The sequence below is a fragment of the Dunckerocampus dactyliophorus genome, chromosome 11 (genome assembly GCF_027744805.1).
Source record: "Dunckerocampus dactyliophorus isolate RoL2022-P2 chromosome 11, RoL_Ddac_1.1, whole genome shotgun sequence".
NCBI classification, from domain to species: Eukaryota; Metazoa; Chordata; class Actinopteri; order Syngnathiformes; family Syngnathidae; genus Dunckerocampus; species Dunckerocampus dactyliophorus.
The window spans coordinates 3,420,150-3,492,090 of NC_072829.1; the positions used below are offsets into that span (position 1 = coordinate 3,420,150).

Here is a 71,941-nt window from a genome sequence, read left to right on the forward strand (position 1 = left end):
GCGGCATAGAAAAATGTCAGTTAAGTCGTAGCACCGCGCGCAGCCTATGAGTGTCTCCCTTGCACCAACTTGTCCTGTTGTTTCCCTGGTGCCCACCAGGAAGTGGTACAAGACTTAACAGGAAACTTCTGCTATTTCCTGACAACTTCTCCAGCAGTTTTCATCCAATACTTACCAATACCAGCATTATACAAAATAATCAAGCATTCTACTGTAAATAGTGAGACAGTTCTTCTTGCAATATTTGATACTTGGCAATGTAGGAAGATGAACAGTTGTGTAAAATTAAGGTCAGTTTAGTTGAAAATCAAGCACTTTTTTGAATATTAGGTTGTGTTTTTCTTTTAATAAAGATTGTAATTATTCTTTGAGGTTTATTTTCTTTTTCCATGCAAGGAAACTACCGATTCTCAATAAATGTCCTTAGAAGTGGCGTGGGTGAAAGACTGTACATTGCTGCTAGGTCACATCATTTCATTTTTCAACTGTTATTTAGCCATAATGCTTATTATGTTGCTAACATGGCAGCAATGCTTTTAAAGACAAGCGTTCATTTAATTTAAAACGAGACAAAAATGCTGTTGAATTTTTTCATCTCCTTTTAGGTCTTTTTAAAAAAAGTCTTGTGCCTCTCCGCTCCCGTCGTCGATGGAGTCGGCCCCTACCTCCTCATAGTCCTTCTCCAGGGCAGCCATGTCCTCCCTGGCCTCGGTGAACTCGCCCTCCTCCATGCCCTCGCCCACGTACCAGTGCACGAAGGCGCGTTTGGAGTACATGAGGTCAAACTTGTGGTCCAGGCGGGCCCAGGCCTCAGCGATGGCAGTGGTGTTGCTTAACATACACACGGCCCTCTGGACTTTGGCCAGGTCTCCGCCGGGGACCACAGTGGGCGGCTGGTAGTTGATGCCCACCTTGAAGCCGGTGGGGCACCAGTCCACAAAATGGATGGTGCGCTTGTGTTTGATGCTGTTGATGGCGGCGTTGACGTCTTTGGGCACCACGTCGCCGCGGTACAAGAGGCAGCAGGCCATGTACTTGCCGTGGCGGGGGTCGCACTTCACCATCTGGTTGGCCGGCTCAAAACAGGAGTTGGTGATTTCGGCCACCGACAGCTGCTCGTGGTACGCCTTCTCGGCGGAGATGACGGGAGCGTACGTGGCCAGAGGGAAGTGGATGCGGGGATAGGGCACCAGGTTGGTCTGAAACTCCGTCAGATCCACGTTGAGGGCGCCGTCAAAGCGAAGGGAGGCGGTGATGGACGACACGATCTGACTGATCAGTCTGTTCAGGTTGGTGTACGTGGGGCGCTCGATGTCCAGGTTCCTGTGACAGATGTCGTAGATGGCCTCGTTGTCCACCATGAAGGCGCAGTCCGAGTGCTCCAGGGTGGTGTGCGTGGTCAGGATGGCGTTGTACGGCTCCACCACTGCCGTCGACACCCGGGGAGCCGGGTAAATGGAGAACTCCAACTTGGATTTTTTGCCGTAGTCTACAGAGAGACGCTCCATCAGCAGGGAGGTGAAACCGGAGCCGGTGCCACCGCCGAAGCTGTGGAATACCAGGAAACCCTGAAGGCCGGAGCACAAGTCGGCCTGGTGACACGGAAGGGACAATGCAAATGTTCTTATTACTACATATGGTAATTAACTCTTTGTCCAACACACCATGCACACTCACACGTTTAGAGCTAATCATTTCAACGACATCCACCATTATTGGCCGTAGGGTGCCTGGGCCCTCCCTTAGGGGTAAGGTGAGAATCACTGTCATCCAGGAGAAACTCAAAGCAGAACCACTGCTCCTCCGCATGGAGAAGAGCCAGATGAGGTGGCTCCGGCATCTGATCAGGATGCCTCCCACGTTGGCCAGACTATGACTCTCAACTAGCCTGGGAATGCCTGGCATCTCCCCGGAGGAGCTGGATGAAGTGGCCGCAGAGAGGAAAGTCTTCCCTCCTTAGGCTGCTGCCTTCACGACCCGACCTCGTATAAGCGGAAGAAGATGGCACCTTTATTGACCTCCTTTCCTGTCAATCTAGGCTTTGGCACATTCCCCTTCCAGTTTTGGTTATTATACTTTTAGTCCTTTGGTAATGTGAAATGCTAATTTCTTTACAGTTTTGTTGTTTCACATGTTTTTCAATTGTAAACAAACCCCTCTGTAAAGCAACCCCCACTCTGCTTTGTATCAAAGCCTCATCCTCCAGTCTGTTCCTGCCTTGTCCTACTGTAATAACCCATATATTGTTAGCTTCAATTATATCATTAGTTTAAGACTTACGATAATTCAAAAATACCATTGCAGATCGCCAGCAACTGCTTCCATGTTCAAGGTTTAAGAAAATAATTCCAAAATTGCACAGGCCAGACTAAGAAGCTTAACGAGCCATGTATGGGCCACGGGTCGTAGTTGTCCATGTCTGTTTTCAACTTCCCCAACAATTAATTGATCCTTCAAATCCCAAATTTGAATATCGTACAAAGATGACACTGCAATCAAAGCTGCTCACCAGTTTGTGGATCTTGTCGGCCACCAGGTCAATGATCTCCTTGCCGATGGTGTAGTGGCCGCGGGCATAGTTGTTGGCCGCATCCTCCTTGCCGGTGATCAGCTGATTGGGATGGAAGAGCTTGCGATAGGTTCCAGTGCGCACCTCATCTAAGGGGGACAAGATCATCCACATGAGTATGGCTTTCACTAGGCTGCACTGATATCAATTTTAATTTACCGATGACTGTGGGCTCCAGGTCCACAAAAACCGCTCTGGGGACATGTTTCCCCGATCCGGTCTCGCTGAAGAAGGTGTTGGAGGAGCCGTCACCTCCGTATGCCTTCGAGCTGGGCATCTGTCCGTCCGGCTGTATGCCGTGTTCCAGGCAGTAAAGCTCCCAGCAGGCATTGCCGATCTGGACGCCAGCCTGGCCCACGTGGATAGAGATACACTCGCGCTGCGGAAGGTGGGTATAACAAGTCTTCACTGGAATCACGGAGAGCTAATTTTATAGACTTCCTACAGCCTTCCATACCGACTTCATTGGACGCTGCTGAGAAAAGGTGGCAGCCGCAAAACCCAAAGGTTTATACTTTGGATTGGCACTGGCCAAGTTTGATTTACTGGTTCTACTGGGACTGGAGAATGTTCTGAACTCTGGTTTTGATGGCTATATTGCAGAAATACGTAGTTGACATAGCCACAGAGTAAACAGTGCCTCTGCTGGTAGCAGCCAGGTACTACACTATTGCGCCTCAACAGCCCAAAGACGCGATTAATCAACAATCTATTCTGCACAAGCGACAGAATTCTATGGCCATGCAGACTGTAAACCTTCCAAAACCCTCCAGGAACATTACATTCGGACCTTACTAAGAATGAAAATCTTTTTAAGGGTCAATTATGACCTGAATAATTGTGTCCAAATTGTTGCTATTTTACAACATTCATCAGTTGTACACTGGAAAACCACAGATAGGAGAAATAAACCCTTGAGGCACCCTTCTGCTTATTATTAACTCATTCAATCCCCAAAACGTATTTATACGTTCTTATAAACCCAAACGCCCAATCCTAAAGACGTATTTGTACATCTTGTATGTTTTTTTGAGCCAGAGGCAAAAAAAGGTGATGACGCAACTACACAGTAAAGATGTCACTTTAAAAGCATTTTAAGCCATAAAAACGGCCACAAGGTGGCAGAAGTGCATTTGATAAGAGCTCGGCATGGATCTTTTACAAGTAAAAACACACTGGACAGCAAGGAGGAAGTGGCAGAGCATAGAGGAGTGTAGCGTGCAGAAGGTTACACATTGTAGAGAAATTTTAAGGCATGCACACAGTTTAGTTCCAAATGTGAAAATGGAAACAGTTCATGGTGTTACATTTGCAAATTGTTATTTTGATGTGAAACAACCCTTTCCTTGTATTGTTTATGTTGTGGTATAGTTGTTGACATATTTGAGCCATAAAATAAAAAAATTTGTGTCAAAGTGAAAGTAATGCTTGAAATGTATCTTCACAAAATCTGTTTTTCTCCCTTTTCCTGTTGGGAACTGATATTTTCCTGAAACTTACCTATGTCACAATATTCTGTGTGCCTTGAAAAATCAGTCAAAATCTTCTAAAATGGCCAGTACTGAAGGGGTTGTCTTTTGAAAAACATCTGGGATTGAATGAGCTAATATATCAGTTAGTTTTAAGGCTAATGCTATAAAAAGTGGCCAAAATGTGTTTTTTTGTTGTTGTATAGAGTAAGTGAGTAAGTATATGTCTACACTCTTTACCCTCTGAACCGATCTGGTCCCATTGACTCCCAATACAACAGCATATTTTCTTGTTATTTTGGTTTTCCCCACTGAAAAAAAGTTCCTATGACAAAAAGGCCATAAAAACCTAAAAACATTTTAATATGTATATATCCATGAAGTGCAAGAGCAGTGAACAACATTTACTATACATTATATTTTTATTACTTTTATGAGAGGGACGCCCGTAGTCAGCTGGGATAGGCTCCAGCATGCCCCCGCGACCCTAAAGAGGAGAAGCGGCATAGAAAATGGATGGATGGATGGATGGATGGACTATTTTGGGGCCAAAGCTAAAAAGTGTAACTTCATTTTAAGGGGCCTCGAGGGTGAGGCTCCATAATTAAGTTACACTTTTGGTCCCACTCATTAAGCTGAGATATACAGTATGTATTAACAAAAATAAATAAATGCACTTTCACTGCATTGAATCTTCAGGCCAAATCATAGACATGTTTTTTAAATGATTATTTTAATATATATTTATTTTGTTTTCTTATTCTATATTTGTTAAGAGTACAATTTTACAGAAAATGCTATATTTTCCAAAAAATCCAGTCTTGACTCAGTCAATAATGGATGAATTTCTGCTGATTATTTTTGGAGAAGCATTTTTAAAAAGTACAGTCAATGGGACCAAATTGGTCCTGAGAGCGTGTAAGTAAATATTCCATACAGCTTTTAAGAAATTGATCATAAAATCACGTTTTGGCCCCCAAAGGTGCCTCAAAGGTTTTATAGTCTATGGCTTTTTTGTAACAAAGTCACATGACACGTCCAAGGATCTTTCTGTAGCCCGCCCGGTTCAGCCAGCCCTGGTTCCTCGTGCTTGAACTAGGGTCTGCAGAATGAGAGTCGGGAGAGCTAGCTGTCAAGCTATAAGCTCGGACTGTCAAATCCACGTCCAGCGCAACTCTGAGGTTGAGGTTTACCAACGTATATATCCGCAAGAACGTCCCAGAAAACATCACGGGTGACGTAAACAACATAATCGAGAGACCTCGACATATTTGGCTTCCATACAATGCCGCTGCTTGAAAACCTTAAACTTAGTAGACCCGACTTCCTGCTTGGAGGGGGGGAAAAAGCCTTATAGGACTCACCATGTTCTCCTGAAGCAGAAGAAGAGTTAGAGTTGAAATGAATTGACTGACAGATGACAAAATGTCTCAGATGTTTTGAGTCCTGCGTTAAGTAGCAAGGTGTTCTATGACTCTAGCTAGCCTAGATGGTAATTCCAGCTTTTGTGATTCCTGTTCCTAGCGGGCCAATCAAAGTGGTCTTTTTGTCAGGAGCTTGAGTTCATGCTCAAGGGCGTCCTCTGACTGTATACCTCCACTTTCTAGCTGCAATTTAATTCACACATTCATTAAACTTTAAATAGGACATATTTATTTTATTGAACACTTTCAATGTTGCAAGTAAGCCAAGTAGCATTTCATGATGGATTTGTGGCTTTAATAATCACAAAATGACTTCATTACTGCCTCCGCCAAGTAGGTTTGCATTAGTTTTGCTGTTAGTTGGCAAAGTTCCACCAAAACATTTGCCGTCTTTTAGTGGTATATATGAGATATTTTAGTTTTACATCTACGGAGATGTACAATTTGGTGCACATGCCAATTAAAGGAAAACTGCACTTTTTTGGGACTTTTGCCAATCATCCACAATCCTTATGTGAGACATGAACACACGCGTCTTTCTCTTTCCTGTGCATTCTAAAGACATAAAAAGAGGCAGCTCATTAATGCATGTATTGAGACACACCTATTCCGCCTACAAAGCCCACTTTTAAAACACCTCCAAAAGCCTTCAACAAGGATTTATGGTTTTATATCCATGTTGCGACCATGCAGTAACAGGTACATTCATGATAACATGAGATACATTCATGATAACATGTACTACTTACAGTATTTTGCCCTATTTTGCTCATTTTAAGCATTACAGGAATGCATTGATTTCCTGGGCACATTGATTTCACATAGCAAGACAGCGTTCGATTTCGGTAGTGGCGCTCACGCGCTGTGAGCAAGTGATTGGTGCAGCTAGTCGCTAGCCATGTAGCGAGGTGTCACTAACACCAGTAACATAGTTATTCGGCGTAACAATGCACATAATGTAAATGGAGCGTTTTGGATCATGATGTAAAACCAATATGAAAACAGATTAATTTGGAAAGGTGCAGATGACTCCGTAATCATGAGTCTGCTTCAGGATGGGGAAATAACCATACAGTAGAGCAATTGTTCAGGATTTCATTAAATGGTGTGAGGACTCTTTTCTCCTGCTAAATGTAAACAAAAGCAAAGACATGGTGATTGATTTTAGAAAAGAAAGCCACAGCATTGACCCAGTCTCTATCAACTGTGGAGCAGGTGACCCAGTACAAATACCTGGGCACAATCATTGACTCTGGGCTGAACTTTGAGGCCAATTGTGAGGCGATCTGTAAAAAGGGACACCAGCGCCTGCACTATCTCAGGAAATGGGCTGTTTTTAACATTGACAGGAGTCTTACAACTATGTTTTATCGCACTTTTATTGCATCACTTTTAATCTTTCTGTTTACTGTCTTGGTTTGGAAATATTTCTGCAAAAAATGAGGCCGCCCTCAATCAGATCGTCAAATGGTCTGGTGAGCTTGGAGTCACTTTCCACCAAGCAGCTGCAGAGACTGAGCTCTGCACCCCTTGAACCACCTGTTCCAGTATCTGCCATCGGGACAGAGACTGCTGGTCCCAAAATGCAGAACCAACAAATACAGGGCCAGTTTTTATCCGAGCAGCGATTGTCTGTCTTAACAGCACGACCTGTCATCAATAAAGACAATGGACTCACAACTTCTAATATTTTATCTTTATGTATTTTTACTGTAAGTGTTCTATGTGTGTCACTGATATGACGCACACTAATTTACCTGCGGGTATTAATAAAGTTGACCTGACCTTTTTGGCAGTTTTTGGAGTTTTTTTAGGCGCGCCCCATTAAGTGCATTCTTAGCTGTCTCTTTTCATGTTTTTAGATTTTCAGAACACATAGGAAAGATTAACATATGCGTGTTCATATTTCACATAATTCAAAAAAAAGTGCAGTTTTTCTTTAAAGGCCTTGGCGGAGGTCTGCATTCTACTTAAGTGAGTGTTGTGTATTTTCTAAACTGTACCTGTCAAGAAAAGATGGTAGTGGTTAAAAACAGCCCTGCAAAACAAAGTGTTGAAGCCCCCAGGTAAACAATAAGTTCTACAAAAAGTTATTGCAAAAAGCTTAGAAATGAAACAGCGTACCGACGAAGGCGGACGAGGGCTTTGAGGGCACACCACAGCAGGTAATCTCCTGGCGCAGCTTTCATTGTACTCGTTGTGATGATGGATGCTGGCAGGTGGACGGTCCGCCTGCCTGCACGAGGCCACCTGTGCACCACAGCGGGTGGCGTCACTAGGGGAGCGTGACACAGACACGTCCGCATGACGTTCAAGGACGTACGCGCTTATTCGCGATTTGACGTCACGCTCGCCGCTTTTTTTCTTCCGTTTCGTGACAAAGCTGTACGGCGTCAGACGTCAGTGTGAGTATAACCGGGCAGAATACCGCCTAACAGCTTTAAATGCCACTTTTTCTTTCGTCGCAAACGCAGGACTGTAGGAGACAACAGGTGACGTGCTAGCTAAAGCAGACGCTAGCTTTGTTGAGTTGAGGGACATTATGGAAAATGCAGCGTTGACACCGACTCCACTGAGAGGTGGCAGCGATACTAAGGCAACCGCTGTACAAAGTCAATGTCAAGAAAACAAAAATCTGACAAAAAATTCCGGGCCAAGAATGACGAAGAAGTTCTTGAAGGACCACTGCAAGCAGAACAAACTGTATTGTACGCCATATCTGAATGACACGCTCTACCTGCACTTTAAGGGTTTCTCCACCATTGAGAACTTGGAGGAGTACACCGGGCTCAAGTGTTTGTGGCTAGAGAGCAACGGCTTGCAACGTATCGAGAACCTGGATGCGCAGATTAACCTGCGCTGCTTGTTCCTGCAACAGAACCTGATACAGAAGCTGGAGAACCTGGCCCCTCTGCAGAAGCTCTGCTCCCTGAATGTCTCCAACAACTACATCAACACTATCGAGAACATCTCCTGCCTGCCTCAGCTCAGCACCCTGCAGATCGCCCACAACAAACTCGAGGTTGTGGATGACATCCAGCATCTTAGCGAGTGCGTGGCCATCACGGTTTTGGATCTGTCCCACAATCTCCTCCACGAGCCAGCCATTATTCCAGTCCTTGAGGCCATGCCGGAACTACGTGTCCTGAATCTGATGGGCAACAAAGTGGTGACCAGAATCCCCAACTACAGGAAGACCCTCATCATCCGCCTCAGGCAGCTCACCTTCCTGGACGACAGGCCTGTCTTCCCCAGGGATAGAGCGTGTGCAGAGGCATGGGCGCTTGGGGGGCTGGTGGGGGAGCGCAAGGAGAGGGAGCAGTGGGACAACCAGGATAGGAAGAAAATCCGGGACAGCTTGGATGCACTAGCGTTACTTAAAAAGAAAGCCCAGAGGAAACAACACCTTAAAGAGGAAGCGAAGAGAGGTGAGATTTTTGTACATGAAAAATCTTTTATTGAAATTCTATTTACTCAAGTGTAGGGGTGCACCTCAGTTTTTGTATGATGCAGTTAATGTCAAAACAAATTTGCAAATATTTTGCCATGGTTTTTGTACACTGTCCCGGATTTTGTATAATATTTCACTTTTTAAAAAAAGTATGTTTGTGCCCAAACATACCAGCCCATGCGTTGCCAACTCACTGTCAGTGCATTTTATTTATTGAGTGCGACGACTAAATAACCACCATGGGGTCAAAGAATTTTGCGAGTGCCAGCAATTTGGTAAAGGTGAGAAACATGATTGAATTTGATATCGCCAGTCTGCATCGACATTAAGTTCCATCCATTCCTCATTTCTAATTTTGCATTGTTTTCTACATATATTCTCTATAAAATGTTTTTGGTAATTTTGGGTGTCTGGAATGGGTTGATTGGATTTATATTATTTCCTAAGGGAAAATTTTAATCTATTTTTGTACATTGCGTTTTTTTGTCTGACCTTTTGGAACGAACCGTGGTTCTACGTCATTATGTCACTGCTGCCGTGACATAAACAGTCGCAAAACTAAGTAGCTATCGGTGCCTCATTTGGGTGCTAAAGGCCCTGTCACACCTTGACGATTTAGCCATCTTACGCCAACGTACGGAAAATTTGGCCAATACGCTGGCGTACGTCAAATAAGTTCTGGGTAAGTTTTGTATAAGTTAAGAGCATGCTGAAGCACGCCGGCATACGCGTCGTAGTACGTCTAAGTCGTCCAAAAATTTTGTGCATGCACAAAACTTTTCAACGTATGTCAGCGTATGATTAATACGTCCCGCATACGCGGGCAATAAGTTATGCGATCGTTGACGCCCGTTCACACACGTTATTTGTAAGTTACGCACAAGTCGTAATGCGTCAACATACCTTGAGACAAAACTGTATCTTCTTGGCTCTCTTCTTGGCAAGTTGACTGAGAGGAGATGGAGGCTGTTGTTTTTGCAGATACAGTACATTATGGTGTGCCTTGTAGGAAGTCCTTATGTATACTGTACATGCTTGACCAGTAGAGGGCACTGTGACACTGGGAATGGAACTAACATTTTCTTTTTTCTTTTTGCTCTTTGGCAGAGAGAAACAATGCACGTTTTAATCAAGCATTATTGATCATGTCAACATAAAGTGCATAGGAGTATTTACATTAAAAAAGAATGGAGAGATACAGCATGTTACTGTCCAAGTTAGCGTTTGCTGGAAAAAATAGAACTATTTACAAATGAGTATAAATGACAGCTGTGAAAAACATGATCATCCGTCATAATGACATCACACCCCAGCAATGAACGATAATAAACGTATTCCTTCAAGTGTTATTGCACAGTGCAACACTTAAATAATACTCAAACAACTTTGGGGAATGCAACTAACAGGAGGGGAAGAGGCGTTACAACTTGCGTCATCTCCATCAGAGTGAGAGTAGGAGGGGGAGGCTGTGGGTGGCGATGGATCCTCCGTCACTGCCCTGATACTTCTTGGCAGCGGTCTTGGAAATTTTCTTCGGCATGATGGTGATGTTGACACTGCGATGTCTAGTGAGGTGAGTCATCAAGTGGCAGCCTTTTTATAGGCTACGGCACGTGATCGTCGGCCATACGCTGCCGTGCGGTTTGCATAAGTTAGACTGGTGTTGGGCATAAGTTGTGAACGCCGGCAACACGCTACGCATTCGTTGGTATAAGTTGTCTATAACTTATAGAAACGTTCTATATAAGTTACTAATACGTCATGTATACGTCGAACTCGTTATGAATACACTATGTATACGCCCAAAATTGAACGTCCACAGTTCAACGTATGCCATCAAAATGATCACGTCGGGCATGCGCTGGCTAAATCGTCAAGGTGTGACAGGGCCTTAAATGAATGCAGACCCAGCCGCCTGCAACAAAAAGTTAACAGTAAGTACTTGTAAGTAATGTAGTGTCCGACAGAGGAACACAGAGTCTGACGCTGTTTTTAAATTTTATTGTTGACCTTAACACGACAACAGCAGCGCTCAATTCCAACACGGTAAACTTGCACATGTACAATAATCCATTTCTGTGCCAATTGTGCAGATTGTATGCACTTGAAGCTGCTGTACGCTCTATGTAACACATGCACACGCACTGGCTGTTTGTTATGTAATGATAGCGATTTGGCAAAGTTCAGCTACTAACGTTAGCTGGTATTGAATGTACTGTATAATCTATGGTAACAATAGAATACCTGCAAATTGTTGATCGCTTTTCTGAGACTGCTTTTGTGTGTGTCTACACATCACGGACATGTACTTGAATACCAGACAGCCATGAGTGACCAGATAGATAGATAGATAGATAGATAGATAGATATTTTATTAATCACCATGACAAATTCACCAGTTATCTTATTTGGGCCAACAACAATCTATGCCAGTTTTTATGAAGTTTAATTTGTAATTGTGAAATAGCAAAACATTTTTTGTTCAGTCTGTTCTTTGAAATCTACTCAAGTGGGGCTGGATTTTGGGGATACAGCATTCCACTGACTAATCCATTTTGTTACTTGGATTTTTGGTACCATTTTGCTTTTGTTTCCTTTCAGGTGAGCTTGAGTCTTCCTTCGCATTAGAAACATCTTGTGAGGAATCATCTGCTGAGAACATCCAGAGCTTTGTGCAGGACTCCTTGGATGCCCAGGAGGTGTTTCTCCAAAGTCAAACAACACAATCCAATGAAAACGATGGAAATGATGAAGACTCAGAAGCAGACCAGCTTGATGAAGAATTGGAGGCCAATGTTAAGATGTCTGAGGAAGATGAAGAACAACCTCAGCAGGCTGATGGTGGTGGAGTAGAGGATCAGGTTATCAGCGATGAAGCAGGAAGAGAAATTCCAACAATTGTAAAGTGTGAGGATGCACATCAGGAGAACCAACTTCATGTAGTCAGGGTAGACCCACAAGGAGCAAGTCCACTGGAGACTCGACTGGATGATGCGGATTTGCTGCATGTTGATAATCTTCCTGTTCTTACTCCAAGCATCCAAAGCTTAGTGCAGGACACATTAGTTGCCCATGAAGAGTTGTCCAAAGAAAATGAAGCACATCAGCTTGATGAAGAGTTGGAGGCTGGAAATAAGATGTCTGAGAAAGTTGATGGACAGGCTCAGCAGGCTGATAATGAAGAGAATCAGGTTCTGTGTAATGAAAAAAGAAGAGAACCTACAATTTTGAGCAATGCTAACGAAGATGTAGAGAAGCGGCTTCCTTCGGTGAGGACGGACTCTCCTGAGGAGCAACAAAATCCCAGCCTAGTAGGGATTGGATGGGCGCATGCACAGCTGCAGCATGTTGATGATCTTCCTGTTCTAGAGGATGCGGAATCACCTACTCCAAGCATCCAAAGCTTAGTGCAGGACTCACTGGATGCCCAAGAGTTTCTCCAAAGTCAGACAACACAGCTGTCCAAACAAAACCAAGAAAGCAAATACGACCAGCTTGATGCAGAGTTGGAGGCTGGAAAGAAGTTGCCTGAGAAAGTTGATGAACAGACTCAGCAGGCAGATGGCCAGGAGAATCTTGGAGATGAAACAAGAAGAGAACCTACAATTGTGAGTCATGCAAATGAGGAGCAAGAGAACCAGGTTCATTCAGTGTGGATAGATTCTGCCAAGGCAGTACAAAATCCCAGCACACTAGTGACCGGACTAGAGGATGCAGAGCTGCTGCATGCTGATGACCTTCCTATTCTTGAGGATGCGGAACCACCTATTCAAAACTTTGTGTGGGACAAATTGGACTCCCATGAGGCGTTTCTCCAGAGACAAACATATCTGTCCAACGAAAACCAGCAAAACGACAAAAACTCTGAAACAAACCAGCCTGATGACAAGTTGGAGGTTGAAAATAAAATATCTGAAGAAGATGAACAGACTCAGCAGACAGATGGTGAGGAAGATCAGCTTCACCACGTTGATGAACCAGAAAGAGAACTGCCAACAGTTGCAAACCATGAAAGCAAGCCACAGGGGAACCAGCTTCCTTCTGTCAGTGTAGACCCTCCAGAAGACCTAAAGGTTTCCACTTCAACGGGTTCTAGACTAGAGGAAGCAGAACTGCTCTATATTGATGGGCCACCTGCTGCGGCTGTCTTTGTGCAGGACACACTGGAGGCCCATAAGGAGTTTCTCCACAGTCAACCCAATGAAAACCAGGAAAACTACAAAGGCTCCAAATCAAAGCAATTTGATGAAAGAGTAGAGGCAAAGATTGAAGATGAAATGTTTGAAGAACAACAAGAAAATGCTCAACAGGCCGATGGAGAAAAGGCTCATGGTGATGAAGCAGAGCCTGAGGAAGATGAACAGGCTGATGGAGAGGAGGATCATGTCGTTGTTGATGAAACAAAAAGAGAACCTACAAATGTGAGTCATGTAAAGGAGGAGCAGAAAAAACAGCTTCATTCGATGAGCGTAGACTCACCCGAAGAACTGCTAAGTCCTGGTGCACCTGGGACTAGAACGGAGGACACAGAGCCACTGCACACTGCTTTTCATGCTCTTGGGGATGTGGAACCGCCTGTTCAGAATATTCATAGCTTTGTGCAGGACACACTGGAGGCACAGGAGGAGACACTACAGTCTGATGAAATCCAAGAAAAGCGCTTTGAAGCGAACATGTGTGCAGAACAGTATGAACAGACTCAGCATGCCGATGGAGAAGAGTATCGCGTTCCTGGTGATGAAGCAGGAAGAGAATGTACAATCAATGTTGAGAGCGTGCTGCAGGAGAAGCAGTTGGTCAGGGTAGAGCCCCAAGGTCTATGTCCACTAGAGACTGGGCAGCAGGATGAAGGGCCACTGCATGCTGATGTTCCCGCTCTTCAAGATGTTGTCAAACTTGCTGGAAACATCCAGAGCTTTGTGCAAGTCACACCGGGGAACCATGAGGAGTTTGTCCAGAGCCAAACGACACAGCAGACCAATGAAAACCAGGAAAATGACAAAGTCTTACAGTCACAATCAGAGCAGCGTAAGGAAGAGTCAGAGGACAAGATCAAATATAAGATGTCTGAAGAAGAGGATGAACACGCTCAGCAGGTGGATGAAGAGGATAATCAGGTTCTCAGCGATAAAGCAGGGAGAGAGCTTACTTCTGTGATGTTAGATTCTTTTGAAAAATCACATGACCCCAGTCCAATGGTAACTGGGCTACAGGATGTGGAACCACCTGCTGATAACATGCATAGCTTTTTGCAGGACACATTGGAGATCCACCAGAGTCAATCAGAGCATTCCAATGAAAAACTGGATGAAGACTCGAAATCAGAGCAGTTTGAAGAAGAGTTGGCTGTTGAGATCCAAGAGAAGAGGTCTGAAGAAAATGAACAGGCTGATGGAGAGGAGGATCACATTCTTGGTGATGAAACAAAAAGAGAGCCTACAAATATAATTCATGTAAAGGAGGAGCAGAAAAAACAGCTTCATTCGATGAGCGTAGACTCACCCAAAGAACTGCTAAGTCCTGGTGCACCTGGGACTAGAATGGAGGACATAGAGCCACTGCACATTGCTCTTCATGCTCTTGGGGATGTGGAACCGCCTTTTCAGAACATTCATAGCTTTGTGCAGGACACACTGGAGGCCCAGGAGGAGACACTGCAGTCTGATGAAATCCAGGAAAAGCGCTTCGAAGCAAACATGTGTGCAGAACAATATGAACAGACTCAGCATGCCGATGAAGAAGAGTATCGCGTTCCTGGTGATGAAGCAGGAAGAGAATGTACAATCAGTGTTGAGAGCGTGCTGCAGGAGAAGCAGTCGGTCAGGGTAGAGCCCCAAGGTCTATTTCCACTGGAGACTGGGCAGCAGGATGAAGGGCCACTGCACGCTGATGATGTTCCTGCTTTTCAAGATGTTGTAGAACTTGCTGGAAACATCCAGAGCTTTGTGCAGGTCACACCAGGGAACCATGAGGAGTTTGTCCAGAGCCAAACGACACAGCAGACCAATGAAAACCAGGAAAATGACAAAGTCTTCCAATCACAATCAGAGCAGCGTAAGGAAGAGTCAGAGGACAAGATCAAAGATAAGATGTCTGAAGAAGAGGATGAACACGCTCAGCAGGTGGATGAAGAGGATAATCAGGTTCTCAGCGATAAAGCAGGGAGAGAGCTTCCTTCTGTGATGTTAGATTCTTTTGAAAAATCACATGACCCCAGTCCAATGGCAACTGGGCTACAGGATGTGGAACCACCTGCTGATAACATGCATAGCTTTTTGCAGGACACATTGGAGATCCACCAGAGTCAATCAGAGCATTCCAATGAAAAACTGGATGAAGACTCGAAATCAGAGCAGTTTGAAGAAGAGTTGGCTGTTGAGATCCAAGAGAAGAGGTCTGAAGAAAATGAACAGGTTGATGGAGAGAGGTATCACATTCTTGGTGATGAAACAAAAAGAGAGCCTACAAATATAATTCATGTAAAGGAGGAGCAGAAAAAACAGCTTCATTCGATGAGCGTAGACTCACCCGAAGAACTGCTAAGCCCTGGTGCACCTGGGACTAGAATGGAGGACATAGAGCCACTGCACATTGCTCTTCATGCTCTTGGGGATGTGGAACCACCTGTTCAGAACATTCATAGCTTTGTGCAGGACACACTGGAGGCCCAGGAGGAGACACTGCAGTCTGATGAAATCCAGGAAAAGCGCTTCGAAGCAAACATGTGTGCAGAACAATATGAACAGACTCAGCATGCCGATGAAGAAGAGTATTGCGTTCCTGGTGATGAAGCAGGAAGAGAATGTACAATCAAGATACAAGATACAAGAGAGTTTCATTGTCATGTGCATAGTATCAGTGTTGAGAGCGTGCTGCAGGAGAAGCAGTCGGTCAGGGTAGAGCCCCAAGGTCTATGTCCACTGGAGACTGGGCAGCAGGATGAAGGGCCACTGCACACTGATGATGTTCCTGCTTTTCAAGATGTTGTAGAACTTGCTGGAAACATCCAGAGCTTTGTGCAGGTCACACCAGGGAACCATGAGGAGTTTGTCCAGACCCAAATGACACAGCAGACCAATGAAAACCAGGAAAATGACAAAGTCTTCCAATCACAATCAGAGAAGCTTAAGGACGAGTCGGAGGACAAGATCAAAGATAAGATGTCTGAAGAACAGGATGAGCACACTCAGCAGGTGGATGAAGAGGATAATCAGGTTCTCAGTGATAAAGCAGGGAGAGAGCTTCCTTCTGTGATGTTAGATTCTTTTGAAAAGTCACATGACCCCAGTCCAATGGCAACTGGGCTACAGGATGTGGAACTACCTGCTGATAACATGCATAGCTTTGTGCAGGACACATTGGAGATCCACCAGAGTCAAACAGAGCATTCCAATGAAAAACTGGATGAAGACTCGAAATCAGTGCAGTTTGAAAAAGGGTTGGCTGTTGAGATCCAAGAGAAGAAGTCTGAGGAAGATGAAGAACAGGCTCAGTGGGCGATTGGAGAGGAGGATCAGGTCCTTGGCATCGAAGCAGGAAGAGAATCTACAACAATTGTAAGCGATAGGAGTGAGCACCATGAGAACCGGCTTCCTTCAGTGAAGGTAAACCCCCCTAGAGAACCACGTGGTCTTGGTCCACTAGAGACTGGGCTACAGGATGCAGAACCACCACACATTGATGATCTAACTGATCCTCAGGATGTGGATTCACCTGCTGATAACATCTACAACTTTGTCCAGGACACATTGGAGATCCATCAAAGTCAAACACAGCAATCCAATGAAAAACTACAAGAAGACCCCAAAACAGAGCAGCTTGATGAAGGATTGGTGGCCAAGATTCAAGATAATATGTCTGAAGAAGATGAACAGGTTCAGCAGGGGGAGGGGGAGGAGCAACAGGTTCTTGGCAATCAAACCAAAGAATCTACAATTATGGATCATTCAATTGAGGAGCAGGAGAACCTGCCTCCCTCTGACAGGGTCGATTCTTCTGGTGATGCACATGGTCCATGTTTACTGGCGACTGAACTGCAGGATGCAGAGTCACTGAAAAACAATGGTCTTCCTGTTCTTGAGTATGTGGAACCACCTGTTGCGAATATCCATTACTTTGTCCAGGACACATTGGAGAGCCTCCAAAGTCAAACACAACAATCCAGTGAAAAACTGGAAGAAGATTCCAAATCAGAAATGCTTGATGAAGGGTTGGTGGCCAAGATCCAGGATAAGATGTCTGAAGAAGATGAACAGGTTGTTGGTAAGGAGCATCATGTTCTTGACAGTCAAACCAGAGAGCCTACAATTGTGAACCAGTCAAGTGAGGAGCAGGAGAAGCAGCCTCCCTCTGACAGGGTAGATTCTGCTGAAGAAGCACACAGTCCATGTCGACTGGAGACTGAACTGCAGGATGCAGAGCCACTGAAAACTGATGTCCAGCATTTGGAACCACCAGTTGAGAACACCCATAGCTTTGTCCAGAACACACTGGAGAGCCTCCAAAGTCAAACACAGCAATCCAATGAAAAATTTGAAGACTCCAAATTAGAGCAGCTTTACAAAGAATTGGCTGTTGAGATCCAAGATAAGATGTCTGAGGAAGATGAAGTGTATCAGTGGGTGAATAGAGAGGATGTTCAAGTTCTTGGCAATGAACCAGGAAGAGAATTTACAAGCCATGAGAACCAGCATCCTTCTGTGAAGGTAGACTCTCCTAAAGAAGCACATGGTCCTGGTCCCCTAGAGACTGGACTGCAGGATGCAGAACCGCTTTACATTGATGATCTTCCTGATCTTCAGGATGTGGAGCATCCGAAAGAAATGTTCTCGAATCTGTGGATGTTTAAACCAAAAGTCCAAGTCCTGTCTGTAGATGGATCAGTCATCAGGTCCTCAAATCCCGACATGTCGTTTTTTTTAACGAGTGACTACTCCAAGCCAACTGAACCTCCTCATGACTCATCACTGCTCGATCCAGAAGATCACCACCACCACCTGGAGCCGCTGGCTTTGGAGCTGGAAGAAAAATGTGAGACAATCCAAATGCCTTCTGCGCTGCACTGCTTGATTGTGGAGCTGGAATGATGTCATCATCTAACTGGATGATGAGGAAGAAGAGGAGTTTGTATGTAACAGTACACATGAAACAAAACTCCATTCACATGTCAAAAGAAAAACTCCAAACTAAAATAAAATGATAAAAAAGTTACATCTGTAATAAAATTCTTAATTTCAAAAATGATAATTACTGGTACCTGGTCTTTCCAAATGTAATTAATTGAATAATCATACAACTAAATGAAGGTTAAATATTAAATTGTTCATTGTCTTTTTTTCAAAGACAGGCTGCACATTGGAAAGAAAAATGTGGCCAGCTCACAGGTGCTCCTTTAAAAGGACAAAACTACTATGGTATGTTTTTCCTTTTTCCTTTTTCCAAGTTGCTTTTTAACTCCTCTTTCAAGTCAAATTATTTTTTAAACATTCAAACAGGTACCCCTCAAAGTGTTTCCTGTTAATGTTAACGACAGGACCCCATTTTCTGCCCGGATCCCGTAAGTCTAAATGTTTTTTTTGTTTTTTTACACTTTGCCCAAATCGTAAGGATGTACAGTCATCCCTCGTTAATCGCGGTTATTTACTTCCGGCCCTGTGATAAGTGAATTTCCGCTAAATAGGATTTCTTATTTATAAATCCAATATTTTCCTTCTAAATGTTTTTTAACATCATTAGAGCCCTCTAGACATGAAATAACACCCCTATAGACAACGTAACGCTCCTATTATCTAATATAGTAGACATATAAGTTGGGCTGTCAAATAATTACAAATTTTAATCGGATTAATCACAATTTTTAAATTAATTATGATTAATTACCATTACCAAGTATGTTATTACTGTATTTAATGAACAGAAAAATGAATATTTAGATTTGTAAGTTAACAGCTCCAAATGAACCAAATATGTCAAGCTAAAAGCTCCACTGTGATCCGTCTGCGGTCATGTGCTTGCTCTGGTGCGCATGTGTTAATTACACACAAAAAATGAACGTGATTAATGAAATAAATTAGTTATTGCCATTAACGCGTTATTTGTGACAGCGCTAATAATAAGACATATTATAGACTTTCTTTGTTACTCTGGTTTTCTGTACAGTGCTTCCTCCAGTGCCTGTTGTCTCGTCAGTGTAACAATACTGACACCTAGTGACCAGTGTGGAATACTACATGCCATCACATCTTTGAATGCATCTTCTGAATGCCTAATTTTACTTTCCAACCATTTTAATGCTTGGAAATGCTTAATTTAGACCAAAAATACAGAAAATTGGCTTAAATATGCAGATTTGTTTAATAGGCTGTAGCCAACTACGAAACACCATGATTTTAATGTTTTTAAAAAAACGTGATAGAGTGAAGCTGGGAAATTCAAATGCGCAAAGTGGTGAAGGATTACTGTAATGCAGGGCTACGTAGTGAAAAATGAAAGAATGCAACTTTGCCACGTTTTTTATTTTTTTACCATTTAGCTGGGTTTTTTAAAATTTAGTATTTCAACTTTCTTCATAAATAATTTTTGTACATTTTCTTCTCGTTCATTTTTGTACATTTTCTGTAATATTTCAACTTTATGCTATGAAAATGACATTTGATGTTAATTTTTCCTCAAACTATTACCTTATTCTCATGAATGTATGGCTTTTTCTCATAAGTTCCAACTTTTTTCTTATTTGTCTTAATATTTTGACTTTATTATTGTACTAATTACAAGTAATTAGTAAGTAATTAATGCAGACTTTTCCATTTTTGCTGCTTTTTTTATTTAAGAATTTTATTGTCAAACTATATTTTTAGAATGTGCCAAAAAAAAACAGGCCGCACTTTGAACACCCTTCCTGTAATAATGTATAAGTATATAATAATATGATGGCCATAATCACCTGTCACTGGTTTCAATGTGACTGTTTGGTTCATTTTGGGTACACTAAGGGAACAACATATAATAAAAAAAAAATATATATCATAAAATATTCAAAATGAATCATAAAACAATGTAAACTGCTAGAAAAAAATGGATAAATCTGAAATAATATATAATAGGTTACCATATTTCTTTATAGTAAAGTGGAAGGATGCAGACAAGTGCAACAGTAAGAATTTTTTTCCCCATCATTACTCCATCTCTGCTTGACATACTGTATTTCACCGGGAAGGTCAAGTGTTCTTAAAGAGGTCGGAAGGTGACTTCTCCTTTGCACTGTCTGTAGCCATGACTGCTGCTAACCAGAGGCTGCACTGTATTTGTTTACCGACTAGACGCCACTAACACTTCCCTCTTCCTCCCTTTCAATGTATACCGTGTGGGACGTGGGCACGCTTTCACTGTTTTTTTGTTGTTCAGAGAGTTGAAAGTAAATGTGAGTCTAATTCCTGATGACAGATGTGTGAAATGTAAGCTGTTTTTAAAGAAGGCAAAAGGCAAAACGATGCTAACCCCTTTCACCTCTTGTGTGGAATGACTTTCACGCTTGGCTGCGGTCCAATTTGATCTGCGGGGGTTGCTAGGCGACAGGGACATCCTGATCAGTGCCAGTGTCTTCTGGCCTGTAGCTGGGACTCGGAAAGGAGAAGACGGCAGGTCTGTGACTTGGCATCACCACGGCCGTCACACGGCTCAACAGGTAGATTACAATTGACCCAGAAAGCTTTGAAGGATGTTTGAAGGTGACGAGACCGCTTAATCATCACTGCTAACTTTTCACGATTGCACTGCTTTTTTTACCCCCCCCCCCGACCCCCCCGCCCCCCCGCACCAAATGCCACATTTTTCACAGCTCAGCTTCTAAAAGGGCAGCCTAAAAATAGAACGACATTAAGAAAGCGCGCAGCCGTTTAAATGTTATTTTCTGCTGCACTAATTGAGTCGTCTTCATTCATTTTACTCTCTTGCAGGAAAAAGAACTTAATAGTGAATGAATAGATGGCATAAATCACACACATGTCCTTTTAAAAAAAACCTCAGTGATGTTTATTCCAAAATGAAACCCAGAAGAGGAAGAAAGAGGAGAAAGGCAGGAACATTGATTTATTTGTAATGTAGAGTCTTAAAGTAAAACTGCACTTTTTTTGCTTCCACAATCCTTAAGTGAGACATGAACATTTATTTCTTTATCTTTTCTGTCCTTTCTAAAGATATAAAAACTGATTCAAAGACGCAGCTAAGAATGCTCGTAATGGGATGCACCTATTCCGCCTCCAAAGCCAAAGCGTCAACAACGCTCCATTTACATATAATGTGATGTGCATACTAACCAAGCTACAGCGACATTAATTGTTATTAACATTGTTACGCTGAAGAACTACTTTACTGGCGTAGTGACACCTCGCCACACCACACCGGCTAGCGACTAGCTTCACCACACCCTCGCTCGCAGCGTGCCAGCACCCCACTCACAGGCCACTACTGAAAGGTAACGCTACGTGTTGGAGCTGCCGCCTCTGCCGCTGTTTTTGAGTTTGGAAAAGTTAACGGCAGGTGTAGCGGCCCTTTCTATGATGCCACGTGAAATCAATGTGCCCAGGAAGGGAGTTCCAGTAATGCTTAAAATGACCAAAATAGAGCAAAATACTGTTAAGTATTACATGTATATATGAATGTACCTGTTACTACTGTACATGGTTACAGCATGTATATAAAATAGGGATGGTCCGCTAGATCGGCCACCGATCAGTTTCGTCCGATTTCCGTAAAAAATTTCGTAATCGCCACATGCCGATAAATGCCTTTCAACGGCGATCACAAAAGCCAATCACCTGTGGCTCGTACTACTGCAGCACGCAGCGACCCATTGGTGCAGTGTAGTGTCTTGCCCTAACCAACGTCTCGGGCAGCGTCGTCCTCCCGTAGTCAGACGGCTACACTCAAATAATTGAAATCCATCGGACGAGAGCGGCCTTTCTCAGCGGTGGAAGACATCGGGTTCGCTATAGACTCTTTCAAGAAGGCATTTCATCCTCTGGAGGTTTCACCACTTGTCTTCAAAAAGTAAAATGTTTTTGTCTAAATGAAGGCGATTTTATGGTTCCTTTTATCACAAATAGCAGCGTTGCAGCCAGGAATTCTGGGTCCCTTCAGAAAAATAATGTTGCCCCCCCCCTTTAGTAATTATGAACTATATTAGTAAGTACCTATTTTTTGGGCCCCCTAGCAGTCAAGGGACCTTGGAATTGTCCTCACTTTTCCCCTTTATACAGCACCCCTGGCCAATAGCACTCATCATAAATGCGTTTTTATATCTTCAGAACACACAGAAAAGAGAAGACGTGTGTTCATGTCATACACGAGGATTGTGGAAAAATGGAACTTTTCTTTTAAGAATAAATCAGTGATAATGCTGTAGGTAGGAGTAATACTGGCTTTTTTTTTACTGTAATACAGACTTTATGTGTTTGCATCTTCAGCCTGCTGGAAAAAACATTCAAGACTTTTATTGTCATATGCACAGTAAAACAGGTAGTTCTGCTATGCAATGAAATTCTTGTTCTGTTCGTTCTCCCAAAAAAACATATATATATATATATATATATATATATATATATATATATATATATATATAAATGGAAATGGCAGCAGCAAAGCTGACACCTGCTGGATGCAATACCTTCCATCGCCACAAGATGGAAGCAAGCAATGATTGTATTAAAACATTCAACTGAAATAATGACATTAAACCTAATTACATTAAATTGTATTCATCATAATACATATTATAAAATCCTATTCAATCATTACTCGTATTGAATTGTATTTCTCATGTATTAAGTTCATTAAATCATATAATTGTTAAGTTGTAAAGTGTATAAAATCACATGACTTGTATCGTATTGCGTTCAATTTTATTAATCATAGTCATTGTATTAAAGTGTATTCAATCATTGTATTATTCACATTAAATAATAAGAAAAATTTAAAATACTAAAATATAATAAATATTGCATTTATTTAATCATTTAATATAAGAGTATTAGTTGTATTAAATCATTAAATTGGACTAATTGTATTAAATTGCATTGAAACATACGACTTGTATTCAAATGTATTGCATTGAATTGTATTAATCATATTGTAATAACCATTAAATCCTATCAAATCATATTGTATTAAATTGTATTAGTCACACTAAATGAAATATCCATCCATCCATTTTCTATGCCGCTTATTCTAGTTAGGGTGGCGGGGGTATGCTGGAGCCTATCCCAGCTGACTTCGGGCGGGGTACTAAATGAAATATAAATAATAATAAATAATAGTAAATGGTATATTAAATCATATGTCGTATTAAATATATTGCTTGTATTAAATCATTTGTGCTAGTTGTATTCAATTTTATATTAAATCATACTAATTAAATTGTATAAAAGTGCATTACTCGTACTATAGATTGTATAAAATCATATGACTTGTAATAGTATTAATTGCATTGAATTGTATCAATCATATTACTAGTACAATATCCTATTATGTATAATAATCATAGTAAATCTTGCTCAGATAAAATTGTATGAAATATTAAATGGCACTAATTGTATTGTAATAAATCACACGAGTCGTTAACTGCAGAGTTCCATGCCTTTATTACTGGGAAGCTTTTATTTGTGCAATACAGTTTTATACTAACCATGTTTTTTAAATCCACTAATAAGGACTGTAAGTAACTAATATCGCCATGTTATTCATTCATTCACCCAGCTGGCCTGCTCACAGGACATAACAAGAGTTTTCCCATCATTTCAGGCGGACATTTTTTACTTGCCATTTGAAAAAAATGCATCATTTTTATTTGGATGCCATTCTCCTGAGAATGAAAGTGGACACCAAATCCTAAAGATAGGATTTTGCTCTCCAGCTGCTGTCCATGTTCATAGCAGGGGTTGCTATGGCGACGCAGCATTGTCACTGCAGGTGTATTGTGGGAAATGATGGGGGTGGGGGGCGAAGATGTCATTCACTCGCTATTGGATGCACTAAGACGCATTGCTAACACTGTAAACATGACAACATTGTACTATATGTGCTGGAGCTGTGGGCCTGTATTGGCCCCCGGGCCACACTTTGACCACCCCTGGTTTTCCTGCTGAGTGGCTATCTGGCATCCCAAACGGCGTGTGCGCTTCTCTTATTTCTTCATTTAAAAGCACTCCTCCAACTTTTATTGTGCACTCCAGCTAAGCCATTTCTACCTTGCTGGAAGATACATATCTCATAAATGCTCAAGCTAACTGGATTATTCTCACAGCGCCTAATGGAGGCGTGGGCCCGGAGGGAATACCATCCGTTAGCTGCCTGCAACGCGAGCCCGACAGCCCTTCTCTCGCTCTCAGCCTGATAAATCCCTCTTGCACTTAGTCTTCATCCATTTTTAATGCAGCAGCCGCAGCTGCAGGACAAACATGCAGGCGGCTGACTTTGGCCTTTTTTTTTTTTTTTCGCTGAATGCTTCTTGTCCTGCGGAGCATCAACACCAATCCAACCCTTCGTCGCTACGCTCCGTACAGTCCAACAGGAGGCGCTGTTCAATCCCTGTTTCAAGCTGGGGCAGCCACCAGAATGTTCTCCATTCTTAGTGCAGTACTTGTCAATATTCTGTTTTTAGGACAGTACTAGCCACTGTTTTCAGTTTTTAGTACATTACTGGACAAAGTTTTACATTTTTAGTACAGTACAAGTCAATATTCTCGGGCTGTAGTACAGGACTAGCCCATGTTCTCAATCCTGAGCACATTACACAGCCTAGTACTACAACAGTACTAGCCAGTATTCTCAATTTTTAGTGCAGCACTAGTCGTTGTTTTCAGTTTTTAGAATAGTACTAGCCAATATTTTCAGTTTTTAGTACAGTACTAGCCAGTATCAGTTCATAACACAGTAGTAGCCATTATTCTGGGTTTTTAGCACGTTACTAGCCAATATTCAAGGTTAAGACAGCACTAACCAATATTGTCCATTTTAGTACAGTACTAGCCAATATTGTCCGGGTTTTAGTACAGTACTACACCATGTTCTTCATCCTTTGCACATTGCAAGCCAATATTCTCAGTTTTTAACACGGAACTATTCAACATCCTTTGTTTTTAATACATTACTAGTCAATATTCTGTTTTTAACACAGTACTAGCCAATATACTCAGTTTTTAGCATGGCACTCATCACTGTCATTGGTTTTTAATACAGTAATAGCCAATACTGTTTTTAGCACAGTACTAGCCAATATTCTCATTTTTTCTGTACAGTTCTAGCCAATATCATTTTTTAGCACAGTACTATTCAGTATTCTCAGTTTCTTAAACAGTACTATCTGATATTCTCAGTTTTCTGTACCGTACTAGCCAATATACTCAGTTTTTAGCAAGGTGCTAGCCATTGTCATCAATTTTTAAGATCTTATTAGCCAATACTCTCAGTTTTTAGCACGGTACTAGCCAATATTCTCACTTTCTGTACCGTACTAGCCAATATTGTCCGTTTTTATCACGTACTAGCCCGTATTCTTGTTTTTCAGCACGGTACAAGCCAATTTCATCTGCTTATAACACATCACCAGACATTCTCAGTTTTAAACGTGGTACTAGCCAGTACTCTCAGCCTTCAGCACAGTACTAGCCAATATTCTCCATTTTAGGTACAGTATTAGCCCATGTTTGCAATTTTAACACGGCTCTGTACTCGCCCATGTTCTCCGTGTTTAGCGTGTTTCTGTCAACATAACAAAGTAGAAATGTTGATGAAGAATATGAAAATGGCCCCTGCAACTTTTTTTTTTTTTATTTTTTGGAAAGGCTTGGACACCCCTGCTTGAAGGTGATAGACGTGGCAGCTAGGGGGCAACGGCGAGCACAGACTGCAAGCTTAGGTGTTGTCACAGGAACAGTTTTTATCAACTGGACACATGCATTCATGCACTGTGAAGGTTTTTGTTGTTTGAGCCCACAGGAAGAGTATATTCCTCCATTCACGTAAAGAATTACACAATCACAATTGTTGACGCAGATGAGTTAGCAATGGAGTGCAATACTTGTCTGCAACCAGCAGAGGCGCTGTTGATCTAAGATCAACCAGTTTGTGGTCTTTTTGGTTTATGTTATGTGAATATAACATCACGCTTTTATGTTTTAGACATGCGGTACACATACACGCTGAGAATACAACTAAAAGAGGCGAGCACACGCTTCCAAATATTCCATATGTTTATTTCTCTTCATGTTATTCTGCACAGCAGCAAATATAAATAACAAGGTTTCATTATCTCATCTTCATTTACTCAAACAAAGTCATTTATTCTTCAGTAGATTTGCTCTCTTGCAAGGAGTTAAAAAGTATATTGAGTATATTTACATACAATGGTGTTAAATGGAACACAAGTACAAGTAGATACAAATACTATCAAAAACCCTCATTATAAATGGCACTATATCAATAAAGTGTTTTTTACATACAAGTACAAAAGGGGGGGGCGGGGGGGGGTGAGGTCACTTTTTTTCAAAGGTTGGAATACTGAATGACACAACGGATGCTTTGGTCAACTAAACTGCCGTGTCAGCGTTATACATTCTCATGGATTATTTGGGATTACAACCGGCGTGTGTTTTAACATTCATTTGCTTGTCTTGGAGTGGAAATGCAAAGAAAAAGCAAAGCGTGACAAGGAAACAAAGAATCCATCTAGAGTGTTGTTAATGAAAAAAAAAAGGTCAACTTTGCCTCTCAGATGGAATGTTAACATCAGGGCACAAATGTTCCTTTTTAGGGAGGGGGGGACTGCTAGTGGACACTTCACCCTTTTTTTGAAATGGTGAACAAAACTTTGGTTTTGTAAGAAGGAAAAAGATATAAAAATAGAAAGCTGACCTTCTATACGGTGTATTTCTACACCCGTGTGGGAAAGTAAAAAGTATAAATGAAGTATAAAAATATATGAAATCTATCTGACACATGATGGGGAATCGTTCAGTGCAATTGATGCAATTGAAAGTCTGCTTCTAGAAGATTCGCATCCTCTTACCCCCCTTGAGCGGCCTGTGGGGGGGCTGGTCCTTGGACAGGGGGCAGTACTTGATGGTGTGCGCGTTGTCCCCGTTGGCGCTGCAAAGGGGGCAGGTGTACGCCCTGAGGATGGGGCACACCACCCGGCCGTCGGGGGTCTTGAGGACGTGCGAGCCGTACACCTCCTCCGGGGCGCCGTTGTTCCGGCAGAACACGCAGATTTTGGGCTCCTGCTTGGCCTTGGCGGAGGGCTTACGCGTCCTGCGCTCCGCGCCGAGCAGCTCGAAACCCGCCAAGCCTCCCGCCAGGCACCCGTGCGCCTCCCGCCCCGGCAGCTGCTTCTGGAAGGGGCTCAGGATGGAGAACCGCTCCTTCAGGTCTAGGATGGAGCCCGGCGGAGGGGTTCCGGGCGGGCAGCAGCAGTCCAGCGGGATGCTGTCGCCCATGGCTCCGGCGATGGCGCATGCGCACTCGGGAGTGTCGTCCAGACCCAGCGTGGCCTTCAGGGACTCTGTGATGGAGTTGGGGCTCCTCTGGGGCATACTTAGCGCGTGGTTCTTGGTGACCAGGGTGGTCAGGCCCAGGTAGTCGTTCCAGAAGTTAAAGGTGTAGTCGTACGACCGACGCGCGCTCAAGTAGTTGTGGTTGACAAAATCCATGTCTGCAAACAAGGGAAAATATCAATAAAAAGAATAATAATCCAGTCTTGTGTGATATCTCCAGCGTGGATGTCACATCTGAGCTTCCACTGCACACGTTCTTGCTTTTAAGGAGGAGGAGGAAAGGGGGAGAGGAGGCGAAAGAAGAGAAGGCGGGGCTCCGCTTGGAACCAATGTTTAGCTCAGAACTGGGTGCAGAAGCACTTGCTTATTTTTATCCAAATAAACCACCACCATAATGCAATCATCACACACACAGGAGCACTTTATGCTCACATTGTCGGGATTGTTATGTCCTGTGATTTATAGTCACCGCATGACATAATATCAGCTGTGTCTGCCATTTTAAAAACAACTTCAAATGTGTGTATAATTACGATGAGTTGGGCTGACGTCATGCAGCGCAGCTTTCAACAGGGGGCAGCAGAGGGCAGTCAACGTAAGAAGTGAGTAGGACATGGCACCGAGGAAGAAAACGTCAAACTAAGAAAGGAGATTAACGTTTTTTTGTTTACATGTGTGATTTAACAAACATTTAAACAACAAATACGGCATCATTAGACTTTCAGGAAGACGAAAGTGTCAGTGTTGGTTGATTAGATGCGAGTTAGTGTGACGATATTGGCCGCCAAAAGTAACTATAGTAAATGAGCATATTTGAGCTAGAAGCAAAGTATATGGAATTAGCCTATTAAAACGTACTGAAACGTCGTATGAATGAAGGTACGTGTTGTATCAGGTATACTTGTTTCATTTACTGTATTGCTATCGTTTCAAGTGGATGTCTATGGAATTAACATACTTACACGTGCTTGAAAAGTCTTATTGATTCAACGTATTGTTTTGTATGGTGTCACACTGTATTTACTACAATCTATCGTTTCTGTCGATGTGTATCTCTTCATGATGTAGTCTTTATTAGTGAATATGCTATCTTAAAACTCACTTTGTTTTACTGTTACACATTCTTTGCTTACATTAGAAAATAGTATGAACAGAAGACATGAACAGAATATGAACAGACATGGTGAAGAGGTAGGATTAAATAAGATCCGCTTCTTCCCACTCATTTTCTGGCATGTTGGGTTGTATAAGTTAAGGGTCTCAAACATTTTGCGGCCCCCTAGTTGATGCCAAAGCATGGGTGAGCTCGTCACATAGTGAAATGAGCAGGGGTGGAAAACTAACTACAACATAACAGGCAAAGAAACACATAGGGCAAGTACTACCACAATGTGGAATAATTAACTGTAAAGACGTAACTTGAGCAACTATTTCTAAAACAAGTACCGCAAGGCATGCTGGGAAGTCGGAAGCACTTCCAGAGATGACAGTAATGCTTCAAGAAAAGTGACAATATTTGTGGGGGGTTTTGTGTGTGTCTTCAGGTTGGAATCCAGTTGGAATCACTCTGATGGTGCTGTGACTCGGGTCCTTGAGGCTTGTGAAGCGGGCCCCCCCCAACCCCTGAAAGCAAGAAGATACGCTAAGGTGAGTGGAGTGGTAATTAAAAGTGACTTCATGCATTTGATCTAACAAAGCCTGCGCGCTCCTCGCCGTGTTGCAGCGGTATCGGCCACTCATTGGATTTATGCTCCCACTCCAAAATGGGGATTTTATGATGAAACATTAAAATTGCATGTCAGCGTTTTTTTTTTCCCCAAGCCTGCAAGAGTGGATTCCCGCCTTGCCTTCTTGGATCCAACTGAAATATTGATGAGCGCATGATCATTTTCTTGTGACTAAGAGGGATTAATACTCCGCTTGCCTCCGGCCAGTGCCGCTTTATTAAACCAGGAATCCAATGAAGGACCGAGTCATTGTCACATTATTATTATGATAATAATGCACGGGAAAACAGTGCATGGTCAGGAAAAGTGCAACTAAGATTTACATTTCCCAACACTTATAAACACTTATGCTCAAGTTTGGGTTGTGATAGTGCCTACTAGGGGTGGTCAGTACTGCGAATGGCGCAATCGATTCGATACCATGTACATACAGGATTGCCAATTCTGATAGTGATGCATTTGAAATTTTTCAACATGATTGATCGCCTTAAACAAAGCTATTTGTGAAAAATTGAACAGTATATAAATTGTGTTCCACAGTAATTGTGTTCCAAAAAACCCACACATCCATATAAAGCAGGGGTCTCAAACTCGCAGCCCGCGGGCCATTTGCGGCCACGTCACATTTTGCAGCCCGCGACTTGACAGGAAACACTACTGTAAATGCAGCCCGCAAGCTTTAAGTCAGGGGTCTCAAAGTCGTGGCCCGTGAGCCATTTGTGGCCCGCCGAGTCACATTTTGCGGCCCGCGACTTGTCTTCAAAGGTTACTGTAATACGGCCTGCGACAAGCCAATGTTACTCGCAGGATGCACACATAAGCCTCCATCATATCAACCTATCATCCTGCAGAACCCTAACATCCTTGCATAATGCTGTATTTTCTTTAGGGTTTTTACTTCCTTAAGAGCAGAGCATAAGGCGGCATTGACATTCAACAGTTCCTTAATATCGTCCTGCAGAGCCTTGATTTCTTCCATAGGGTATTTAACCTCCTTAAGAGCAGCACTCAAGTCTGCATTTTCATCTTGCAATTTCTTGACTTCTTTTCTTAGTTGATTGGCAAATGTCTTAGTTGTTTGATAGCCTTGCTCTGTGCTCTATTTTCTTCCATAATATATGTGATAGACTTGCTCTGTGCTCTATTTTCTTCCATAATGTTTGTGATAGACTTGCTCTGTGCTCTATTTTCTTCCATAATGTTTGTGATAGACTTGCTCTGTGCTCTATTTTCTTCCATAATATTTGTGACACCATTACTGACATCCATTGTGACTTCATAGAGGTTGTTGTAATCACCTTTAACTTCTATTTCCAGAAACGATATAGCCTTCCTTATTGTATATGAAGCAGAATGTGTCTCTGCAATTGAATGCAGATTCTCAATTGCTGGCATTATTTGTGGTAGAGTAATCTCTCTACTATCCAAGCTACTATCTAAGGTTTCTGTTATCTTATTGAAAGCATTTTTCAAATCTTGGTATCCTGGAATTGTTTTTATATCCACGCCCTCTGCAAATCCTAGAGCTGTTTTTTTTATCAGGAAATTCAGAGCCAGAATCATTTTCCTTTGTGTTTGGCATTGTTGCTAGACAACCTCTTTGAACTTCAGCAGTTCACTAGTTAGCTAGACTTGCTAGTAGGTATCGATACTTGTATCTACTGTATTTCAAGAAATCTGTACCTCTCGACTATCCAAGTTAAAGTTGAGGGATTCAGCAAGCAGCACTGATCTTGTGTTCATGAAGTTTAGCCAGGAAAGCACCAAAATAGTTAAAATTTCCAGTGAAAAAAAAAAAAATTAAATGGATTAAATAATTGTATGAGTTGAGCTGCTACATATTTATATGATTTTGTTAGCAGCTAGCAACAGCTTTATCAGAACGTTGGCATGTGTCTTCACAGAAATAATGAGCAAAGAACCACACAGATGGCTTTTGGTGATATTGTTTGTGTATTTTCACTCTCAGCTGGCAAAAAACAGTGTCTAGCTAGCATTAAGTACTTGAGTACATTAATACCGTCTGACTGGCTGAAAGACTGCTGTCCATCATGGAACTTCCAACAGTTTTGGAGATGCATGCGTTTCATTTTCACACGTTCCGATGTGGAAACATGTGGTATTTCCAAATCTTCTGTAGCAGCGCTTTGTGTGACAGTACATCTCCATCCTGTGCTTCATCAAGACGCTGTTTAGCTGGCTGATACAGGACCTTCCCTCCAACTCCGATGAAGATAATAATCCAAGACAATTCCAGGTTGTTGCATTTTTCATGTATTCCCTCCATTGCACACAATATTGATCACCACACACACGATACATAATGGGCTTTCAGGAATTGCTTGAAAAAATCTATTTGGCTTTATGGATGGCAGTAATGAAGATGAATGCTGAATCAGGACCTCGTATGCATTAGCTTCTAGTAAATCTACATCCCACACCAATGATGTTTTCATGGAATCTGGCCACATTTGTTGCTTTAGCTGCTTTTCAAGCTGTGTTTTTTTTTATTGTAGTTACAGTGGTGTGAAAAAGTGTTTTTGCATGTTAGTCACTTTTAAATGTTTCAGCTCATCAAACATTTAAATATTAGACAATGACAACACAACTGAACACCAAATGCAGTTTTTTAAATGCCACTTTTTATCATTAAGGGAGAAAAAATTCAAAGCTACATGGTCCTGTGCAAAAAAGTGATTGCCCCCTAAACCTAATAAGTGGTTGGGCCCCCCTTAGCAGCAACAACTGCAATCAAGCAATTGTGATAACTTGCCATGAGTCTCTTACAAATTTTGGAATTTGGAATATTGGAATTTTGTCCCACTCATCTTTGCAGAATTGTTGTCATTCAGCCACATTGGAGGGTTTTCCAGCATGAAGTGCCTTTTTAAGGTCATGCCACAGCATCTCAATAGGATTCAGGTCAGGACTTGGACTAGGCCACTCCAAAGTCTTCATTTTGTTTTTCTTCAGCCATTCAGAGGTGGACTTGCTGGTGTGTTTTGGATCATTGTCCTGCTGCACAACCCAAGTTGGTTTCAGCTTGAGGTCACCAACAGATGGACGGACGTTCTCCTTCAGCATTTTTTGGTAGACAGCAGAAGTCGTGGTTCCATTTATCACAGCAAGTCTTTCAGGTCCTGAAGTAGCAAAACAGCCCCAGACCATCACACTACCACCACCACATTTTACTTTTGGTATGATGTTCTTTTTCTGAAATGCGGCATTACTTTTACGCCAGATGTAATGGGACACACACCTTCCAAAAAGTTCAACTTCCAAAAAGTTCAACTTTTATTTTCCCAAAGGTCTTGGGGATCATCAAGATGTTTTCTGGCAAAATTGAGACAAGCCTTAATGTTCTTTTTGTTCAGGAGTGGTTTTGGTCTTGCAACTCTGCCAAGCAGGCCGTTTTTGGCCAGTGTCTTTCTTATGGTGGAGTCATGAACTCTGACCTTAACTGAGGCAAGTGAGGCCTGCAGTTTTTTGGATGTTGTTGTGGGGTCTTTTGTGACCTCTTCGTTGAGTCGTCGCTGCACTCTTGGGGTCATTTTGGTTGGCCGGCCACTACTGGGAAGGTTCACCACTGTGCCATGTTTTTTCCATTTGTGGATAATGGCTCTCACTGTGGTTCGCTGGAGTCCCAAAGCTTTAGAAATGGCTTTATGACCTTTTCCACACTGATAGATCTCAATTCATCTCAGTTATGTTTTAACAGGGGGGCAATCACTTTTTCACACAGGGCCGTGTACAGTAGGTTTGGATTTTTTTCCTCGATTAATAATAAAACGTTTCATTTAAAAACTGCAATTTGTGTTCAGTTGTCATTAACTGATATTTAAATTTGATCTGAAACATTTAAGTATTAAGTGCAGGATGTGGGAAGACAGTTTTCCACACCACTGTATTCATAACTTTCTTGAACAAAGCACGTGAAAATCCTGTTCCACAGTGTGACGTTAGTAGACGTGTTCTGCTGTTAAATCAACTTATTTATAAACTTATTGGATACAGCATTTACATAGACAAGAAAAAGGTACATGTAAACAGCAACAAGAGCATTTGGAAGAGTTCAGGGACTTCAAAGATTTGCATGTTTATCATTTAAAACAATAATAAAACCCATTTCTTTAGGGCTGCGGCGTAACGGGCTTGTAGCGCTGGTTGGGATTATGTAAATGAGCAAAGATCCAGAATATTCAATAAGGGTTGATTCCAACGGAAAGAAGAAAAAAAACACCAGAATTGTGCATGGAGATGGCACCACTTTACATGTTTTATATTCACATACAGATTTATATAGACTTTACATGCACATATAGACTCTTATAGACTTTACAGGCTTTATATTGCACATGTAGACGTATAGACTTTACACATGCATATAGACTTTACAGCAGGGGTGTCTAAACTTGTACCAGCAATGGCCACGTAGTGAAAAATGAAATTGATATTTTGTAAAGCAACACATGAAGATATGCTAAGAAGTTGTGTACTGTATAGCCATTCTATATTTTTCAACAATTCATAGGCAGGAAATGAAAATGCTCTGTTATTATCAGTGCTATGGTTTTTCATCATCACACTTCCTGCACTTCATGTGGTGGCCAGCAGGCAAAAGGCCCACCTTTACTTATTATTTATTTATTTTACCTATTGGGTGTTTGAATGTCAGCGTGGCGGGGGTGCCCTGCAAACTTGGCATTTAGAGGAAATTAAACACGTCCCATGATTGCAGTGGCAGTATTTTTATGGTAAAGGGGGAGACATAACCTTTCGTTTCTTGCTTTTTTTTAAACGTCAGAGGGAAATATTAACGATAACGAGTTAATAATCAGTTACAATTTGTAGCCTGGCAGGATGAAAGCTCAAAATTTTGTTCGGTAACAGATTTCTTGTTTGGTATCGAGTATGAAAATGTTGGTTTTGTATATGTCATATAATATATGTATGGCAGGCAATGTCTGCTTCACACTGCCCGCGCCGTGGCTCAGACACAGGACCTTTGGAATGGGAGACGAGAGCGCTGACCACCCAGCCAAAAGCCCAGACAGTGGACCGAGTGTTCAGCGCAGCTCTTAAGGCCGAGGGAGTGAGGTTTTACCAACGTACATTTGCGCAGCCGCACTGGCTGGCATCCATTACACAAAGACCTAAAATGTGTTTATAAATGGATGCAGCGATCCTCGACGGACGCTATCAGCATGCAAACCGCGTGATAATAATTGACTGGCATATTAAATGCCTCCATTCAAATCTAATCCCACCACACGAGTCGCAGATGAGAGTCATTGTGGTGTAATGGAGACTATTAATATTTAGAAAGACAAAGGAAACCAGATCCCAATGATCTGCATGGTAAATGATATTCAAAGATGCTATGCAATTGAGATGGAATTGAATTTCTTTCAGTGCATTTAATTCAACCTTTATTATGACTTTAGGGTGTTCTATTGCAAACACATCAGTGTACAGTTTAGGTTTTAACACCAAGCTTCAAAAACGTTCTTAAAAGTAGTTCAACAGGAGAAAAAATTAGCTTTAATTCTGGCCAAATTATCGTGGCAAGGTTTTGGTCCACTGACATGGACAAGTTTGATTCATTTTAGCAGCCGGAGTCAAGATGCTTGCTAAGCACATAAAAACTTTCAAACAGATGTTTGAGTAAGAGCTTTTAGGAGAAACAAGGAGTAGGAGTATTTGTGTCTAATAAAAACACAACTGCTTTTACTACCTAAGGAGTTGTGTCATGAAAAACAAAGACGTCCACTCTGGCAGGGATTAGTATCCAAACACGCTCCACAGATTAGCCATCCATTAGCCAACAGTTACATCCTTTTTGTGCTGTATTTCTCTAAAAGTCAAAATGTGCGTTATGGTGGATATCCTTTAATGTTTTGGTTAAAGGGATAGTTGGGATTTTTTGACATGAGGTTGTATGGCATCCCCCATCAGCAGTGTAGTGCTTCAAGAGTGACTTACCCGCCAGTTTGTCACGTGAGCCAAGTTTTGCTCGGATTTGAGGAACGTAGTTCTGGTTAGTTGGTGGGGCCACTTAAGTACAGAGTTTGGCTTCTCAAAACAACAAGCATTCAAAAGAGTAATACATTTGCATCACAAAAATGCCTCCTCGAAAAAATCAGACCTCACAATCGCTCTGCGTTATTTTCTCTCCCGTTGTATCACTGCACGCTGTCGCCTGTCCGTTATTGTGTCCCACAGTGTTTACATGTGCGGATGAAGACCGCTGCGAGGAGAGACTGTCTTCATCCTAATACACTTTGTCACCAATCTGAGATGCATGCTGTTCTTTCTTTCTTTAAATCTATATAACTTGTTGGCATATCTACATGGGTTGGGTTACAAAATGTAAAATATCAAAGTGGACCCCGTATCCTTTGATTTTACCGTATGCGGCCCTGGCTGGGGATAGTTTGAACAACCCTGGCCTATTTACTAAGAAGTGCTGCATTTTATTACAAGAAATGCCAGCAAACTCAGGTTATTAGACTGGTTTTGTCATTTTTGTGCTTACTGTTTGGAAATATTTACTTGGATTTAAAGGATCTGCAAGGTCAGAGTGAGGACGTACGTGGCCTTGAGAGATCAGTGGTTGCCAAACTTTTTACAGTCGCGTACCCCTTCTGACATTTGACTTGAAACCATGTACCCACTACTGCTGCATGCTTAAAAAAACATAAATCATATTTACATTTCATTAAATTGAAATATTAAACATGATTAATTGGTTAATTAATTTTTATAGTAAGTCGTTCTGGTTCAAAAATTAGTTTTGTGCATGGTCAAATTTTGATAAAAGTTTAACATGAGCACTGATGCATAGATACGATGTGCATTTCACTTGGAGATGAATAAAGTATGTAAGTATTCGTCCTCCATATCTTTTATTTCAGCCGAATGTTGGAATCCTTCCCTTTTTGAACTTGAGCTTCACTTTTGTCCACTTGCAATCGCTATGATTTAAATCTGCATATTAATTTGATACCAAATTGAAACGGAACGTTTAACAAACATGATAAAGCAGTATCCAAAGTGCAAAAATACATACAAGCAGCGATAAAGCCTCATTTTAAGGGGAATCTCCACCCTCTCATCCAGACACGCACATACATTGACAGGTTTTCACGGTGCTGGGATAGGAACACCAATATAAATTAAGCCTTCAAGATTAAACACTTCTAATACACAACATAATCATCAAACTTACTTATTCATATAACTCACACAGAGCAATGAAGAACTGCATGTCGCATCTCCTGCCTTCTTTCTGCTATGACGGTGTGCTCAGGTGCGCTCGTAATTGTGAGTGTTAGGCTCTAATTGTTTTTCATTTTTATTCACGTACCCTCAGTGACAATTGGCCTTCCCCTGGGAAGATACTTGTTATAAATATGCTGGTTCCCAACATGCGGAAGCTAGGAAGTTAGCATCTGCAGGTGCAGTCCGTGGGATTACCCACAATTATATGGAGCCTTTAAATTCTGCTTCATTTCTGGGGTTTGTACTCTGCGGGCACTTCCCGATTTTCTTTTTCATGTTTGAGTTAGACCCCGCAAACATGAAAAATATATCTCATCTCCCACCAAGGTGTTTTGCTTCCCTGCTCTTTGATTCAGAAGAGCCTAAGTGGCCTGCAGCAAGCGCGGACCTCATCTTGCACGCACGCAATGAGCTGGAACACTGCTGGCGAGGCGAGCCTTTATCTGGCAACATCAGAGGCTGTGCTCTCTGGAGCCTTTGCTACTGAATGGGAGTAAATCCCTAGCCCCCCCAAAAATCCTGTTTATTGCCTTTGCTCTTAAGGTTCCAATGTGTTTTTACATTCATTCTTTCATCTGAACTACTTATTTGGCTCTCTTGTTCCCAATGCACTTCCTTTTGACTCAAGTATTGGGACTGCAGGAAGTGAAATCGAAATAAAACATTGAGTTTTATGATTGTGGATGCATGTATGTACAGTTTTGTGAAAAAGTGTATGCCCCTTCCTGATTTCTTATTTTTTGTTTGTCACGCTTAAATGTTTCAGATCATCAAACACATTTAAATATTAGTCAATGACAACACAACTGAACACAAAATGCAGTTTTTAAATTAAACTTTTTATTATTAAGGGGAAAAAAAAATCCAAAACTACATGGCCCTGTGTGAAAGCCCCCTAAACCTAATAAGTTGTTGGGCCCCCCTCAGCAGCAACAACTGCAATCAAGCGTTTGTGATAACTTGCAATGAGTCTCTTACAGCGCTGGGGAGGAACTTTGTCCCACTCATCTTTGCAGAATTGTTGTCATTCAGCCACATTGGAGGGTTTTCCAGCATGAAGCGTCTTCTTAAGGTCATGCCACAGCATCTCAGTAGGATTCAGGTCAGGACTTGGACTAGGCCACTCCAAAGTCTTCATTTTGTTTTTCTTCAGCCATTCAGAGGTGGACTTGCTGGTGTGTTTTGGATCATTGTCCTGCTGCACAACCCAAGTTGGTTTCAGCTTGAGGTCACCAACAGATGGCCGGACATTCTCCTTCAGCAGAATTAATGGTTCCATTTATCACAGCAAGTCTTTCAGGTCCTGAAGTAGCAAAACAGCCCCAGACCGTCACACTGCCACCACCATATTTTATTGTTGGTATGATGTTCTTTTTCTGAAATGCGGCATTACTTTTACGCCAGATGTAATGGGACACACACCTTCCAAAAAGTTCAACTTCCAAAAAGTTCAACTTTTATTTTCCCAAAGGTCTTGGGGATCATCAAGATGTTTTCTGGCAAAATTGAGACAAGCCTTAATGTTCTTTTTGTTCAGCAGTGGTTTTGGTCTTGGAACTCTGGCATGCAGGCCGTTTTGACCTTAACTGAGGCAAGTGAGGCCTGCAGTTTTTTGGATGTTGTTGTGGGGTCTTTTGTGACCTCTTGGATGAGTCGTCGCTGCGCTCTTGGGGTCATTTTGGTCTGCCGGGCACTCCTGGGATGGTTCACCACGGTTCCATGTTTTCGCCATTTGTGGATAATGACTCTCACTGTGGTTCGCTGGAGTCCCAAAGCTTCAGAAATGGCTTTATAGTATTTTCCAGACTAATTGATCTCAATTACTCTCAGATACTTTCTCTTTCACTTTTTCCACACAGGGTCATGTAGGTTTTGATTTTTTCTCCCTTAATTATAAAAGTTTCATTGAAAAACTGCATTTTGTGTTCAGTTGTGTTGTCATTGACTAATTTATAAATTTGTTTGATGATCTGAAACATTTAAGCGTGACAAACATGCAAAAAAAAAAGTAATCAGAAAGGGGGCGAACACTTTTTTACACCACTGTATGTATAAGTACTCCAGCTAGCTATTAGCTGCTTGGTCGATTAATCTGAGGATGTTGTTTTAATTAATGGAATAATCGGTGATGTCCTAGACCAGGGGTGTCCAAACCTTCTCCAGCGAGGGCCACATAGTGAAAAATGAAAGGGTGCAACTTTACCACTTTTATATTTTGTAAAGCAACACATGTAGATGTGTTATATATAATTATCCATCCATCCATCTTCTATACTGCTTGTCCTCTTTAGGGTCACGGGAGCATGCTGGAGCCTATATAACATATATATGTTATATATATTTCAAGAAAAAAACGCATCTCAGCTTTGTGATATAAGTGAAAAAGCCTATTATTAATATCAACTTTGATTTTTGCTGTTATTTTTCCCAATTTGTGCTGTTTTGATGTTATTAATTTTAAGTAATCTTCATAAATGTTCTTATTGTAATATTATGGCTTTATTCCCATAACATTTCGACTTAATTTACATACTATTATAAAATTTTTCCTCACCCTAATTTTCCAAAAATTACAATTTTATTTTATTTGTTTCTCATAATGTTACAACAAAACAACATATTTTTTTTAAATATTTAAAACATAATTTTTTCCCCTCATAGTATTATGAGTTTATTCTTGTAAAATTGTTGCTTTTCTCACTACAATAAAAAATTTTTCTTAATATTTTGACTTTACTTTTATAAAATTACAGCTTTTGCCCCCCCCCCCCCCCCCCCATTTCTGCTGTTCTTGTTTTTTCCAATTTACCAACTATTTGAACTTTCTTCTATTAACTTTTCTTCTCGTAATCTCATGACTTTATTCCCATATTTTGATTTTATTGATTTTATTGATTTTATTCTCGTAATGTAACTTTTTCCATAACCTAATTTTCCAAAAATTACAACTTTAATCATTGTTTTGTTTGTTTCTCATAAAGTAAAAAAAAAAAAGAACAACTCTTTAATATTTCCACATTATGCTATAAGCGACTTTATTTTTCCTCATAAATTTACATTATTTTCATAAAATTTTGATTACAACTTTTTTTTGTTAATTTTGACTTTATCAATGTATAATTACTGCTGATTTTTCCATTTTTTTCAGTTTTTTTAAGCGTTCATGTTAAATTACATTTTTAGAATGTGCAGCGGGCCGCAAATGGCCTTCTGGCCACTTTGGACACCCCTGCCCTAGCCAAACCAAATCAATATGAACCAAACACAAACCACAGCATGCCAGAAAAGAGGCAAAATTTTGGATTACTGTTTTTCAAAGTCAAAGCTGATGTGTATGAATATCTTGTTTTGCCAGAAACACAAAGTCCATTTCCTCAGCCTCCAGCATGCCCTGTTGAGGGCGGGGCTTTGTTTGGCTCAGCAAGGTGTTTTCACTTCGGATCGACTCGAGCGACGCTAACAAAACTGCCTGGCGTTGACAGACCTGTTAACCACATTTCGGTCACTGCACTCCTAAATGTCTTTTAATAGCAGTAGGGCATTAGCGTACGCCTGCCGCACTTTAAACCCGAGGAATTCTCATGAGCTTTAGCCGTCGTGTCGTAAAGCCGATAATGTGAGCACCCCCTGCAGTTCCAGAGGGGAGTGTGATGAGCAGAGGTGGCTAAAATAGTAGCTCCAATGTTTCGGGTTTCCAGACCATTTGTTGAACTTTGTGATCACTGGTTGACTTCCAAGCTGTTGTCAGTTAAAAGTAAAGGGTATGCGGTGGTACCTTGTTTTTTGCTGTTAATTAACTCCAAAAGGTCCAATGAGAACTGAAGCCATTTTTCCGCTTAGAAAATCATGTAAATCCAAGCAATTTGTTCCAGACATACAGTCTTAGCAAAAATACATTTTTATAGAGAATAATTATGGTTTTACATGCAGAAAACAATATTGTATGAGTACCGAGGCAAACCGTATCATACAAAACCTGGGGCGTTGGAAAACCGAGGTTTGACGGTAATACAAAGTGAATAACTTGCTATTTGCGTTAGCAACTTCTGGGCAAAATGAATGTAGCAACATGAGCATTTTGCAAGAATTCTCCAATGATTTCATGTATAATTGCTGCTTATCAGTGATGGCATTGTGACGACTGCACACGGCAGTCTTCCAATGCACCAGCAACAGGGGGCCAGGCTTTGTTTATTGATTGGTTGATTGGTTTGTTTGTATTTACACTCAACCCCTCCCACCCGACGCACCGCCACCACCACCACCACCACTCCCTCTATGCACTCTGCTCGGGGAAATCACATGCACTGCGGGAGAGAACCTTCCAGAAGGGAAATACAATATCCCTCAATCAATTCTCAACACCTTTTCTCCCTGCCTTGTATGTTAATTAGGATTTATACAGTGTGGTAATGGAAATGGGATACTTTATTTGGAAAATGACAATAAGGAACATAATATGGTTATACTTCAACATGTTTATTTAATCCTACCCCTTCTCCATGCTCCAGGAAATACGGATTACTATTCACTTCCTGTGTTTAACATGTTCACACGTACATTGACTCATGTGTTTACCCTTTTCTAAAACAGGAATGAAAAATAACAAGGAATGGACTGGCTCTCCCATAGAGATAAAGTGAGAAGCACTGTCATCCCGGAGAAACTTGGAGTAGAACCCATGCTCCTCTGCACTGAGAGGAGCCAAATGAGGTGGCTCGGACATCTGGTCAGGGTACCTTCCAGTTGCCTCCTGGGGAGGTGCATTCAGGGCACGTCCAACCGGTAGGAGGCCTTAGGGAAGACAGAGGACATGTTGGAGAGACTTTGTCTCTCAATTGGCAGAGGAACGCCTCGGGATCTGTCGGGAGGACCTGGACGAAGTAGCCAAGGAGAGGGAAATCTGAGCTTTCCTGTTTAGGCTGCTGCCCTCACAACCTAACCTTGGCTAAGCGGAAAAAGATGGATGGATGGTCACTTCTTACTTAATCCAGTCCTCAAACATTTTAATACTTGACTTAGGTCCCCTTTACACACAATAAACAAATTTCAATCATTATACACTAGGGTTGTAACCATACATGTATTTGTAATCCGATTTTTTGATAAAGAACATTTGGTTCCCACACGGTTTCCCACACGGTACATTAAGTTTGACAGGAACAGGAACAGGGAGTGTTTATGGGCTCAACGTGGTAAATGAATGCAGTGCAGCCCAGCCTTTTGATAGCCGGAGTCATGGCTAGCGTGTATACCTGTCAACATTTGCATTTGAAAATAAGCGACATTGACTTTGTTGACTGTGTATGTCACCGTCATCTTAAGCGGGCACTTTTTAGTAATAAGAAGAACACCGTGGACAAACTGGTCCACATAAATGGGTTCCACTGAAAGCACATTCTAGGGAGTTGTCAATTGCAACTGACATGCTTTGTGCCTCCTTGTAGTTGAGATTTTACTCCACAAACACTGCGACTCCTCCTCCACTCTTGTTGTTACTCGTTGGTTTATCCAAGTCCGAGGGGGGGCTTTCATCCTCCTTCCAACTCTCCTGTCTTTTCATCCTTGGCTGCTATCAATCCCCCCTTGTGAGGGCTGATTCTTATTTGGAGAGTCTTTCAAACGTCTAAATGCACGCCCCAATGCTTGATTCTTGCTAATCCTTTGACGGACGTGCCCCCACATCCCAACTCCCCACCCTCCAGCTTCTCTCCTATGGAGTCAGTATATACTTGTGCATGCACAGATTCTTCACAGCGAGGTCACGTTTGTTTGGTCGACAGCATCTAATCCTGTAGATTACTACTCTTGACCAGGAGGCAGTGGCCATTAAAACGGTTACAAACGGAATGCCTGAGTCCTTAACAAAAGCGCCCCCTCTACACCCCCACCCCTCGTTCCCCACCATAAGGTAAAAGGTGACCCACGGAGTGTTCGGCCCCATGTGGCATTCCTTTTTCTGGACATTGCTTATTAAACTTGCCTTAATTGGAACTTGTGCAGGGTTGTATTTCCCTACTGGAAAACAGAAAGCAGCTCAGGAAAAAAACATTTTTTTCCCTCCATGTTATCAAGATGTCACATTAGATTAGCCCTCTTTTCTCAAATTGAGACGCAATTCAGGCAAGAGCTATCCGTCCCGTCCCCCTCCCACGGCCCCTCCCGCGGGCCCCCCCCATTGAGCAGTCTTGACAGAAGCAATTTCCAACTTGAAATGGAAAGATTGCTTCATGGCGACCGTCCATGGAATATCATAGTGGGCGTAGAGACGCAGCAGATGCGTCCTGTGCAGCAGCTCCATGTGACGAGCTTGGGAGCTTGGATGGACCGTCAAGCTGGTTTTAGTTTATAGTTCATGTCTTGCAGCTTGTCAGTAGAAAATGTTGAAAATACTTTGTAAGACATGCTAGTGTAACAAATGCCAGTTGGTGCAGAAGTATTACATTGGTAAACCTGACGTATTTGGTAAACCTGACGTCTTAAGAGTCACGATGGGCATCGAGTTGGCAGCTTGGGCTTTTAGCTCAATGGCTAGCACTCTCGAGTCTCATTTTGCGGATCTCTTGGGGTTTAATAACAGCGCCACCATGTGGTGTGTTTGTCATAAAATAATAGCACAGGCAATACAGTTGGGGTGCATGTTTTGACCAAATTTCATCCTTTGAGAAGTTAGCTTACACAAAGATACACATGAGAAGAGAATTTAACTTAGCTAAAGTAATTCATACTGGACAAAAAGAAAAATAACTACTTCCGTGCATGCGGTGGAATAATACGTGTGTAGAGTGATGCATAGGCAGAGATGTGTTGCACAACAACTGCACATTACACCTGTGCATTAATCATGTCTAATCAGCATCTTTCCGTCCAATGACGCATCGACAGTCACTGCAAAGCCAGCCAGTGACATCTTGGGAAGGCAGGACTTAGAAAAGAAAGCCAAGTCACAGCCAGAGGAGTAATACATGCCGACTGAGTTCATGGAATCCTTCACGGATGTTTTTTTCTGGTTTATAGGCTGGTCACCACGAGGGTAAAATGCAATAATCACATTGGGTATATTGTGTAATGGTGTTGCATACATACAGTAAGGTAAGTATGTCCCAAGACAAAGACGCCCTCACATTAAAAAACGTACGACTACTTTACGTATTGGTTACAGCCTTGCAGGGTGGTTGGTCCATCTGTTATTGGAGGCTAGAAGGGTGGTCGCATGACAGCTCCGAACCACCATTCATCCCCAACACACTCCTTCCTCGCACCCTTTTGAAAAGTAAGTAAATATAAATACACTCATACATATGCATGATGTGGCTCATCACTCTGTGGATGCCCCATTTGGAGAATTTGCATGTGGACATTAACGGATTAATCACAATTGAAGAAATCCACATGGGAGTCCAGGTGACCCTTGACCTACATGGCCCAGGTAGAGAGTTGGCCTCGTTCCCTGATGATGTTCATGTGATTAAAGTGACCCACTTTCCTCCTAATGAGAATCTGATAAATGTACATTGTTACAACATGAGGTCATACATTAAGAGGGGCATTGCTGTATAGAAACATTTGTCGGAAAAATGTATAAAAAAATAAATAAATAAAAAAGGCAATATATTTATATGAAGAAAACATGTAAGGTGATGACAAATGTATTGACTTTGACACAGATTAAATATTAATAGAATAGGTTTCACCTGCGCTTATAAAAAAATAAAAATAATATACTTAAATAAAATATTTCCCTTAATATTTTATTCATTTGGTTTTATGATAAATTAAGTATTATTAATTAAATAAATTGAATGTATTAATAAAATAAAATAATTATTAAAATAAATTTAATTTGTAAAAATTTTAATACAATTACATAATCCATCCATCCCATTTTCTATGCCGCTTCTCCTCATTAGGCTCGCGGGGGTATGCTGGAGCCTATCCCAGCTAACTTCGGGCGACAGGCAGGGTACACCCTGGACTGGTCGCCAGCCAATGGCAGGGCACATATAGACAACCAACCATTCACACTCACATTCATACCTATGGACAATTTAGAGTCTCCAATTAACCTAACGTGCATGTTTTTGGAATGTGGGAGGAAACCGGAGTAACCGGAGAAAAACCCACGCAATTTAGTAATTTAGAAAACCTACCAACATACAAACACAGAAATGCCCAAGGGAGAATCGAAACCAGGTCTTCCCGATCTCCAGACTGACTGTATGGACAACATGCTAACCACTAGACCACCATGCGGCCTGATCACATAATTTAGTAAGTAATTTGTTTAGGAGTATGTACAAAAAAAAAAGTGTACATTTATAAGCCGCACCGGACTGTAAACTCCATGTCATAAAATGGCGTAATGCGGCGCGCACGAGTGAGGACCAGGCAGCTCTTTATTTGACAGGAGCCAATCACGAGCTATGAAAAGCTCACGACAAGTTTGATATACTCAGTTCCATATTGGACATATTGAAATGTTCTCTTTTATCAGGATCCTTGAGCAGAACCTGAATGAACTTGTGGAAATAGCAGGAGGTCATTACTCAGTATAACAGTCTGACTCATGGTGTCACCTTACAAAGAACACTCAAATCATCACACAGCAACTTAACGCTCAACAGATAGGTAAGAAATATACAAGGCAAGTACCAATACGAGTTTAAAATAATAAACAGCTATAAAGTTGAAATAGCTGTTTTTACTGTGAGTCAGTCGTGAGTTCGCTTATAGCTTGTGATTGGCTCCTGCCAAAGGAAGACCCACCGTTTCCCCACTGACTTGCAAACGGCAAAGTATTTAAACAATTAGTAGTGGTTCTGAATTAAAGAAGATGTCACAAGATTAGAACATAGCCATAAATTAGCCGCACCGCTGTATAGGCCGCTTGGTTCAAAGGTTACAAAAAAAGTAGCGGCTTATACACCGGAAATTACAGTGCATAATTTTGATTTATTTTTATTTTGTTATTATGATGATTTTTACCCTATTGATGTTGAGTGACATTAAAGTGAAAGCTTATGTAGTTCTAGTAGTTCCAATCTTCAAGTTAAGCAGATGACCATTTCATGTAATCCATCCCCACATATACCACACTATAACACCAGCAGGAATCTGGAATAATATTTGAATACGGAGCTCCACATAACAATAACACGAGCGAGTGGAAGTACTTCAAATGCCTTCAATAGCTTGTGAGAGAGGCCATCCATCACTGCCTATTTACAGTACAGATGGCCTCACGCTCCAGCGCCCGCCACCGTACCTGTTGCCACCCCCAGCGAGCCAGCCGGGCTAAAATTAGGAACAGCATATCAGGCCGCTAGCGTAGGTATCAATCACACGGTGACAGAAGAGAGCGGGGAATCGAGGAAAATAGACGAGTGAGCGAGAAGGGCTGCAGATGCTGGATTGTGTTGTGAAGTAGGAGGATATTTTATTATTATTATTATTTAGCTTTTTTTATTTATATATCTTCAAAAGGAGGCTTGTTTGTGATTTGGAAAAGCTCCCCCACGTTGAACGAAACACAGGTGTGTTTCTTTAGTGAGCCTGCCTTTAATTGCTGCCGCTCTCAAAGGCCCACTTGAAATTCTTCTCTGCAAAACTGAAGTTTAAGCTTCTGAAGCCTCATTGGCGGGCAGAGGGAGGATCCAGGTCATCATTTAGTCTGATTTCCTGTTTTTTTTTTTTTTTGTTTGTTTTTTTTTTTAAAAAGGATGAATGAGCAGCTTTAGGCTATTGAGCATGCCATCACCTATTGCGCTCTTGTTTGATCACCAACAGGCTGGAAGAGAGAGAGCGGGTCCTTCATGTTGAAGCCTGGCTTAATGAGGACCAACCACAGGCCTAAGAACACGTAATCCTTCCTGTTTGGCCTTGTCTCTGGGACAGGCAACAATAAAGACTATTCAAAACATCCATCTCAGCCATGGTAACCAAAGAGAAATCATACATTACAAGCTTTTCATTGAGATACTGCAAAATCGTGCTACAGGTGGTTTGACGTTACATGGTTGTGAACGTGCTTCCATAGGATGACATTGCACGCCAGATCGAAAAGCGGATTGGTGCGGCGTCTGCAGTGATGCGGACTCTGCATCGGTCCGTTGTGGTGAAGAGGGAGCTGAGCTGAAAGGCAAAGCTCTTAATTTATTGGTTGATCTAAGTTCCTACACTCACCGAAGCTCATGGGCTTTGTAGTGATGAGACAACAAGATGGTGGGTACAAGCGGCCGAAATGAGTTTTCTCTGTAGGGTGGCTGAGCTCTCCCATAGGTAAGAAGCACTGTCATCCGGGAGTAAAACCGCTGTCCCTCTGCAGTGAGAGGAGCCAGATGAGGTGGCTCGGGCATCTGCTCAGGATGCCTCCCTGGGGAGGTGTTCAGGGCACATCCAACCAGTAGGAGCCCTCGAGGAAGACCCAGAACACGTTGGAGATACTACCTGGGAACACCTCAGGACCTCAGAGAGAGGAGACACGTCCTAACCGCTCGACTGTGGCGACCATCATCAAGGCTAAAGATGATTGAATTCTAGAGGAGTCTTGGATTCTGTGCGCTGTTACACACAGGTTAGCGAGGAGAAGAGGAGGTTATTCTTCCAGACTAACCTGGGACAGTATTTCAAAGTCTCTAAGACAACCACTATTTCTGCTGTTTAGCCTCCTTGGCCTTGCTGGAGGCCTGTTGATTGTTGGTTTGCTTAACGGGGTTGACTTTTGCATTTTGATTGACACCATGCAGCAATAAGCAGAGATGAACTGACTCTGGATTTAGCGTTTCCATAAGTGGATGATTTCCAAAGTAACAAAGGCGTGTTTAAAGTGAGGAAGAAAAAAACGAGCAGTCTTACTTTTTAGTGCTTTGTGCGCGTCTCTCCCGAAGCCGAGCGAGGCGACCCCCCCTTTGTGTCACCGTATTCCCTCGGCTCACTTCCACCCCTTTGTTTGCTTTGCTGCAGTTTCCGTGGCAACTGAGTACAGGGATATTGGAGGGGGACTTGGGTGGCACACACACACACACACATATATATATATATATATATATCCACTCTATACAGTATATACACACACACACACACAGGCCATCAATTATCAAAGGTAATGGCCTGCTTCCAAGTCATCCGCCATCAATCTAGCAATGGTGTCAAAACGTCCTTGTGATAACAAGCAGCTGCTTGTGCACCCAAACATGCAACAGAAATTGTCGTTTTCCGCCTCCTTGGCTCATCCTGTCACCCTTCCCACAACCAGGAGTGTTTTTGTCCACCCGTGCTTGGACAAAGGACTCATGCATTAACCCCTTTTAGACTCCCCATTCAAGCTGCAGATTTATCTGCCATTTTTCCCCTGCATAAACTGCACTGATAAAGGCATGAGGCGTAAAAGTCGTCACTAGTGGCAAAGCGTTTAATAGAGTCGGGACGACGCCTGTGTAAATGGTAAATGCCGCAATGGCAAAACAGACATGCACTTCTGCGGCCATGTTGTGTTGGAAGCAATTGTTTCCGTCAACAGTACAATCATTTCCTGGTTTTTGTGGGAGTTTGGTTCTGGACCCACCCGTGATTGGCAAAACTTCACGAGTAATCAATACAATACATCCATAAAAAAATGTCTTTATTTTTGAGTACTCTACCACTAACTTCCAAAAATGTCTTTTTAATTAACAATTTTTGACAATTTTGGTTCGATTCAGAATTGTTATGGATAAGAATCGCAATTCGGGCGTGAATCAATTTTTTCCGGCACGCCTAATAATGTAAGATGATTGATGAGCAAATGGATTTATTAGTGAATGACAAAGACATAAGCATGTTAAAGTTATTACATATTTATACATTGCTACTGATCTAGGTTGAATGGAATGTGTTTTCTGTGAAAAAAGGTCCTATTTTTGGACAAAAAGTAATGAAAACAAAATCTTCTTTACCAAAAATCTGTAATCTGGTTGCAGAAAGCCATCCATCCATCCATCCATTTTCTATGCCGCTTCTCCTCATTAGGGTCGCAGAGGTATGCTGGAGCCTATCCCAGCTGACTTCAGGCAACGGGCGGGGTACACCCTGGACTGATCGCCAGCCAATGGCAAGGCACATATAGACAAACAACCATTCACACTCACATTCATACCTATGGACAATTTAGAGTCGCCAATTAACCTAACATGCATGTTTTTGGGAGGAAAACCGGAGTACCCGGAGAAAACCCACAAACGCACAGGGAGAACATGCAAACTCCACACAGAAATGCCCAAGGGAGAATCCCAGGTCTTCCCGATCTCCAGACTGTGACTTGGTGGCCAACATGCTAACCACTAGTCCACCGTGCGGAATGCCGTTCCAGTGCGTGAAATTGTGCTCCGTTGTAGGAATATCCAGTTCCGCTTTGCTCTGTGTGAAAGGCACCCGTTAATGCCTGATCTACTGTTACAGCATTGATGTGACTATTTCATGGGCTTTCTGTGTGTTAGGGGCTTAGTGAGCAGACTTACAAATACCCAATTTCTTCATCATTCAACTTTGGTGGGAATCTGGATAAATGTGCATGCAGAAATGTACTGTATTTTTGTTTTCCAACCATCAAAAAAATGCCATTGCCTGACCATTTGTATCATGTATCATGAATCATGTCGCCAGATACAGCTTAGTTGTTCAAAGTTTTTAAAGTCTAGCACACACACGCGCACACGCGAGCACACATTTGTGTCAAAGTGAAAGTTATGCTTGAAATGTATCTTGCTTTACAAAATATCAAAAGTGGCCCTTGCATCCTTTCATTTTTCAGCATGTGTAAAGTTTGAACACCCTTGCCTTAAGGGCAACACAGTGCACCTTTTAAGCAGAAAAAGGTTTCAAGGGTTTACTCTTTAAAATGTTAACTAGCACCTGCCAGAGGCATTTTTTCATTACAGCTGTGTAATTTAACTTGAGGGGGCAAACCCTGCTAATACAATTTAATCACCAGTGTTAGCCAGAAAAAAAAAACGTTTTTCTGGGGCGGTGATTCCCCTGGAAAGGTGATCGCCCTGTGCAAACGTCACTCAAGTAATCCACCCTCCTCGTCATCCACCCCCACCTGTCTACTGTGTTCTCCATCATCTCCATTACCTGGAATGTGGACAAGGTGCTCATATCTTACCCTGCTGATTGACTCGCAGGCATGTTGTGCTTGCTAACCTTTCAGGGAGACTTGAGTCGTGTTTCTGGCTGCCATTTATTTCTTGTGAAGCGTGTGTTTGAGGTTGCCTGTGTGTGTGTATGCATGCGTGTGTGTATGTGTGCGTGTGTGTGTGTGTGAGAATGTAATGCTGATTGCTTCAGGGTTTCCCGCAAGGCACAAACAACACAGTCCTTTTGTGATTAGGATAATTGAAAAGTAACATCAACACTTTCACTTGTGTTTTAGTGAGTTATTGCTATGGTGATGTGCGTTTATGTAGAGTTGTAGGGAAAGCAATTGAATAAAATGTTTTTACTTGACTGAAACATAGATCCGTACACATCTGCTAATTCCAAATATAACTTTTGATTATTCGCAGCCTTTATTCTGCTCCTGCCTTCACTTGCGTGGCGTCCAATATTCACAGGGGTTATCTAAATGCTAATGTTCCTGCGTATCACACCAAGAGATGCTGTTTCCTTGTTGTCACATACAGTGTGTGATGTGTGTGTATGGAGGGTTGGGGAGGAGGGTTGGGAACATAAAATGGAAGTCTCCCCCTGCACAATGCCCCCCCAGCCCATTTGCTGAAGGTGCACTGGATGTGACACAAAGGATGTGTCACTTAGATTTGGAATCGGGTCAGCCTGTGCTTGCACTCAAGTGTTCCATTTGTATCATGAGAACACCTCCACCTCCACACCCACCCTCAGAGATAGATAGCACTGTAGCCTCAGTCGCTGATGTGACACATATACCATCAGACGTTATGAAGTAAGTCCATTTCATTCACTCATGCATAAAGCGGTGCTTAAATCAGGTGCGCAGTGTAAAGATCTTGTCATGGGTGCATTTGAAATGTCAAGAAGAAGCAATTACCCGCATCTGCTGTCTTGTCTTATTCACATGTTTCATTGTCAATGAATTATTCCCTCTGGAAACAATGGAAATAGACTCTGTTCCTGGGTCAAGCTGTTGTCACAAACCTTAAGTAAGTTCACAACATGAATCATTTGAAGTGTTAGATATTATTATTGCACCTTTAGATTCTGTCTATTTGCTCAGTGCATCTTCAGTCTAATAGCTTCTCATAGAAGGCCTTCTGACAAACTCACACAGCACAACTAGAGTTTCACAGCACTCAATGCTAGCCCATGGAAAAGTACTGACAGGAGAAGATAGTAAACAGACATGCTATCAGCATAATTAGAACCAGTTTAAGCCAGTCTCTCCCCCACAAACGTAACTTTTCACTTTCCAGGTGCACTTAAGTTTCACGTTCTAGAGAGGTGTGGCAAGTGCTAGAGAGACTCTGTGTCCTTTCATTCTGGGCTCTTTTAGAGCTAGTTAGAACCAGTCTGAGCCAGCCTCTCACACACAAACTTTTCACTTTCCAGGCACACAAGCTTAAGTTTCACTTTCTAGAGGGGCACAACAAGTGCTATATAGACTCTGTGTCCTTTCATTCTGGGATCTTTTAGAGCTAGTTAGAACCACTTTGAGCCAGCCTCTCACACACAAACTTTTCGCTTTCCAGGCACACAAGCTTAAGTTCCACTTTCTAGGGAGGCCTAGCAAGTGCCATAGAGACTCTGTACTTTCATTCTGGGCTCTTTTATAGGTAGTTCGAACAATTCCGAGTCAGTCTCTCTCACACAAACTTAACTTTTCACTTTCCATGCACACAAGCTTAAGTTTCACTCTCCAGAGGGGCGCAGCAACTGCTATATAGACTCTGTCCACTTTCATTCTGGGCTCTTTCCTTGATCTTCCTCATTGATGGTAAGAGTCCAAATACATTGCTCGTATTTTTTAATATAATTTGAAAACCTTTTAAATTGTATGATAATTGACTATTGCTCCGACAGCAATGCGGTGCAAAGAACCAGGAAGAAAGGCCAAAGAGAAGCAGTAGCCTGAATAAAAGTAACATTCTGTTGAAAAAGTGTAAAAGAAACAAACAAATGTGTTAATATATGTATTATGTGGTGACTATGAGACATTCTTTGAACCTGCTGACTAAAAACCTGACAAGGGAGTCCAAATATAAAGTTGAGGCGCACTCAAAACTTGCTGATTTGTTTTCAATCACCACCACATCATAAAAAAAATATGTAAAAAGATAATTGTACGTAAGATAATTGTATGTATGCAGCATTCATGTCCCTGATAACAGTTATGATGGTTGGACACCATTTTAGATATCAGCACATAATTGACCATAACTATAGCCTAGCTTCTTGTTTTGCAACAGAAGACGATTAAGGCGCTTATCACGCTAACGCAAATGACAGCTGCAGACGCGAATGGTAACGATTGTTATTGGATTTCCAAAGTTCCTGTACTGGTCAATATCATGTGTGCAGCAGAAACTGTGTGCGTATTTTCCAAGCAACACATCGATAATGACTTCCACTGCAAATCGTTTTACAGGATGCAATTACACTTCATATCAGAGTCACGCAGTCTTCTTTATCATCACTGTCAAAATGCACAGATATTGTAAAGGTATATATTATAGTATTATTTCTCTTATGTAGCCTTACACCTGACATATACATTCATTTTCCAATCCTTTGCAAGCCAGAAGGGCAATTGCAGCCTGTAAATCCTCTCCTTATCCTGTTTAAACGGCGAGCAAGATAAACACGTCTCTTTGCCCGGGAGGATAGGCCGGCTTGGAAATCACCTGGCTACATAAAAATACCCTCGAGGAATTCGAGCTGCCTCTGAAGTCGGCCAGGCAAGCGAGCGAGTGAAAGCCCTCCTCTGTATGAGTGACTCCCACCCTGGCCAGCTTGTGTAACGCTTCCCTGGTGGAATCTGACCTTCACCACATTCCACTTGGAGTATTAGCAACAGCCACGGACCCTCTGACTTGACATACAGGAGGAACAAGTCAACAAGCCGCGTAATATAGCATTATAGCAACAATTGCGCCATGATACTGTATGCTGATGGTACACATTTCACTATATGTTCCACATTTGTGGTAGAGTCACATTGACCTTCAACCCTGCAGGGATCTTTCTTCAAGGTCAAGAACAATCCTATAGATTTTAAAGCCTCACAGAGGACCCAGGACCAAGACCATGCAAATCTACAAAATTTTTTTGTAGATTTGAAGATTGCTTGTCAATGCAATGCTTGGCGCAGTTTCTTTCCAGAATCCCTGGGATGTTATTGTCTGTCTTAAATAATAATAAACTTGAGTTTCACTGACTCATGGGTGCTTGACGAAGACTCGGGTTTGACTGACTCACACGTTCACAAAACTCTAGTTTCACTGATTTATGGGTGCTCAACGAAGACTCTAGTGTCACTGACTCACGGGTGCTTGACGAGGACTCAAGTTTCACTGACTCACAGGTGCTTGACAAAGACTCGAGAGTCCGTGAATAAAGGGTGCTCAACAAAGACTCGGGTTGACTGACTCACAAGCTGACAAAGACTCAAATTTCACTGACTCATGGTTGCTCGACGAAAACTCCAGTTTCACTGACTTCAAGTGTTCGACGAGGACTCAAGTTTCACTGACGCGGTGCTTGACAAAAACTCGAGTTTCACGGACTAAAGGGTGCTCAATGAAGAATCAGGTTTGACTGATTCACAAGTTGGCAAAGACTCAAATTTCACTGACTCATGGGTGCTCGATGAAGACTCGAGTTTCACTGACTCAGATGTTGGACGAAGACTCTGGTTTCACTGACTGGGTGCTCAACGAAGGCTCGGGTTTTACTGACCTGTGGGTGCTCGACAAGGAGTCATTTTTCACTGAGTCACGGTTGCAAGTTGGGGCGCATGTGTGAGTTTCTGCACATATGCTCTTGTAATGGTTGACTCGACTGATAACTCGAGTCAGTAAAAGGAATAGAGTTACCCATCAGGAGATTACACGGCTCACGTTTCAAGCAAGCATTTTATCCTATCTTGTCAAGGGACATCATAATTCCCCGCAATGAACCGCAGCTCCCTCACACCGGCAGCACTCATGTAACCCCATGAAGCTACCACCGCCATGCTTGACTGTAAATACGGACTACTGTATTCTCAAATAGTTTTCTTTTGAAGTGTTATCCCTTGCAAGATATGCTGTAGGTGCATGTGAATGCTGTACATGAAAGAAGGTGTATTCATGTATGCTATCCATAGTATGCTTCATGGCAGGTTCTAGTGGTTTCTAATAAAAGTGTGAGCAAAATAATAATAATAATGTGATGACAGCACAGCATTACAATGCCCTCCTGATGTCCTGAAGCTGCAAATGGACTGAAGAATCTGCACTGTGGGCATGTTGGATTCCCCTGAATGTTTAAGTCATGAGTGCAAGCCCTCGCTACATTCTTCCTCCTCTTCCTTCAGTTTCATGTCTCCTCCTCTTCCACATTTTAGCCCAAAGAAAAGAATCAAAGGTCCTTTAGAAATTATTTAGTTTGCTTACGAGACAACGTGAAGCTGGAGTTACGTAAGAACATTTCTCAGCTGCTCACATTCTCTCCAGTGGAGGGTCTCACTTTATGATGCCTTCATGTTACAAAGGCTGTGCAAGTCATGGCGTCAGCTTTGGGTTTTAGTCCCTGGTTTTTTCCTCGTGAATTTTTTTTTTTTTTTTTGCATATATATTATTTTTATTTATTTTTTACTTTTTAATATATATTTTTTTACTATTATATTATCGTAACTAATATTTATATATATTGAATTTTTCTTGCTAAATGTATTTGTCAATTTTGACAAAAGAATTCTGATTTTTTTTTGTGTAAAATCCAATTTAAAAACATAAATACTTGTTATTATTAATTAATACTAATAAACCCTGACTTCTATCAATGTAAGTTTGTTGGTAAAAGGATACAAAATGAGAGTGTTAACTAAAATTGTTACAATACCATAAGGCGCTCATACATGGCCATGGTTTTACAGGTACAGGTGTGGCCCTGTGGCAGTAACCAAAACTGTAATGTTGCCCACAGTGAAAACGAGAGTTGGACAGCTCTGCTCTAAAGTCACAGTGCGGTCATCAAACGACTGTCTTATAATAAAAATAAACAGCACAGCCTGCAACAGGTAACGTAACGTGGGTACCAACGACTAGGCGCTGACAACAAACTCCTAATGAAACTTATTTACAAAGTGGCCGCAATGTGCAATGACATGTACTTTATGTGTCTACCAACACCCGTCAGTCACTCACTTCATGTTCCATTATTAAATATGACATAATGTCGTACATTACTGATGGCACAAACCAAAAGGTTCCATTTTTCCCATCTATCCCAAGCACCATAAGTGCAACACAGTGAATAGTCATGTGATCCCTGCAAAAGGCGTCTTCTATGGACGTCAGCGCCTTGATATATCAACACACAAAAGAGTAGTGGCGCGTTGTAACGTCAGATATACACTTTATTTCCTCACACCGCTACGTGCTGCCTAATGGAGCGCGCAGGAATGAAAGCACAGCCAGGCGGAAGGAATCACAAGTGCTGCAAGGTGTTCACACGCATTGTGCACAGGAATGCGAGGAGAAATAATGAGGTGGAGGAGGAGAGGGTATTCTTCTTCCTCTCATGTGCAGTGGGAGGAAGAATAAAATCACACCAGTCCATGCTTGCACTGTTATTAAAAACCATGTAGCGTACAAACAGTGAGCCGTGTTTAATTCTCTTTTTTTTGTCGCCAGCAGCACAGACTGGAGCTTAGAAAAAGTCCTAAACTGAACAAACAGCCACTGTTAAGATAGACGAGATGCCTCTCCCTCTGCCGTTACTTGAAATATCGCAAGAAATAAATCTTCTGACTGAGTTAGTGGGTAGTAAAGTACAACGTGATTTGGGTGAGTGCAGTAATTGGATGATAGCAATTAAGAGGTTATAAAAGGGATGTGAAGTCATGGAGGCAGCTGCATGAGCGGCATCATTTTAAGTCAAATCAATGACTCGGCTTTACAAGTTTTATGTTGGGTTTTAATGACACGGTTTTCTTGTGTTTTGGAATTTTTGATGAAGGAATCAGCAAACCTTAGTGCATCTGCTGTTGTTTCACTTCAGTGAAAGCAGTTGAAGTGTTGTTCGTTGTTCTTCCTCTGGTGCTCCTCTCTGATTTAGTGATTCAGCCTCGGACCAAGGCTGAGTCCTGGGATATTTCATTAGAGCTCATTAAAAGGCCGCGTGAAAGAAATGTGGCCGCCTGCCACCGCCCGGAGTCTGTTTGGCTGAACCCTCCCCCCATGCCCCGACAGGTCTTCATCTCGCCCCTTAATCCGGCTTTGTCTCAACCTCATTCAGGTTGAGGAATGAAACTCCTGTAAGAAATGTAAGGATGTGACAGTGCTGCCGCTGTCCTCGGCTGGGATTGTTTGCTTTTGTGGATGAGGAGCTCTCCTGACTTAAAATGTGTGTGCACGGTCATGGTCATGGCCACTGGTCTTCATCCTTTACCAGGATGTAATTTTCTTTTTAGATACCAACGATTTTTTCTATCACTGATGTATTTTTTTAATACTGCATTGTTGTAAATAGTACTCTATTATTATACTTTTAGGTTCAGTCTAATAGCTTCCCATAGGAATGCTTTCATGAAATCCTTACTCACGTAGCACAACCAGAGTTGCACAACACTCACAAATAATCCATGGAAAAGTACTGAGAGGAGAGGAGAGTAAACAAAGGTTGTCCAAAGTGCGGGCCAAGTGCCATTTGCAGTCCGCCATGTTTTTTTTTATTGGTGTCCGGCACATTATACAAATCTAATTTAACAAAACAACAACAACAACAAAAACAGCAAAAATGGGAAAGTCAGCAATAATTTCACAAGAATAAAGTAAAAATCCATCCATCCATCTATTTTCTATGCCGCTTCTCCTCATTTGGGTCGCGGGGGTATGCTGGAGCCTATCCCAGCTGACTTTGGGCGACAGGCGGGGTACACCCTGGACTGGTCGCCAGCCAATTTCCTGACACCACCACTCACATAGCACAACCAGAGTTGCACAACACTCACCGATAACTCATGGAAAAGTACTGAGAGGAGAAGATCATAAACAGACATGCTATCAGCGTAGTTAGAACCAAGTTAAGCCATATCAGCAAGCTTAAATTTCACTTTCTAGACGGGCGCGGCAACTGCTATAGAGACTCTGTGTACCTTCATTGAGTCCAGCACTGCAACCAAATATATCGCTCTTATTTTTTAATACAACTTGAAAACCTTTTAAATTATATCATCATTGACTGCTTCTCCGATAGCAACGTTGGCCAAAGATCCAGGAAGAAGAGCTATTTAGGCATCCTTTAGACTTAAGCTTTTGTTTTATTTGTGAATGAATTACGTTTTTTATATTTTTACTAGTTTTCATTAAAGAAAACTATTTTGAAAAGTATTAAATTCTATTACATGACCATTTCTATCATAGTGATGCTTGGTTAAGATTCAAGAGTCTTTATTGTCAATTCACCTTACTCAAGGACACACAGAGCATCAAAATTAGTTAGAAAAGTTTTTTTCTCTCCACGGTGCAATTAAAATAAACGGTATAAATAGAGAGTTTTAAAATGTAAAAAGGTGTGTATGCGGGGACTTTTAAAATATGAAAAGAGGGACATATATAGTGTACATTATGTGCAATCAGCAAGAAACGCTGACGGTGCAAATACTGCTGTTAAAATAATACAGTTAAAATGATAAATATACAGTCGATGTCCGCTTTTCCCACCAGCAAACATAATTGATACGCTCATAAAATGCCTATTTTTTTACACATGGTTATGCTGCATTCAAGGACCTCCGAACAAAGTGTGAAATCAAAGTGTGGTTTTATGCTTCACGGATAATGCGAAAATGCATCGGTGAAGCATAAAAACATAAACATGTAAAAACTGTGTGCTTTTCTAACTGTGGTACAGGGCAGCTGTACATTTTACCTGTATTATCACAGATTTATAAAGTATGATCGACTTATGGTGAATCATCTGAAAAAAACAGCCTATTTTTGGAGAAAAAAGGACAAATAAAAATGTTGGCTCACAAAGTGTGCATTTGCAGGTATTCCCAGTGTATAAGCATATACAGTGGTGTGAAAAAGCGGTTACGCACTTCCTGACTTTTTTTTGCCTGTAAATGTTTCAGATCATCAAACAAAATAAATAAAACAACACAGCGGAACAAAAAATGCAGTTTTTAAAGGAAACTTTTTATTATTAAGTGACAAAAAAAAATCCAAGCCTTGTGAAAAAGTGATTGTCCCCCCCGTTAAAACATAACTTAACTGAGATTAATTGAGATCTATCAGTCTGGAAAAGGTTATAAAGCAATTTCTAAAGCTTTGGGGCTCCAGCAAACCACAGTGAGAGCCATTATCTACAAATGGCAAAAACATGGAACATTGCATTTTTTTCCCTCCCTTAATAATAAAAAGTTTCATTTAAAAACTGCATTTCGTGTTCAGATGTGTTGTCATTGACTAATATTTACATTTGTTTGATGATCTGAAACATTTAGGTGTGACAGACAAGGAAAAAAAAATCAGGAAGGGGGCAAACACTTTTTCTCATTTTTTAAAACAAAATAAAAAATAATGCTTTTACAGAAAATACCAAGAAACGAGGCAGAACATCAGCTCTGTAAAAGACGGCATCCCCGTGTAGCACAAATCCTATTTAATATTTTGTGTAAGGGAAATGCGGGAAGACCCTTCTGAATGTTTACGTGCTTCGATGGGTGCTGCTGTTTTGGGTAGTGGCGCCCTTTCAAATGTGCTCCTCAGGTAACTCGATGATTTCCATGTGTGATAAGTTTTATTTCCACTTTGTGTTAAATACAACATGTACTAGTAAGAAAGGAAAACAGTGTTGACTGCCCTCTGTGTAAAGTGTCACACACACGATACATCAAGATGATGACAATTATTGTCGCCTTTCATCCAGGAGAACAACTCTTCCTCTTATGACGATGATTTTTCCCTTTTTGCTATTTCTGTACAGCTCGTACCGAACCACCCAAAAAGTTCACTTTGTGCTCAACTAGCCATGACCGAGCACCAATCTGAGCGTGACCCGCTGTGGCCCAGTGCCTCCCGATGAGGTTTTTTTTTTCCCGGGATGCGGGGCTGAGATCAAACGGTCAAGAGTGCAGGATCACTTCAGGACACACAAAGTTTGAGGACTGATAGGTTGGCTTCTTTCATTTACAGCAGGGGTGTCCAAACGTTTTCCAGCAAGAGCCACGTAGTGAAAAATGAAATGATGCAACTTTGCCACTAACGCATGTAGATATGCTAAGAAGTTAGAAATATTTCAAGAAAAAACTGCATCTCGGCTTTGTCATATAAGTTGAAAAGCTTATTATTCGTATCAACTTCACTCTTTGCTCTGTTTTCACATTTTTCTGTTGTTTTTTTCAGTTTTCCAAATATTTCAACTTTATTCTCAAAAAAAATTATTTATGTAATATTGACTTTATGACTTTATTCCCATGTTTGGACTTCATTCCCGTAATTTAATTACTTTTTCTACAGCCCAAGTTTCCAAAAATGACAACTTTATTGGCAGTTACCAACGCGACACGACACCACTTGCCAATTGCACCGCGTACGTGAGTGACACATGGGTCCTCTCTGGCTGCAGCTTGCAGCAAGTTTGTCCCGGGAGGGGCGGTCGCTGTGTGTGGCTGGCCAATCACAGAGCGTGAAGAGTGAATACATAAGTAGTTACCCAATAAGGATTTTCCTTCATGACGAGCTGTACTTGTTTTATGCTCGTACTCGGCAAAAATGCATTATCCATGACGGATACTCGTCTAAAATGAGTACCCCGCTCAGCTCTAGCGACTATATTTTAATGGTAATATAATAATAATTTATTTTAAAAACGATACACGGCGAAAGTAGTAGGGTTTAATATTGCGATAGTTGGATATATACTGTAGATATTTTGTCACACAACCCTATTTGGAAGTGATGCCAGCTCCCAGCATGCATTTCGGCACTTGGTTTGTAAAAAGTTGCCGAAGTTACGTGTTTAAAGTTGTTTATTATCCCCCATAGTAGTAGCTGCCCTATGTGTAATTACTTACCTGTTGCATGTTGTGCTGTCTGTTTTTTTGTGTCTGTGTGTGTTAGCACCGCGATTGTGCGTCGTGTTCCGTCTAGTGACCCTCCTGGTCATTTCTCCACGTGGCATGCTCACTCTTAGTTCAGGGGTGTCTTATGCTTGCACCCTGTGAGTATGTTAGTGAGTACATTAATACTGTGCGATACCACAGATTTCATTTCCCATCCGTTCCAGAAAATTCAGACTGGTATCAGCGATACCAATCAGATACGCTGTGCAAATTCACATAATGTGTCTGTGAAATTTGTAAGAATTTGTAATATAAATAATGTAATAATTAATTGAAGTTGTGTATTTATTTTAAACGCCGACGTGCTGTATATTGAGGCAGCGGGGCGATTCACAATATAGCCAAGCTAATATGCAACAACAGAAAAAACAGAGGACAAAATTACATAAAATATGTGAAAGTGGTATTTTAAACAATTAAAAAAGAAAAATAGTAAAACTGCGTTGACGTTTGTCAAACGTCCATTGCTTTTGTCTTAAGTTGTCAGCAGTTATTACACGAGGCACAAACACGGCGCTCCTTGGAAGTGGGCGCCGTGGGCGTGTCCCCCCCAGAGTCAACTCTGCAAGGCGCCTCTTGCTTGCTCTGCGGCGAGCCAAGCTTGAATGTCAGCGGCCCGTTCTCCTTTGGTTCTTGTCGGGAGTGCTGACGCTGAGGACGGCTTGCCAATTGGTGTGAATCTGGGCCACGTCAGGGGCCTGCTTCCTTTGCATAACATATTTCACACGCTGCTGTTCCCATTACGGCCTGCCAGGGCCCCGCAGTTGTCCCATTGGGCGCTTTAAACACATAAGCCATTGGCCTCGTCTGTATTGACACAAGAGGCTTTTGTACATCTACGCTCAGTGGCCACAAATCAGCTCAGCTTTCATCCTCTTAAAGGTGCTTCACACCAACCTATACCTACAGTACCACCAGCACCTGCAGTACTTAGTACCTGCAGTTTATTTGGGAAATTGTTTGGGCATTTAGGGGTGTCCAAAGTGTGGCCCAGAGGCCATTTTTTTGCGCCTCAGACGTTTTTTATGGGCCATTCTAAAAAGACGATTTAACAAGAAAATTAAAATTACAAAACAACAACAGCAAAAATTGAAAAATCAGCTGTAATTTTACAAGAATGAAGTCAAAATATTATGGGAATAAAGTCATAATGATGAGAAGAAAATTTACAAGACGAAAGTTGAGATAGTTGGGGGGGAAAAAAAACAACACCTGCAATTTAACAAGAATAAAATAAAAAATATTAAGAGAAAAAAGTCACAATTTTACAAGAATAAATGTGTAATACTATGAGGAAAAATAATGTCATTTTAGTAGCATGGAGATTAAATATTGAAGAAAAAATATCTTATTTTTTGAAGTGGTAATATTAGGAGAAAAACACAATAAAGTTGTAATTTTGGGAACATTTGCCTAAAATAGAATAAAGTCAAAATATTATGGAAATAAAGTTGAAGAAGAAGAAGAAGAACGTTGAAATATGGATGGAATGGAAAATGTGAAAAAAACAACAACAGTAAAGAGCAAAATAATATGCTTCTTCACTTATATGCCAAAGCTGAGATTAGTACATTCTTAGCGTATCTGCAGTACAGTTGTTGCGTTACAAAACACCAAAGTGCCAAAGTTGCACCCTTTCATTTTTCACTATGTGGCCTTCGCTGGAAAAACGTTGGGACACCCCTGGCATAAACAGTTCCTGTCCCTCACTTAATGTGTACCATGTGGGAACTTGCACACCTCTGTAGTGTCCCGTACGGAAATATGCGATGATGAATGCATGTCCGGTTAGACCCCTACTACGAAACTATGGTATCCTAAGAAATGAATATGCGCCAGTATCATCTTTCCAACTGAATCACATTTCAATCTAAGGTTTTAAAATGAAAGCACAATGAAAGCACGACCCCCCCCCCCCCCCCCCCCCACTTGTGCTATTCATGCGGTAATGGCCAAGCGGTATGTCTACGTATCGCCAACCTTCACCTTTCTTTTTGCTGCCCAGCAATATGCTGATCTTCACTTTCTCTTTGTCCTGCTCACATCCCGCCTCAATGCGCTCCTCTCCAGCACGGCCGCAGATCCGCCCGCATGGAGGCCGAGGCGAAAGAAAGAAAAACAAGCCTTCCCTCATCTTCTTTCATTTTTTTTGAAAGCCAGCCTTTGTGGAGCGGCCCGGGAGCAGCTCCAGTGTCTCCGGACGCAGCCTTTTCATGGTAAAAAGACTTTGGAATCTAACTGAGCCTATTCATGCGCTGCCAGGCCTCTGCTTGTGTGGAGGCGCACAAGAGGGAGTTTGGATGTCATTTCAAATGATGGACGTCTTTTCTCCTCTCCAGCCTGTCCTTCAAGGATACACTACTGCACATTCTACTGCACATGGAGCCCCCCCCCCGAATAATAGTGGTCTCAGTAATTATGATGGAAGGGAGGACATTTTTGCAGCCCATTTCCCATGTACCACTGCAGCACCATACCCTAAATCACATTACTACATACCCGGTGGTATCATCATTACAGAAGACATTGATAAATACAACAATCAACGTCATAATAACCATACAGTTTGCACACAATAACACCATACATAAGCTACATTTGCTCCATGCAATAACTATATACTACAGTATATATACTATCACAGAGTATTAGGGCGGGACGCACGGTGGCCTAGTGGTTAGCATGTTGGCCACACAGTAAGAAGACCGAGAAGATCTGGGCTCTAATCTCCGTTGGGCAATTGGGCATCTCTGTGTGGAGTTTGCATGTTCTCCGCAGGTATTCTGGTTTCCTCCCACATTCCAAAAACATCCATGTTAGGTTAACTGGCGACTCTAAATGGTCCATAGGTATAAATGTGAGTGTGTATGCTTGTTTGTCTATGGGTGCCCTGCCATTGGCTGGCCACCAGTCCAGGGTGTAGCCCGCCTCTCACCCGAAGTCAGCTGGGGTAGGCTCCAGCATGCCCGTCACCTGAGTGAGGATAGGCAGCATAAAAAAGATGGATGGATGGAGTATTAGGCCAACATAAAAAAATAATAATAATTTGAGATTTTGAGAATAAAGTTGTAAATGTATGAGAATAAAGTCGGAAATTTACGAGGAAAAAGTCGTAATATTATGAGAATAAAGTTGTAAATTTATGGGAAAAAAAATTGTAAAATTTACAAGAAAAAAGTTGTAATGTTATGAGAATTAAGTCGTAAATTTACAAGAATAAAGTCATGATATTACGTGTCAGAGGGAAAGCAGAGCACAGCTCTTTATTTATAAGCTTTATAAGCTTTTATTTATAATGTGGCAGCAAAATAGAGCAGTTGAGCACAAACAGATTAGCATGGCTTGCTCTTCTCACTTCCGCCTTCCTTACCCCGCCCCCTCCACATGCCCAAGGCCAAAGGTCACATAAATCCCCCCTTTTCATAGCTGTCTCAGGCAATGCCTGTAACATAAAGTAACAATTTTTTTCTCGTAAGTGTACGACCTTGTTCTCATCATGTTACAAATTTTTTTAATTTACGACTTCTTTTCTCGACTTATCAAAATCTCTAATTTTTAAAAAACTCTGTGATAACAGGCATTGCCACCTATGTGACCTTTGGCCTTGGACAAAGGTAATATTACAACTTTTTTTGTAAATGTCTTTGTAAATGACTTTATTCTTGTAAATTTCCGGCTTTATTCTCAAAATCACTGATTTTTTTATATTATAGTCATAATATAGTCGTAATATACAAAAACTAAAAATAACTACCGTATGTACAAAAGCTATATAGAATACCTATACAGTAATCCCTCGTTTATCACAGTTAATTGGTTTCAGACCCGACTGCAACAAGTGAATTTCCGCGAAGTAGGATTACTTCTTTATAGATGGAATATTTTCTCAGTTAGGGCATAGAAAATCTGTGTACTATCTTCTGAATGCAATTTTTAACATTACTGGGGCCCTCTAGACATGAAATAACACCCCTATAGTCACCTTTACACTCCTGTTACCCTATATAGTAGACAGTATAGATATATAGTAGGGCTGTCAAAAATCAAACAGCGGTAACTCATTTATTTAATTAATTATGTTAAAAGTTTTAGTGTAATTAACGCATGCGAACCAGAGCAAGCACGCCTCTCTTTATGACGGCAGACGGAAAAAACAGGAAGATAAAGAAAAACATGAATTGGATATTCTAACCACTCACTTCGTAACTCTTAATTCAGATGTACCATTTGCTACATTTAAGTATGCTGGAAAATACACTGAAAACAAGTACATTTACCTTAAATTACGTAATGTCTTTGAACGCAACCCCTCATTGCTCATAATAACACGGTGTGATTCAAATGTTCTGCTACTGTGAAAGAGACTAGTGTTAGACAAAGATGATAGATGATAATGGTGGTTGATCATGATTAATTGCTTTTAAAACTAAGATTAATCTGATCAAATTTTTAAATAATTGGACAGCCCTTGTATGTATGTATATGTATATATCTGTATATATATGTATATATGTACAGTATATATATATACAGACCCTTTCCAAAAAATTAGAATGTCATGGAAAAGTTGTTTAATTTCCATAATTCCATTCAAAAAGTTAAACTTTCATAGATTATAGATTCAGGGCCCACAATTTAAACAATTTCAAGTATTTATTTGTTTATTTTTACATAATTTGGGCTTCCAGCTCATTAAACCCACAAAAACAGGAATTCAAAAAATTAGAATACTGTGAAGAAATCACCATAATCTATGAAAATTTAACTTTTTGAATGGAATTATGGAAATTAAACAACTTTTCCATGACATTCAAATTTTTTGGAAAGGGTCTGTATATATATATATATATATATATATATATACAGTCAAACTTGTCTATAGCGGCCACTAGAGGGAGTCTGCAAAAGTGGCCGCTATAGACAGGTGGCCTCTATAGACAGGTTGGCGTCCAGTTTGAATGTTGACCAGTAGAGGGAAAAAAAATTTTAAAAAGGGAAAAAAATAATAATGTTGACCAGTAGAGGGCACTGCGGACTGCTGATAAAAGTTGTACAGCACTACTAGGCTTGTTATTATCATGGTTCATGGTTTTAAGCTATGTAGTGGGGCTTGTTTAACCTTTTCCTTGTGGGCAAGCAGGAAGGAGAGACGATGCTGAGAGATGTGTGTGTGTTCTGAGCTGCTGTCTGGTGGCCGCATTCAATAAATAAAGTTGGCAGAAGCAACAGGAGAAGTTTCCTTCTTTGCTTCGGAGCTGAATAACACTGACAAGTTAACAGACTAGTAGCGAACGGAAAAGAAGACAGCTTTGTTTGTGTCGAATACAGAAGATGAGGACTTTGATGGATTTGTGGATGAGGATTGATGAAAAATAACATGAGTACATTCTAAAATACTTCAATTAAGTACAACCGAACTCAGTTTTGCTCCCGCTGCCGCATGCATGCTAGCGTATGTTTTTTTTCATTGTAGCGTCGCTGGGAGCACGTCCTGTTCCCAGTCTACTTTGTGGTAATGTTTTGGTACAAATGCTCTTAAAGTTACATGTTTGACCAGGAAATTGCAAGCTCAAAAGAAGACGGCTTTTTTATGTGGAACAACTGACAGTTTGTGTGGATCTTGTGAATGATTGGGACTGAGCTAGGACTCAGTAATTAAAGTCTACACACGACGGCGTCATTGATTGAAAAACCAAACTTTTTCGTGCATGGAGCTTCTACTTGAGTTGGTAATTTGGCCGCTATATGCAGGTCAGATATTGACCAAGGGAGACAAAATGGGTGGCCGCTGGCCGCGTTGGACAGGTGACTGCTATACACAGGGTCTATAACATGTAAATTTGCTGTGGGGGGATTTTTCAGTGGCTGCTATAGGCAGGTGGCCGTTCTATAAAGGTGGCCGCTAAGACAGGTCTTAAAAAGTTAAATTAAAATCTCGTCTCGTCTCGTAGACCCAATCACAACGTCTTTGAATGCGTCTTCTGAATGCCTTATATTTGTATTTTACTTCCTTTAACCATTTGTATGCTTTCAAATGCTTCATTTAGGCCACAAATGCATAAAATTAGCTTGCATATGCATATTTCTTGACGAATAATAGGCTGTATTCAACCACAAAACAGTGATGATTTATTGATTACAGTAACATATTTTTGAAAAACCGTGAAACCGCAAAATTTGGGGCGAGGTTTTACAATCCAAACGCCAAACTTGGACATAATTCCCGAAGGTGGACATACTCATCACTCATGCGCTGATATCATTCTCATCAGAAAAAGAGATACAGATATCTAATTTTTATGCCAATATTGGCCCATAATATCAGTCAGTCGATATTATCAAACATCCCTAGATGGTAGACATCCTTCAGCTGGCTGAAAGGACAAAAAGGGGGGGGAGGGAAATCCTTGATCTACAGCTTTATCCAGATTTGCACCAAATAACTTGGAAATGAGTTTTTTTTCAATTTTTTTTTCTCAAAAAACAAAGGAACTTGATGCCTAATTTTTATTGATGCAATAAGTCGGTTTTAGCAAAACTTGTGGCAACATAATATCACAGCAACGACGTCAGGGAAACGGTGAGTGCCAGCAAAAGAAAGAAAAGGTGACAGGTGAAGGTGTTTTCAAAGTGGGAAAAAGAAAAAAAAAAAGGCAAGTTCACAGCAAACGAGGTGACAGACTGTAGAGAGAAAGAAAAAGTCAAATGTCAGCCGGGGAGCACAAAAGAACAGGTGTGTGGCAGTTTAAGGTTTCAGTGACGGGATAACTGATGTTGACATTCCCGTACGACAAAGGGCTGCCTGTTGGTAGACGTGCGGTTGTTTTAGTGGAAGATAAGCACGGGGCATTATGGCTTCAGCGTACGTGAAATGTTAGCAGCTAGCTGTCACAGGCCAGATCTTGAGAGTCTTACATCATTTGTACTTTTTTTTTTTTTTTTTAGAAATAATGTAACAACAAATCTGAGGGTGTTTTTTTCTGGCTGGAGTGGAGGAGATAGTTGAACAATCTCCAATCCAGTGGGATATTTGTTGCTCCAAATAGCCTGGAGAGGAACAAATGACACTTTGTAAGTGTGGCATGTTGACGGAGCTTCACGGCTCATTTAGCGCTGCTCTTTGTCACATTATTGTCCACGCCGGAGCGAAGGAGGAAGTCTCAGCCCTGGAAGTCGTAGTGCATGATGACAACAACGCCAGAATGGGGTTAAGTGCTGCACTTGATGCTACAACGCTATTGATTGTCTTGGTTTCGAGCATCCTTTCTCTCGACGTTTGCAAGCGCACCACAGACTCCATTAGTTAAGAAAACTCCTGGAGCATGTTTTCTTTAGAGCTCTTTTTTTTAATCTGTCTTTGCAGGCAGACGCTTACACTGCATTTACACCATCACTTCACAATACAGCAATACCTCATCAGTTTTGCAGCTTCACTCTTGCATGTTTTTTCAGAAATATATGAATTAATAAATCATCACTGCCTATTGGTAGTTTGAAAAAATAAAGATTTAAGCAAAACTGTGCCTTTTTTTGGCCTAAAGAAAGCATTTTAAACCATAAAACTGGCTGAATGAAGTAAAATACAAATATAAGGCATTCAGAAGACTCATTGAACAACATTTTGATGTAGTATTTTACACTGGTCGCTAGGCGTCAGTAATGTTACACTGACGAGACAATAGCCACCGCAGGAAGTACTGCACAGAAACCGTAAGAAAAAGAAACAAGAACAAGAAGGAACTTTCCCAATGCTAACACGTGAGTGTACATAATTCCTATTTATGCCTTATATGTGAGTGGCTAGTGGTTAAATTGCCCATCGGTATGAATGTGAGCGTGAATGGTTGTGCCCTGCGAATGGTTGGCAGCCAGTCTAGGGTGTATCCCGCCTCTTGCCCGAAGCCAGCTAGGATCGGCACCAGTATACCCCCGCGACCCTAGTGAGAGTAAGCGACATAGAAGATGGATTGTTGTCTTATATGTCTTATTTTCTCTTAGTATGTCTATTATATTGTACTATATTAGGTAATAGGCATGTGCAGGAGACTTATTTCATGTCTAGAGTGCTCTAATATTGTTAAGAAGCATATTTAGAAGGTGGTAAACAGGTTTTCTGCGCTCTAACTACAAAAATATTCCGTTTATCAATAAGGAACTTTGCGGAAAATCATTTACCACTGTTGTGGTCTGAAACCAATTAACCGCGATAAACGAGGGGTTACTGTAGTTTCATTTAATTTCTGTTGCCCATTGTCACTTCCTGTCCACATTTACAGCAACAGCGTGAGTCCTATTTATGTCTTGCATGTCTTATTTTATCTTATTATGTCTACTATATTGAGTAGCATGTGTGTAAAGGTGACTATAGGGGTGTTAGTTCATGTCTAGAGGGTACTAATATTGCTCAAAACTGTATTTAGAAGTTTGTAAATAGGTTTTCTGTACTGTAACCATGAAAATATTCTGTTTATAAATAAGGAATCCTATTTTGTGGAAATTCACAGTGATGGTCTGGAACCAATTAACCTTGATAGGCAATCGATTACTGTAGTTCTATTTCATTTCTATTGCACAATGTGGCATTCATGTTACAAAAATGTTCTAAAAAAACAGAATTACTGTGGATCCCTGCACGTTTGCAATTTAGCATTCACAGCCCAGCAAATATGCATTACTTTTGGTTAAAGAGTATTTTTTGTCCCTAAAATATGCAATTTTTTCTCTACAGAAAACACGTCATTCACCCTCACCAGTAGTGAATGATAATGTAAGCTGATGGGCAAGCAGATGGATTTATTCAACTGTGGCAGCTTCGGAGAAAGTTACGTATGTTTCACTTTTGCCTCTCAGCACACAACTATGGTGCGTTCAAGGACCGCCGAACAAAGTGTGGAATCTCAACGCTTGATGAACAATTTGAGCCACAAAGATTATATTATATTATCACGTACATATAAATTATTAGCAACTTAGGTTGAATGAGATGTGTTCTGCGGGAAAAAAAAACAGACTATTATTTTCAAAACGGATTTTAAAAACATTTTTTGGACCAAAAATCCCCAAATTTGCAAGGGATCGCAAATGCTGAATCCCGAATGTACGGGGATCAGCTGTACAGAAAATATAAAGTAAAATGACATCTTTTTTGGTCAGTAACAAACCAACAAAATTTCCAAAATCATACTTGGGGTATACAGTAATCACTCGTTTGTGGTTAATTCATTTCTGACCAGCTAATTTCCAGGAAGTAGGATTCCTTATTTATAAATGGAATATTTTCGTAGTTCGAGCATAGACAACCTGTTTACCACCTTCTGAATACGGTTTCTTAGTATTATTAGAGCGCTCTAAACATGAAATAACACCCCTAGAGTCACCGTTACGCTCCTATTACCCAATATAGTAGACATAATAAGACATAAAGACAAAATAAGACCAGTGCTCGTGTGTGTTGATGTGATATGGAAAAATATGGAAAATCTGCTTAAATGTGCAAATAAAAATAGGCCGTATTCAACCAGGGAACAGCATGATTTATTACTTGATATATTTTGGAAAAACCATGATAGAGTGAAGCCGCAAAATTGGATGGGACGACTGTATCATTGTTTTGATTGACAGGTGGTCAGTCCAGGGGCAGTATGCTGGGATAGGCTCCAGCCTCCTGTCATCCTGGAAATGGATGATAGTATTTGAATGTATCAGTCATCACCAATGTTCGCTTATAGAATAGTTGATTTAAACGTATGCGGTGTGCTTCTGTCATGTGTTTCATCTTGGCTGTGGTCTTGAGCTGGCCCAGGTTCAAGTTAGTTTGCCCAATCATGTGTCCTGGCCTAGATTTGACATGAAATATAACAGCCTGCAGCTCCTATTTTGTGCCATTCTTTTCCTGAAACAGCCTATTCTCACCGGGGCAAGACGTGTCCCTCCAAGTGGTGAGGAAGGAGGGCACCCGGCGGAATGGGTTGTCAGGTGCGACAAATTGATGGGAAATGTAAGCGCGGCGCTGCTGCCAGGCAGGCCGTGGCACCAGCTGTCGGACGAGGACGCATTCATGTGGCATGAAAAGTTGTTTCGGGGCGTCAGCGAGAAGATGTTTTGTGATTTCTCCTGAAAAGGTGACACGTGGTTGTAGTGGGAGCAGAGAGCAGCTGTCAGCCGAACCCCACAGCTTTGTGTCAGTACTGTGCTGCTAATCATCGCTCTCACACTTCACAGCATGGCAGCACATTGTGACAACGCGGCGCTGGAAGCTACAGAGCTACTTTTACAAGTAGCAAAGTACTGCTTTTAAGGGAATTCCACACAAGATTTGTCTTTTCGTCACTGATCATCATTGGAACTATCCATCTTTCTTCCTCTGCTTATCTGAGGTCGGGTCGCAGGGCCAGCAGCCTAAGCATGGAAGCCCAGACTTTCCTCTCCCTGACTATTTTCCCCAGCTCCTCCCGGTGGATCCCGAGGCGTTCCCAGAACAGTGGAGAGACACAGTCTCTCCAGTGTGTCCTGGGTCTTCCCTGAAGGCCTCCAAACGGTCGGATGTGCCCTGAATGTGCCCGGGAGGCATCCTGACCAGATGCGGGGCCACCTCATCTGAATCCTCTCAATGCCGAGGAGCAGCAGTCCTACTCCGAGTTTCTGACAGTGACAGTGCTTCTCACCTTATCTCTAAGGTAGAAACTCATTTTGGTCGCTTGAACCCGCAATCTTGTCCTTTCGGTCACTACCCAAAGGTCATTACCGTAGGTGAGGGTAGGAACGTCGATCGAATGGCAAATTGAGAGCTTTGCCTTTCGGCTCAAGCTCCCTCTTTGTTACAACGGACCGATGCTGAGCCCACATCACTGCAGATGCTACACCAATCCGCCTGAGGTACTGAGGTACATGTTAAACTCCTCCAGAGATGGCACACCACCCTCTTCCGGGAGCGAACCATGAACTTGGAATACTGTACTATCTTGTGGAGTTTATTTCAAAAACAACTGTATTTTTTGGACTGTAAGTTGCTCTGGAGTATAAGTTGCAGCAGTCAAAAAATGCCTAAAAAACCTACAGAAATTGCACTGAATTATAAATTGCATTTATTTAGAAACTTATTTCCCAAACTTCAAGACCAAGAGCAGACATTTCATCTGGAAGAACAAGACATTGAACGACACAATAGCCCAGAGAACATCAGGCTGAATAGCATGAAGACCATACCTGGGAGGCTGGATAGGCTAATTTAACATAACAAGCAAGTAAGCAAGCGAGTTCACCAAGCTCCAATTTCACTCCACATCATTGAATCCATTGAATTCTCCCCAAGCCTAGAGCGCCTGCACGTGGTTTCCATGTCAGTCACTATGAATCAACACTCTAAAACATGTTCGCATTTTGAATGTTGCTCCCTCGCTATATTTTTTCAGAAATTAATTAATCATGGCTGTTTGGTGGTAGACTATGGCCAATTATTAGTCAAAACATATTGAAATACAAGTGATACAGTATGTAGTATTCTGGTCACTAGGTAATGACACCAAGCATTGAGACATTGCCTTACATTACATTACCTTAACACAGCATGAAGTGAGCCGTGGCATGTCTCACATGATGGAGTGAAAAAAAGTTATCCTCTCTTCACGTGTAAAAGTGGTAAGTTTTTGGCTTCTTAGGTTTAGAAGAAATAAATTCAGCAGCAGCATAAGCTTTGTGATGTGGTGTAAACAATAAATAATAGGAGTTAAAGGTGACTACAGAGAGGGCTCTTATATTATATTATAATATATATATATATATATATATATATATATATATATATATATATATATATACATATATATATATATATATATATATATATATATATATATTTATTTATTTATTTATATTGATTAAAAACTGTATTTAGAAAGTATATAATGCCAAGTTTTATATATATATATATATTTATATTGATTAAAAACTGTATTTAGAAAGTATATAATGCCAAGTTTTTTATATATATAGAAGTATATATATATATATGTATATATGTGTGTGTGTCTGTGTGTGTCTGATTATCAGAGCAAACATGACATGGAATGCAGGAAGTGAACAACAAGTGTTGTACTAGATGTACAGATAGATGGGGGGGCAGGATTAAAGATTTGCTTCTTCCTACTCCTTTTGGACATGTGCAACTGTGAAAGAATGATTCATGAGATGTATTT

The 71,941-nt window shown here is 41.4% G+C and overlaps 3 protein-coding genes and 1 long non-coding RNA gene across 6 annotated transcripts; 2 read left to right on the forward strand and 2 right to left on the reverse strand.

Moving 5' to 3' along the window:
- Positions 1-365: 365 nt before the first annotated feature.
- Positions 366-7,834, reverse strand: LOC129190284 (tubulin alpha-1 chain-like). 2 transcript variants are annotated; one of them, XM_054792858.1, is made up of 5 exons: positions 7,587-7,726; positions 7,466-7,500; positions 2,729-2,948; positions 2,510-2,658; positions 366-1,592 (listed from the first exon to the last, which is right to left on the reverse strand). In XM_054792858.1, exons 3-5 carry the CDS (start codon positions 2,844-2,846, stop codon positions 612-614), a joined length of 1,248 nt encoding a protein of 415 aa, XP_054648833.1. In that variant the 5' UTR covers positions 2,847-2,948; positions 7,466-7,500; positions 7,587-7,726; the 3' UTR covers positions 366-611. The 2 variants fall into 2 exon arrangements, with proteins under 2 accessions (XP_054648833.1, XP_054648834.1); XM_054792859.1 differs by lacking the exon at positions 7,466-7,500 and having other exon boundaries at positions 7,587-7,834.
- A 170-nt stretch (positions 7,835-8,004) lies between these two features.
- On the forward strand, positions 8,005-18,308 carry LOC129190295 (dynein axonemal assembly factor 1 homolog). The gene is made up of 3 exons (XM_054792871.1): positions 8,005-8,890; positions 11,515-17,943; positions 18,256-18,308. Exons 1-3 carry the CDS (start codon positions 8,005-8,007, stop codon positions 18,306-18,308), a joined length of 7,368 nt encoding a protein of 2,455 aa, XP_054648846.1.
- Positions 18,309-26,145: 7,837 nt separating this feature from the next.
- nanos1 (nanos homolog 1) lies at positions 26,146-27,680 on the reverse strand. Its single transcript, XM_054792866.1, has one exon. The coding sequence runs from the start codon at positions 27,612-27,614 to the stop codon at positions 26,952-26,954; it is 663 nt and encodes a 220-aa protein (XP_054648841.1). The 5' UTR covers positions 27,615-27,680; the 3' UTR covers positions 26,146-26,951.
- A 408-nt stretch (positions 27,681-28,088) lies between these two features.
- On the forward strand, positions 28,089-41,504 carry LOC129190289 (uncharacterized). 2 transcript variants are annotated; one of them, XR_008572973.1, is made up of 4 exons: positions 28,089-28,337; positions 29,003-29,105; positions 31,371-31,442; positions 41,060-41,504. It is a non-coding gene; the product is annotated as an uncharacterized LOC129190289 (long non-coding RNA). The 2 variants fall into 2 exon arrangements; XR_008572974.1 differs by lacking the exon at positions 31,371-31,442.
- The last annotated feature ends 30,437 nt before the right edge of the window (positions 41,505-71,941 follow it).

Bases quoted from the DNA above. Each gene is read 5' to 3' on its own strand.
- LOC129190284 (XM_054792859.1), bottom strand. From the start codon at position 2,846: ATGCCCAGCTCGAAGGCATACGGAGGTGACGGCTCCTCCAACACCTTC. The intron at 2,659-2,728 runs GTAAATTAAAAT...TGTCCCCCTTAG, and splicing joins CCTGGAGCCCACAGTCATCG to ATGAGGTGCGCACTGGAACC. The intron at 1,593-2,509 runs GTGAGCAGCTTT...CCGTGTCACCAG, and splicing joins CCGACAAGATCCACAAACTG to GCCGACTTGTGCTCCGGCCT.
- LOC129190295 (XM_054792871.1), top strand. From the start codon at position 8,005: ATGGAAAATGCAGCGTTGACACCGACTCCACTGAGAGGTGGCAGCGAT. The intron at 8,891-11,514 runs GTGAGATTTTTG...GTTTCCTTTCAG, and splicing joins TAAAGAGGAAGCGAAGAGAG to GTGAGCTTGAGTCTTCCTTC. The intron at 17,944-18,255 runs GTGAGACAATCC...TTTTTTTCAAAG, and splicing joins TTTGGAGCTGGAAGAAAAAT to ACAGGCTGCACATTGGAAAG.
- nanos1 (XM_054792866.1), bottom strand. From the start codon at position 27,614: ATGGATTTTGTCAACCACAACTACTTGAGCGCGCGTCGGTCGTACGAC.